Raw genomic sequence first — 68,048 nt, forward strand, 5'->3', positions numbered from 1 at the left:
GAGGGCAGGAGCCCACCAAAGCCCCTGTGTCAGTCGGGAAGTGAAGGTGTAAGGAAAGGCTGGTGGGTGAAGACAGGGAGAGGGAGAGGTCACCCACCAGTGACCGTCATGGGAAAACAGACTGGGCTGGGGAAGAAAGAATTTCCTTTGTTCTCAAATTGGGAGTGATGAGAAATAAATGTCATTCTCAGAACCCCTCCCCCAGCCCTCTCTTCTTCCCGGGCTCAGCTTCCCTCCTGATTTCTCTCCCTCCTTCCCCCAGCAGCTCCCGAGGCTGGGAATGGGGGTTGTGCTCAGCCCATCTCACCGTGTGCCCGCTCTGCTGTCGTGTTCCCAGCTTTGCAAGGACGAGCTGGAGTTGTTGGTCTCAGTTCATTTCCAACTGCTTCACGGGGTGTTTTAGGCTCAGTTAGAGGTGAACAGACACTAGATGCAGTCGGCTGTACACTTGTGTTCACGTTTTTTCCTTCCAGAGGCACAATAGTGCGGGGGGGTGGTGCAGACTGTGGTGGCAGATTTATGCACACTACTCTCTCCCCTTCCCAGTCAGTGCCGACAGATTCATCACTCTGCTCTGATCACAGTGTTACTCCTTGGCACAGTGACTGGGCTGGGTGAAAGGGACCCAGAAACACCAGCACATCCTCTGCAGCAGGTTTTATCCCTCTCTGAATCAGTTCTGTGGAACTGGAGTTAAAGCTGCAGAGGCTGAAGGGGCAGCAACACGTTCTGCCTCCTCTCCAGTTAAAGTCCTTTTAATTAATTCCCAGAGTCATTAATGACTGAGCTTCTTTCACCCCATCCAAGGCTCCCTCAAAGATTTGAGCTCCGACAGCTTCCCAAGCAGGTAAAGCAAATGCTGTGTTCACACTTGTGGTCAGTTCTCTCTCTTTGCTCCACAAAAGGGGCTGATCCCAGAGACTTTGCATCAGTTTTAATTCCTCTCTTAGAGAGAGTGGTGGGGGGGTGTCACTGCCTCCTGCTATGGGGGGGGGGGTGTCACTGCCTCCTGCTATGGGGGGGGGTGTCACTGCCTCCTGCTATGGGGGGGGGGGGAGTGTCACTGCCTCCTGCTATGGGGGGGGGGGGGGGGGGGGGAGTGTCACTGCCGCCTCCTCACCTTTACCGAGCGTGTTCCCCGTGTTCCCCGTTCCCCCCGGCCGCTCACCTGGTGGCCAAGATTCGGTTCCTTCCCCGGCAGCGCTGCACTGCCCGGCCCAGAGGCCGCCGTCCTTCCCCCTCAGAGGACGCACCGGCCGTGGACAGACGGAACTCCGGCTGGTTGCCGCCCCCAAGGCTCTCGCCCTCCTATACCAGCCACAGTAGGATCCTCCTCAGGATCCGTGACGGGGGTTATTGCTCTCCCATTCCAGCCCTTCTTCGTGGCTGTTCGGAATCCTGACGACACAGAGGTCCTTTGGTCCCTGTCCAGGAGCCCAAGCTGCGGCCTCAGCTCGGGTCAGTGTGATCAGTGCTGAGCTCGTTTCTCCACACACACACACACACAGCTTGTATATATTTGTCTCAGGACACGAGTTCCATCCCATTGCCACTGGCTCTGTGCTCTGATCAGGCGCCTGACCTGTGTCTCACTGTTGCTCATAGCTGGTTAAGGCTGCACAGTCACATTGCTCCTGTGTAAGGCAGTTGTTCACACTCCTGCAGGTTGTTAGCTCATGGATTGTGTCTTACAAGCTCCTGTCCTCACAGACACCTCCCCTCCTCTTACTGCATACCGACGTGTCTCTGCTGCCTTCCCCAGGCCTGATTCCATGGGGGTTGGAGCTGTGGGTTTCCCAATCACCAGTCGGAAACCAGTTAACCCAGTTACAAGCTCATTTTTATTGACTTATCAGGCGGCCACACGCAGAGCGGCGCTGGGCGGCCGCACAGGCTCCGCTCTGCCAGCGGCGCGCGGGGGCCCCGTCCCAGTTTAGGTTTCTATGGTCTTTACGTTCCGGGTCCCGACTGTTTCACTGAGGCTCCCGCTTGATCTTCTGCACATGCGCCAGTTGTTGTCACGGGGTCTCTTCTACCTCCTGGTGGTGGACGGGATGAAGTTGCTCCTCTTCCTCGCTTGTCCCTTAGTTGACCCCCCTCCCATATTTGGTCATCTTTAACAGCAAGTTCATCCATCGGCTACTTGATTCCTATGGGTTTCTACTTCTAAGAGACCTATAACTCAATTCAATGCTTCTTCAGCAACTTCCAAGACACCTTACACAATCATTCTTACAAAATCAGGATGTTACAGCCCCTTTCAAGGTACATGTGGTTTACTGAACAAAGGCTCATGCATCACACTCCAGAGTCAGAGAAATCGCCTCGTGACAAGGGCAGGCTGAGCATGGAGACAGGGTGCTCGGGCTGCCCGGAGCCAAGCAGGTGGCATGGGAAGAGATGACCAATGGGGAAGGTGAAAAACAACCCTTCAGCCTATAGCTATTTCCATGTTGTTTGGTTAACACTGTAACAAGTCCATGCAGGGGCAATAGTCATTCTGGAGCATCTTAAATACACTGGAGACTGAGTGGTGTATCAAGCCTGTCTCTACAACCACACTCACCCTCTTCTTGTCATCACCCACCAGCCTTTCCTTACACATTCTCTTGCCAGCTGACAGAGGGGCTTTGGTGGGCTCCTGCCCCCCAGCCAGGCTCAGCCAGTCAGAGCAGGACATCCCTGCAGCCCCCGTTCCCAAGGGCCCCTCAGCAGCAGTTTCAGGGGGTGTCAGGATGGGGGGGTGCCAACAGGCTGGGGGTGCTGTGGGTGCCCTGGTGAGCCAGCATCATCCCCTCATCCTGAAACCGCTCCTCACAGAGGCTGCACTGGAAGGGCTTGTCCTCTGCCAGCCCCTCCTGCTGGGATGGACCTTCCCCAGCACACCGGCCGCTTTCTGGCACCGCCTGCAGCCTCTCGTGGGTCCTCAGGTGCCTGGTCAGATAACTCTTCTGGGTGAAGGTCTTGCCACACTCATCACACTTGTAGGGCTTCACACCTGTGTGCACCCACTGGTGGTTAGTGAGGTTACCACTGTCCTTGAAGGCCTTGGGGCACTGGTCACAGGCAAATGGTCTCTCCCCAGTGTGGATGCGCTGGTGCTTGACCAGGCAGGACTTGTCCCTGAACTGGTGGCCGCAGTCCCTGCAGGTGAAGGGCTTCTCACCGGTGTGCACACGCTGGTGTGTATGCAAGTTCGACTTCTGGCTGAAGCCCCTGCCACAGTCGGGACAGACGAACGGACGCTCGCCTGTGTGGATCCGCATGTGGACAAGTAAATGTGACCTGTGCCTGAAGCTCTTGTTGCACTCAGGACATGTTGGGCGGGTCTTCTCCAGCCTCTGGGGTGCTTTGCTGGGATGGGGGTGAGCGCAGCCCGATGACCCCCTGGGGCTCCTGCTGTGGGACAAGTTCTCCTGATGCCTCCTGTCCATCTTGGGCATCTCCGGGAGTGGGGCGGTGGGTCCCAGCAGAGCCTCAGGGACCCCACTGGCCTCCATCTGCGTCCCACTGGCTGCTGGGGAGAAGAGGCCGAGGTCACTGCCGGGGATGCCATGGGCATGTGGGACCCCACACCATGGCCAACAGCACAGGCACTCCTGCCCCATCTCACCACACCCATCCCAGCCCTGTCCATTCCATTCCATCCCCATCTCACCTTCCCCTCAACCACTCCCTACCAACTCCCATCTCACACATCCCATCCCATTCCACCCAACAGCCCAATACATCCCACCACATCCAAGCCCCAATTGCACCCCATCCCGTGCCTCCCCAGTCCTGTTCATCCCACCCACCCCAGCCCAGCCTCTCCCCCAGCCCCGCTCTCCGCAGGGGAGAGGCTGCCTGGCCGGGCACAACCCGGCAGCTCAAGCCCGACATCCCAAGCCCTCCGGCAGCGCTCGCGCAGCCACGGCCACAGCCCGACTCTCCCTCCCAAGGGCTCCAGCTCAGCCCCACAGCTCAACTGCGGCCCCAGCCCGGCCCCGCCACCACCAAGACACTTCTCACCCAGCGAGCCGGTATCAGATGGATGTTCCCTGGCACACTGACTGCTTTCTGGCACCCCCTGTAGCCTCTGGTGCCTTATCAGGTGATAATTCAAGGCACTCTTCTGGGTGAAGGCCTTGCCACACTGCTCACACTTGTAGGGCTTCACACCTGCGTGGATGCGCTGGTGGTAATTGAGGCAGTTCTTTTGCCTGAAGACCTTGGGGCATCGATCACAGACAAAGGGTCTTTCCCCAGTGTGGATGCGCTTATGAACTGTGAGGTTGCTCTTGTTCCTGAAGGCCCTGGAGCATTGCGCACAGACAAAGGGTCTTTCCCCAGTGTGGATGCGCTGGTGGACAGTGAGTTTATTCTTCTCTCTGAAGGTCTTGGGGCAGTGGGCACAGACAAAGGGTCGCTCCACTGTATGGACCCGCTGGTGGACACTTAGGGACTTCTTATACCTGAAGGCTTTGGAGCAGAGGGCACAGACAAAAGGGCGCTCCAGGGAGTGAGTGTCCTGGTGCGCTTTGAGGATGCTTCTTGTCCTGAAGGCCTTGGGGCACTGGTCACAGGCAAAGGGTCTCTCCCCAGTGTGGATGCGCTGGTGCTTGACCAGGCAGGACTTGTCCCTGAACTGGTGGCCGCAGTCCCTGCAGGTGAAGGGCTTCTCACTGCTGTGCACGCGCTGGTGTCTCTGCAAGCGATACTTACGGTTGAAGCCCCTGCCACAGTCGGGACAGACGAACGGCCGCTCGCCTGTGTGGATCCGCATGTGCCTATTTAAATAGTACTTCTGACTGAAGCTCTTGTTGCACTCAGGACACGTTAGGGGGGGCTTCTCTAGACTTTGGGCTGTTTTCCTGCGCTGGAGGCGAGTGTTCCCTGATGACCCCCCCTGGCTCCTGCTGTGGGACAAGTTCTCCTGACACCTCATGCCCGTCTTGGGCATCCCCGGGAGGAGAGTGGTGGGTGCCAGCAGACCCTCAGGGACCCCACCAGCCTCCATCTGCATCCGGCTGACTGCTGGGGAGAAGAGGCCGAGGTCACTACCGCGGATGCCATGTGCACATGGGACCCCACAACATGCCCAGCGGCACAAGCACTCCACCAGTCCACCACACTTATTAGTGCACACAGCATCTGGTGCCAAGGGGATGGTGCTGCTGGAACCCCCCACTCTTCCCACAGTACCCACCTGGCACAGGGGTCTGGTGCTGCTGCTGTGTCCTGGCAGGGTCTGGCACGCACGGCATCTCTTCTCGCTCCAGCTGGCAGATGATCTCTGGCTTGATGGTGACCTGGCCTGTGCAGGGCAGACAGAGAGGCACCCTCTCCTGCACTGCTGGGATGGCAGCACTGGCCACCCCCTCCCCAGACCCAGCATCACCCAGGCTCTGCTCCTCTCTGCTGCCCCTGCCTGGCCATGGCTTCAGCACCCCGCGAGAGGGGCTAGGAGGAAGCCTTTCTTTACCAAGAGCTGGACGCATCCCATCCCCATCCTACCCATCTATCCCCACACATCCCATTCCGCGGTCCCACACCCCCCATTCCCGTCCAAACACACATATCCCTTCCCAGCCCATCCCACCCACCCCAGCCCAGCCTGTCCCCCAGCCCCGCTCTCCGCAGGGGAGAGGCTGCCTGGCCGGGCACAACCCGGCAGCTCAAGCCCGACATCCCAAGCCCTCCGGCAGCGCTCGCGCAGCCACGGCTACAGCCCGACTCCCCCTCCCAAGGGCTCCAGCTCAGCCCCGCAGCTCAACTGCGGCCCCAGCCCGGCCCCGCCGCCACCGACACACTCCTCACCCAGCCAGGCCAGCGCCCGGTAGTTGTCCAGCATCACCTCCCGGTAGAGCCGCCGCTGCCAGCCCGACAGCTCTGCCCACTCCTCGGCCGAGAAGTGGATGGCCACGTCCTCAAACGTCACCGCCATCTGCAGCCAGAAGCACGCCCGGCTCAGCACGCCCTGCCGCGCCTTCGCCCGGCACCGCGGCCGGAATCCTGCCGGGGCCGGCCAGGGCCCCGCCGGCACCGGGCTCTCCGGCAGCGCGACGGAGGGCGCCGGCCGCTCGGCCGGGACAGCCCCGAGACCCACCTTGCCGGGCACAAGACCTGCCGAGAGCCGCCCGCCCGTCCAGCCGGAGCCTGACGGAGCCCCGGGCAAAGCCCCGGACCCCCGGCCGTGCCCCGCGCCGCCGGCCGACCCGGCGCAAAGGCCCGGAGCGGCCCGGGCAACGGCTCGTCGGGAAGCTCCCGGCTCCCGCCTCGGTCTCCGGCACCCGAGCGGAGCGGGAGGACGATGGCTCTGCGGGGCAGGCCGGGGGGCCGAGCACCCGGCCGGGCCGCGGGCAGGAACAAGGGCGGTCTGGGAGCCGCCGGCCGCCTCGGCCCGGGAGCACCGCCCGCCGCCGGTGCAGCACGGGAGGTGCAGTCCCGCCGCTCCGCTCCGCTCCGCCCGGCTCGGCTCAGGGACCGGGTCTCCCCGCGGCCCCGCCCGCCGCTGGCCCCGGGCGCGGCTCAGCCCCGGGCGGCAGCCGAGCCCCAGCACGGGCCGGGGAGGGACCGGCAGGACGGACGGAACCCCGCGGGGGATGAGAGGAGGCGGTTCCCGGCCCAGCCGCGGGGCCGAGCACACGGCAGCCAGAGCCGCCGGGACCCGCGCGGTTCCTCCCCGGCCCGTCCCGCTCCCCCCGCTCGCACCTTGCCACAGCAGCCCGGCGGCCGGCGCACCGCTAGTCCAGCCAGGGCGGCGGAGGCGCCTCCCCTACGTCTCCTGTCCCGAGGGGATCTCTCTCGCCCCGGGGCGGCGGACGTGGGATGCTCCGCACGCCGCACAACAGGCTCGACCCGCCAGCAGCCGCCACAGAACAACAACAGCCACAGGGTCCCGCCCCTTCTCCAGAGGCAGAAGCGACGCCCCGCCGCTTTTTTTAAAGCCTCTGACCACGCCCATCGGCGCCCGACTACCTATCGCTGCCCCCCCGGTCTTCGCTTCTCGCCCAATCACATCGTTCCTTTTCCATCCGGTCTCCGCCCTTCGCCGACTTCACTCCGCCCAATCCCCGCCCGTCGTTTCACTCCTGTCCCGCCGCCGGTGTCTCCGCTCTGACCAATCCCAGCTCGCCCTTTCCGTTCGGCTCTGACCAATCCCGGCCCGAGGCTTCAATCCGGCCCCGCGCTGTCCCTCGGCTGGGACCGGGGCGGCCCGAGAGACCCCGGGGCGGCGGAGCCTCCGTGTCCCCGCTCCTGTCGGGGTCCCGCAGCCCCGCCCTCCCTCGGGGACGCGTCCCGGGCCCCGGCGCGGGGGCTCCAGGGCAGCTGCGGGGCCGGTCCCGGGCCGGGCGGAAGCAGCCGGGAAGGAGCGGGGCAAGGGGCGGGCTCTTCGCAGAGCCGAGCTCAGTCGCACGGAGCGGCCGAGAGCGGCCGTGCCGCGGCCCCGGGGCCCGCTGTGGAGGAGCTCGGCCCCGCGGAGCCCCGAGTCCCGGCCCGAGCGGTGCCGTCCGGTCCGGGCTGCCGTGGCTGCGCGGGCACAAGCGGCGGCCGAGCCCGGCCGACGCGCACCGAGACCCTTCCCGGCTCGGGGGTTGATCGGGACCCGGCAGCGCCCGCCATGCGGCCCCCGCACCCCGGCTCAGCAGCGCCGGGTGTTCTCAGAGCTGCTGCCACTCCTTCAGAATCAAAATCTTATTGTAACCTCACACCGACCTCCCCAGCAGTGGAGCTGGTTCCTCAGGGTGACCGGTGTAATCGGCGGTGACAAGTTCTTCACTCCAGAGTATCCAAATAGAATTTATTCGAGCAAGTGATAAGCAGGAAACACAGCGCTGGGCGGCCGGGGTGTCTCTGCTCCCCCAGTGCCGCGCGCCAAAGCAGCAGCCCGACCCTGTGTTTATGCAGTAAAACAGGGAACATTCCCTTAACGCCTGTACATAATTATTACCTAAACCCACCTACTCTGGCTTCACATGTTCATGAGCTTATCAGTCCTTTGCGCTTGCGCAGATCCTTCCAAGAATTGTGAGCGAGGGCCTCTGGTGGTCCCTGGGAGGAAGGCCACGAGTCATCCTCACAAGGTACTTCCCAACTCTCGCCTGGAATGTGAGGGGCTTGCAAGCTGGCAGTGTTCTCATCAGTCTCAGCTGATTTATGTCCTTGTTAGTCACCAGCTTTTCTTTAGCAAGGGGATAAATGATGTGCCTGTGGTGGATGCCATCCCACCCTCGAATTCTTGAGACTCTCCCAAGCGAGCCCTTTGTTGTGAAAAGAAAGAAAGAAAAAGCACCCCAGCCTTTCTCGTCCTTCACAAGCCCTTAGTTCCCAGAGCTGCTTCCCACAACCACCCTGCGGAACTACACTGCGTGTATAACCCTGAGCCTGTTCCCTCACAACTGCGATTCGTACCAGCTCAGTGACAAAGGGTAACAGAGTGCAAGTGCCCTCCGGTCTGATTAACAAATTGATTATACCAGGCTTATTGCCGGGGTCTCACCCACGGGAGACAGTCCTCCACACACCTCTCCAACGTGAGTCCTGTCCCACAGGGCTTGATCTCCTTATCACAGTGTCTCTCAGTCCCAGTGCTCTGGGGGGTCACCAGCCTCCCCCAGCAAACCTGTTCCAGTGCAAATCTCTCTCCCTCTCCTCTCTGTGTCTCTGCTTCTCCTCATGGCTGCGAGTGCTGGCAGGGGCTTACCCCAAGGTAGGGTCACAGCGTCTCCTCTGTGTCTCCCCCTGCTCCCCCCAGCCTGGGGCCCCTCCACGGGCTGCAGGTGGGGGCTGGGCCTTTCCCAGGGGTTTCTCCAGGGGCTGCAGGGGCATCTTTCTCTCTGGCCCCAGGGCCGCCTCCTCCCGCGCCCTGTCCCGGCCTCGGTGTCTGCTCAGCTCGTGACATCTTCTCCCTCCTCCTCCAGTGGGAAAACGCAGCCGCTGCCGGGTTGTTTTCTCCTCCCTGTGATTCTCAGAGGCTCTGTGACTCCCTTGGCCCTGACTCGCCTGAGGTTTTCACTTTGAGGCTGGCAGAAAACTGTAACTGCTGCTTACAGAAACTGTCACAGCAGCACAGCCCCCCCAAAACTGCAACACACCCACGGGCTCAAAGCACAACAGATTGACACAATTTTTAGCCAAATCACTGCCCAAAATTCCTGCCTCTGAGCTGGACCTTGGCCGTGCTGGGCTTTCGATTGCTTCACATTATCTATATCCTCATCCCATAGCAATCACTGGGTAACTCTACTGATAGTTTGAAATACAAGGCGGGCAGGGAGATGCTTGGCATACCCATGCTCCTCCTGGAAATTACCGTAAATGTCCTCCCCGTACGCGAAGTGGTGCTGAGCGGGTTCCTCTGGTGGCCTCGATAGTCTTCCTCACTGTGCCAGCGAGTGAACCCCATCCTTGCGCATGCTCATCTCATCCCTGGCTGCTCTTCTGTTCCCAGAGCCAGTTTCTTCATCTGCCCGTTGTTTTAACTCCAGGTCCATAACCAGCACCCACTGTTTTGATTCCGAGTCCATGGTGATTTTCCACAGTGCTAAAGGCACCCGCTGCCTTGTCCCTAAAAGCCTGAACATGCTGCACATTCTCAAAGCTGCTGTGACTGAAAAATAATACTCTAAATTAAAACCAAACTCACGAGAAGTGAAGCTGTTTTACTGGGGTGAGTGTAACAGGACCAGCCCTGGCTGCCTCAGCAGCAGTTCCATTCTTATCACCCCTTCTCCACAAATCTGAGCAACGCACAATAACCTTCCGACCACTTTCCCAACTACTATCCTCAGCTCTAGTAGCCAACCTATTCATCCTAACGTGAATCAACACGCAGCCAGTCAAACATGCATTTATCCTAATTGGCCAAATAGCATCACTCAGAAAAAAAGGACTTGGACCTCTGTCTCCAGCCCCCAAAGCTGGCATTTTACATTACAGCTATTCTCTGAGCCCTCTAAACTGCCTGAACCATCCCTCAAGCCAACCCCCACATAAGCTCCAACACCACACATAAAGTGAATAATAAACCCCATCCAGCAATCACAAACATCCCCACACCCCGTGGATAGAGCATCGCTACCCCACTAAAACCCAACCCAACAGACAAGACACCTACACTATCCACAGTAACCACCCCAAACTCCCAAGCCTCCACAAAACCACCACCAACCAAGCCAACAACAAGCCCCACAACATACCCCCCAAGCTGCCAATCTCCCCAGCCCTCAGGGTAAGGATCAGCTGCCAGGGATACAGAACATAAAACAACTCCCAAATGTAGTAGGGAATGACCAGGCTGGAAAAGCCCTTTGAGCCCATCCAGTCCAACCATCCCCATCCTGAGCTGAACCAGAGCCCTGAGCACCTCATCTCCCCTCTGTTAAACACCCCCAGGGCTGGGGACTCAGCCCCTCCCTGGGCAGCCTGTGCCACAGCCCCACAACTCTGCCAGGGAAGAACTTTGCCGTCATGTCTGATCTTGTTACAGTCACCCTAATACAACAGCTTAACTTCTAGGTTATTTCAGGTTTAGTTTAGGATAGGATTTTGATTTTAAAGGAGTTACAGCAGCTATGAGAATGTGCAGCATGTTCAGGCTTTTAGGGACAAGGCAGCGGGTGCCTTTAGCACTGTGGAAAATCACTATGGACTCGGAATTAAAACAGTGGGTGCTGGTTATGGACCTGGAGTTAAAACAATGGGTAGATGAAGAAACTGGCTCTGGGAATGAAAGATCAGCTGGGGATGAAAGGAGGGAAGCTGAGCCTGGGAAGAAGAGAAGGCTGGGGGAGGGGTTCTGAGAATGACATTTATTTCTCATCACTCCCAATTTGAGAACAAAGGAAATTCTTTCTTCCCCAGCCCAGTCTGTTTTCCCATGACGGTCACTGGTGGGTGACCTCTCCCTCTCCCTGTCTTCACCCACCAGCCTTTCCTTACACCTTCACTTCCCGACTGACACAGGGGCTTTGGTGGGCTCCTGCCCTCCAGCCAGGCTCAGCCAGTCAGAGCAGGACATCCCTGCAGCCCCCGGCCACCACAGCCCCTCAGCAGCAGGTTCAGGAGGTGCCAGGCTGGGGGGGTGCCAACAGGCTGGGGGTGCTGTGGGTGCCCTGGTGAGCCAGCATCATCCCCTCATCCTGAAACCGCTCCTCACAGAGGCTGCACTGGAAGGGCTTGTCCTCTGCCAGCCCCTCCTGCTGGGATGGACCTTCCCCAGCACACCGGCCGCTTTCTGGCACCGCCTGCAGCCTCTGGTGGGTCCTGAGGTGATTCTTCAGGTCATGCTTCTTGCTGAGGGTCTTTCCACACTGGTCACACTTGTGGGGCTTCACTCCTGTGTGGATGCTCTGGTGGGCAGTGAGTTTAGCCCTGCTCCTGAAGGCCTTGGGGCACTGGGCACAGATGAAGGGTCTTTCCCCAGTGTGGATGCGCTGGTGGGCCTTGAGGTTGGTTTTGTACCTGAAGGCCTTGGGACAGTGGGTGCAGGCAAAGGGTTGCTCCCCAGTGTGCACGAGCTGGTGGGCCTTGAGGTTGTTCTTGTACCTGAAGGCCTTGGGGCACTGGTCGCAGGTGAAGGGTCTTTCCCCAGTGTGGACGCGCCGGTGCATGACAACGTGTTGCAACTGCCTGAACTGGAGGCCGCAGTCCCTGCAGGTGAAGGGCTTCTCACCGCTGTGCGTGCGCTGGTGAGTCTGCAAGTAACACTTGGTGCTGAAGCCCCTGCCACAGTCGGGACAGACGAACGGCCGCTCCCCAGTGTGGCTCCGCATGTGGACAAGTAAATGTGACTTCCTGCTGAAGCTCTTGTTGCACTCAGGACACGTTGGGCGGGTCTTCTCCAGACTTCGGGGTGTTTTGCTGGGCTGGGGATGAGGGCGCCCCAATGACCCCCCTGGTCTCCTGCTGTGGGCCAAGTTCTCCTGATGTCTCCTGCCCGTCTTGGGCATCCCTGGGAGTGGGGCGGTGGGTGCCAGCAGACCCTCAGGGACCCCACCGGCCTCCGTCTGAGTCCCGCTGGCTGCTGGAGAGAAGAGGATGAGGTCACTGCTGGGGATGCCGTGGGCATATGGGACCCCATCCCATGACCAGTGGAACAGGCACCCCAACAGCACCCCACCCTTCCTGGTGCACACAGCATCTAGTGCCAAGGGGAAGGTGCTGCTGGAACCCCCACCCCTCCAACAAACACCCGGTACTTGCCTGGCACAGGGGTCTGGTGCTGCTGCTGCATCCTGGGAGGGTCTGGCATGCACGGCATCTCTTCTTGCTCCAGCTGGCAGATGATCTCTGGCTTGACAGCGACCTGGCCTGTCCAGGGCAGACAGAGAGGCACCCTCTCCTGCACTGCTGGGATGGCAGCACCGGCCACCCCCTCCCCACACCAAGCATCACCCTATTCTATCACACATATCACATCCCAGCCCAGCCCAGCCTCTCCCCCAGCCCCGCTCTCCGCAGGAGGCTGCCTGGCCAGGCACAACCCGGCAGCTCAAGCCCGACATCCCAAGCCCTCCGGCAGCGCTCGCGCAGCCACGGCCACAGCCCGACTCTCCCTCCCAAGGGCTCCAGCTCAGCCCCGCAGCTCAACTGCGGCCACAGCCCAGCTCCACCACGCTAGAGACACTCCTCACCCAGTGAGCCGGTATCAGATGGACCTTCCCCAGCACACCGGCTGCTTTCTGGCACCACCTGGAGCCTCTGGTGGATCCTCAGGTGCTTCTCCAGGTTACCCTTCTGGGTGAAGGCCTTGCCACACTGGTCACATTTGTGAGGTCTCACACCTGTGTGGATGCGCTGGTGGACAGTGAGGGTGCTCTTGTCCCTGAAGGCCTTGGGGCACTGGGCACAGGTGAAGGGTCTTTCCCCAGTGTGGATGCGCTCATGTTCAGTGAGTTTATTCTTCTTCCTGAAAGCCTTGGGGCAGTGGGGACAGGGAAATGCTCTATCCCCAGTGTGGATGCGCTGGTGGGCAGTGAGGTACCTCTTCTCCCTGAAGGCCTTGGGGCACTGGTCACAGATGAAGGGACGCTCCCCAGTGTGGATGCGCTGGTGGGCAGTGAGGTTCCTCCTGTCCCTGTAGGCTTTGGGGCACTTGTCACAGGGAAAAGGGCGCTCCCCAGTGTGGAGGTCCTGGTGGGCCATGAGGTTCTTCTTGTCCCTGAAGGCCTTGGGGCACTGGTCACAGGCAAAGGGTCGCTCCCCAGTGTGGATGCGCTGGTGCCTGATCAGGCAGGATTTATCACTGAACTGGTGGCCGCAGTCCCTGCAGGTGAAGGGCTTCTCACCAGTGTGCACACGCTGGTGAGTCAGCAAGTTACACTTCTGGCTGAAGCTCCTGCCACAGTCGGGACAGACGAACGGCTGCTCACCGGTGTGGATCCGCATGTGGACAAGTAAATGTGACTTGTACCTGAAGCTCTTGTTGCACTCAGGACATGTTGGCTGGGGGCAAGGGCGCCCCGATGACCCCCTGGGGCTCCTGCTGTGGGTCAAGTTTGCCCAACGCCTCCTGCCCTTCTTGGGCATCCCCAGCAGTAGGGCGGTGGGTGCCAGCTGACCCTCAGGAATCCCACTGGCCTCCATCTGTATCCCGCTGGCTGCTGGGGAGAAGAAGCCAAGGTCACTGCTGGGGATGCCATGGGCATGTGGGACCCCACACCATGCCCAACAGCACAGGCACCCCACTAATCCACCAAAATTCCTGGTGCACAAAGCACCTGGGGCCAAAGGATCGGTGCTGCTGTAACCAGCAACCCCTCCCACAGCCACCGGAGACTTGCCTGGCACAGGGGTCTGGTGCTGCTGTGTCCTGGCAGGGTCTGGCACGCACGGCATCTCTTCTCGCTCCAGCTGGCAGATGATCTCTGGCTTGACAGCGACCTGGCCTGCTGGGGCAGACAGAGAGGCACCCTCTCCTGCACTGCTGGGATGGCAGCACCGGCCACCCCCTCCCCAGACCCAGCATCACCCCATTCTATCACACATATCACATCCCAGCCCAGCCCAGCCTGTCCCCCAGCCCCGCTCTCCGCAGGGGAGAGGCTGCCTGGCCGGGCACAACCCGGCAGCTCAAGCCCGACATCCCAAGCCCTCCGGCAGCGCTCGCGCAGCCACGGCCACAGCCCGACTCTCCCTCCCAAGGGCTCCAGCTCAGCCCCGCAGCTCAACTGCGGCCACAGCCCGGCTCCACCACGCTAGAGACACTCCTCACCCAGCGAGCCGGTATCAGATGGACCTTCTTCAGAACAGCGGCCGCTTTCTGGCACCACCTGGAGCCTCTGGTGGGTCCTCAGGTGCTTCTCCAGGTTTTTCTTCAGAGTGAAGGTCTTGCCACACTGGTCACACTGGTGGGGCTTCACACCTGTGTGGATGAGCTGGTGGGAACTGAGGTTGTTCTTGTACCTGAAGGCCTTGGGACACTGGTCACAGGCAAAGGGACGCTCCCCAGTGTGCACGAGCTGGTGGGCTGCGAGTTCCCCTTTATACATGAAGGCCTTGGGGCAGTGGGGGCAGGAAAACGCTTGCTCGGTGTGGATGCGCTGGTGGGCAGTGAGGTTCCTCCTGTCCCTGTAGGCCTTGGGGCACTTGTCACAGGGAAAAGGGCGCTCCCCAGTGTGGACATACTGGTGGGCCATGAGGTTCTTCTTGTACCTGAAGGCCTTGGGGCACTGGGCACAGGTAAAGGGTCGCTCCCCAGTGTGGATGCGCTGGTGGATGACCAGGTGGGGCAACTGTCTGAACTGGTGGCCGCAGTCCCTGCAGGTGAAGGGCTTCTCACCGCTGTGCACGCGCTGGTGTCTCAGCAAGTTAAACTTACGGCTGAATCTCTTGCCACAGTCGGGACACACAAGCAGGTGCTTCCCTGTGTGACTCCGCATGTGGAGAATACGATCAAAATTACTCCTGAAGCTCTTGTTGCACTCAGGACACGTTGGGGGGGTCTTCTTCAGCCTTCGCGGTGTTTTGCTGGGGTGAGGTTGTCGGCACCCTGATGACCCTCCCTTGCTCCTGCTGTGGGCCAAATTTTCCTGACGTCTCCTGCCTGTCTTGGGGATCCCTGGGAGCGGGGCAGCTGTTGCCAGCAGACCCTCAGGGACCCCATCGGCCTCCATCTGCATCCTGCTGGCTGCTGGGGAGAAGAGGTCAAGGTCACTGCTGGGGATGCCATGGGCATGTGGGACCCCATGACATGCTCAGTGGCACAGGAACCCCAACCCAAACGTCCTGGTGCACACAGCATCTGGGACCAAACGGACGGTGCTGCAGGAAGCCTCCACACCTCCCAGGTACTTGCCTGGCACAGGGGTCTGGTGCTGTTGCAGCATCCTGGGAGGGTCTGGCACGCACAGCATCTCTTCTCGCTCCAGCTGGCAGATGATCTCTGGCTTGACGGCGACCTGGCCTGTCCGGGGCAGACAGAGAGGCACCCTCTCCTGCACTGCTGGGATGGCGGCACCGGCCACCCCCTCCCCAGACCCAGCATCACCCCAGCTCTGCTACCCTCTGCTGCTACTGCCTGGCCATGGCTTCAGCACCCCTTGAGAGTGGCCAGGAGGAAGCCTTTCTTTACCCAGGGCAGGGCGCATCCCAACCCCATCCTGCCCCATCTCACCTCACCAATCAGAGCCCAGTCTATCCCATTCCATCCCCATCACATCTTCCCCTCATACCACCACTCCCTACCAATTACATCCCATCCCACACATCCCATGGCCTCCCACCCAACAACCCAACACATCCCACCCCATCCAAGCCCCAATGCACCCCATCCCGTGCCATCCCAAACCAACTCCATCCTCTCTCATCCCACTCCATCCCACCTCACCCCAGCCCAGCCTCTCCCCCAGCCCCGCTCTCCGCAGGGCAGAGGCTGCCTGGCCGGGCACAACCCGGCAGCTCAATCCCGACATCCCAACCCCTCCGGCAGCGCTCGCGCAGCCACGGCCACAGCCCGACTCTCCCTCCCAAGGGCTCCAGCTCAGCCCCGCAGCTCAACTGCGGCCCCAGCCCGGCCCCGCCGCCACCGACACACTCCTCACCCAGCCAGGCCAGCGCCCGGTAGTTGTCCAGCATCACCTCCCGGTAGAGCCGCCGCTGCCAGCCCGACAGCTCTGCCCACTCCTCGGCCGAGAAGTAGATGGCCACGTCCTCAAACGTCACCGCCATCTGCAGCCAGAAGCACGCCCGGCTCAGCACGCCCTGCCGCGCCTTCGCCCGGCACCGCGGCCGGAATCCTGCCGGGGCCGGCCAGGGCCCCGCCGGCACCGGGCTCTCCGGCAGCGCGACGGAGGGCGCCGGCCGCTCGGCCGGGACAGCCCCGAGACCCACCTTGCCGGGCACAAGACCTGCCGAGAGCCGCCCGCCCGTCCAGCCGGAGCCTGACGGAGCCCCGGGCAAAGCCCCGGACCCCCGGCCGTGCCCCGCGCCGCCGGCCGACCCGGCGCAAAGGCCCGGAGCGGCCCGGGCAACGGCTCGTCGGGAAGCTCCCGGCTCCCGCCTCGGCCTCCGGCACCCGAGCGGAGCGGGAGGACGACGGCTCTGCGGGGCAGGCCGGGGGGCCGAGCACCCGGCCGGGCCGCGGGCAGGAACAAGGGCGGTCTGGGAGCCGCCGGCCGCCTCGGCCCGGGAGCACCGCCCGCCGCCGGTGCAGCACGGGAGGTGTAGTCCCGCCGCTCCGCTCCGCTCCGCCCGGCTCGGCTCAGGGACCGGGTCTCCCCGCGGCCCCGCCCGCCGCTGGCCCCGGGCGCGGCTCAGCCCCGGGCGGCAGCCGAGCCCCAGCACGGGCCGGGGAGGGACCGGCGGGACGGACGGAACCCCGCGGGGGATGAGAGGAGGCGGTTCCCGGCCCAGCCGCGGGGCCGAGCACACGGCAGCCAGAGCCGCCGGGACCCGCGCGGTTCCTCCCCGGCCCGTCCCGCGCCCCCCGCTCGCTCCGAAGCCGCCCGGGCCCGGAGCCGCCCGGCCCGGAGCCGCCCTGCCCCGGCCGCGCTGCTGGTACCTCGGCCCGGCCTGACGGGGATGTGCCGAGGTTCCGCCTCGCCGGTTCCGCTGCGGGCGGGGGAGCGGGGGGGTGCGGGGGGCTTCTCGTCGCCCCTTTGCTCCAGCCCCGAGCCCAGCCCCGCGCGGCCGCTCTCTCCACGGGGGTGGGCGGGGGGAGGGAAGGGGAGGGGAATTGCTCGGCCGGGGGCAGAGAAGGCTCCGGGATTCATGCACGAACCAGCACGGGAGCCCGATCCCAGGAACTGAAGTCAGGAGTTCCAAGTGCAGCCACGGTAGACTCGAGTTTTGTTATGGGACATATCACACTATTTAACAGTCTTTGAAACACGCCTGTACATCAGTGAAGTTGTGACTTCCACACAGCCTAAGATCACGGCCAGTAACTGATGACTACCACAAGCTCCCTGCGGCTCCCGGGCCACAGGCATTGCAAATCCTTGGAAGCGTACACAGCCCCTGGTGTGTGACATTCACTGGGTCACACCGTAAGGGTGGCCGCACCTCGCCGACGCAGGACGTGTCGCCGAGTATTAGTGTGTTCTGTAACCCCCTGGCTTGGTGTGGCCGAGCAGTTGGAATTTCATCACCACAGAGGTTGCCCCGGGAGTGTTTTTAATTTGTGGAGACCGGGCATGGCCAGGCCTCCCATCTGCCTTGGTAGGGGGCCCGTGTGCTATGGGTAGCCTGTCACTACTCACACCAAACACCAGCGCGATTATCCATCACACTCATCGGCACCGCCAGGAGCGATCACCCACGGGGCAGCAATGTGGTGGTAAGGTCGACTTGTGGAACAGAGGGAGAATAATTGCTGCCAGCTTCTTCCTCCCGGGAGTTGCTGCTCCAAAGGCTTCAGCTCAATTAAACAAAGTAGGCTGCTGGTTGGCAAAGCAAACAAATACAACAGCAAAAGTGTTAAGTGACTTGGCTACGGACGTGGATTCTGTGAGACATGCCACCTCACAGAATCGTGCAGCAATCGATGTCCTATTACTGGCTCACGGGCATGGGTGTCAAGATTTTGATGGCATGTGCTGTATGAATCTGTCTGACCACTCTCAGTTGATTCATGCCACCATTCAGAAATACATACAAGAAGAAAATGGATTCTTTGGATTGGACAATTGGTTTCATGGGTGGGGAATTTCAGGATGGGTATTGTCAGTGGCCACAGAATTACCTCTTCTGGCCAGGTCATTACTTCTCCTGCCCACACGTGACACATGCCCTCTTGACCTTATGGGGCAGAGATTGTTTATCCCGATGGGGAGTCAAAATCACAAGGGATTGTTGTCAGGGGCCACTGTGTTGCAGAGCGTTAAACAGCCCACCTGAACCTTGACACGGTTACCTGAGAAACCTGGCTGGGTGGATCAGTGGCCCCTACCTCTGGAGAAATTACAGGCCCTCAGAACCTTAGTGAGTGAGCGATTGGCTGCGGGACGTACTGACTTGTCACGACGGGAGGGAAGAACGCTGCCAATCGATGTGATTGATAAAGCACTTCAACTTTACTGCCAGCACACACTTCCTTTTATACTATTCCTACCACGTGTTATACTCATTGTATTCTAATTGGCTTTTAACTTGTCTTGGTTTTACCCCGGCTGAGAGCCGAGATCCAGGCAGCTGCCTGCTCCTTAAAGGAAAAGAGCAGGGGAAGGGGAAAAAGGAAGGAGCAAATAACCCCAAAACCAAGAAACTAAAAGGCCCGTGGGTTGGGATAAGGACAGTTTACTAAGATAACAGAAGGATACAATATAACAATGCTAACAGGACTTTAGAGCAAAAAATATATGAAACTGTTGATACACAATGCAGGTTCCCACCGACCCCACAGCTCAGGCCCAGCCACCCAGAGCCGTCCCGGGACCCGACCGTCCCCCAAAACCCCTGTGTCCTGGAGCCACCCCCTGCTCCTCCCCCCAGCCCCCTTTACACTGAGCAGGGTGTCACTGCCATGGGATACCCCTTTGGCCAGCCTGGGTCACCTGTCCTGGCTGGGTCCCCTCCTTTCTCATGAACAGAGAAATAGGAGGAGCTGGGAAAGTCCTTGACTGTGACACAACTGAAACCATCAGGGTGTTACCAGCACTGCCCATCCTGACACCCAACACAGCATCCCACCCCTGCTGCAGGAGAAAGTAACTCCAGCCTGACCAAACCAGGACATAACTAAAGATTACATTTGCATACTCCACCCATCCTGCAGCCTGGGAATCATGTCTCTCTCTCAGTCCCAGGAACACTGAATCCTTATCACACCTCCTGCTCCCACATCCTGTGCCCATGCTGTATGATACACAGGAACACACTGACCGATTGGTGACCCTTCTGTTCTCACCAAGGCGGCGTGGGGCCTGGTCTGACTGCTTGGACAGCTGCCCCATAGGCTCATGGCCTTGCTTCTCAAGCCATTCTGCAACATTGACTCATCCAACAAACCTTGGACAGGCCTTGGAATCCGCCTGTGTTTGTGGGAAAGAAACAATCAGGGAAATGGCAACTTCTACATGACCTGAGGCAAGTAAAGGAGGTCATGGCAACTGAGGAAGCCTTGTGACCAGGATTCCCCCGCCAGCAATGATACCTGTGGATTGGGATTAGTAGTTAGGGATTAAAAGATTGTTTCTTTACAATCTTTTCAATTGTAATTTATGTGCCATTTTCATGTAAATTAAATTACAATCGTTTAAATTGCCTTTTTCCCTTGGCCCCTCCAGACAAGGAGAATTTCGCCTTTACTGTACCAACTCTAAATCCTAATGAGCCTGTGAAAAGGAATCACTGGAAAGTTCTGCCTCGAGGTATGAAGAACTCACCCACCATCTGTCAGCGGTTTGTTGCTCAAGCACCAGTCCTAGTGAGTGAGGCCTACCCTACAGGGTATTGCTATCACCCTATGGGTGACACCTTGTTGGCTGCAGGAACTGCAGAGCCGTTACAAACCTGGAACAAGAAGCCATTTGTAGCCTGCAACAATTGGGTCTGGTCATTGCCCCAGAGAAAGGTCAAGAAATCCCCCCCTGGAAACACCTGGGCATGATTGTGGCTGCAAGGCAGGTAAAGCCGCAGCCTGTGGAGCTGGACATGAAAATCAAAACCCTTAATGATGTCCAAAAAATGATGGGGACATTAAATTGGATTCGCCCCTACTTGGGACTTACCAACTCACCATTGCAGCCTTTCCTAGAATTGCTAAAGCATCTAGTCACCCCAATGAACCTAGGCAACTAGCTAAAAGAGCACGAGATGTCCTACACCTTGTGGAGCAAGCCCTGAGCTCTACATTTGTGAACAGGACTAAAACAGGTCCTGTGAAGTACAAGTGTTTGTGTGAATCAGCAAGTTAATTCCCTTTTCTCTATTGGCACACCAGAACGAAAAAGGGGCTGATCCTTTGCATACTTTAGAATGGTTATTTTTACCATCCCCTTCTCAAAAACCAGCCCCTGGATTGTGTGAATGGATTGCTGACATTATCATAAAACCAGGAGAAGATGTGTGGAACTGAGCAGGAGAGATCCTGGTCGGACTGTTTTACCTGTGCAGAACTGGTGCCAACAATTAGAAGCCACAAGCTGCCCTCGCTGGATTTGAGGGACAGGTTACTTATCACCTGCCCTCACACCCTCAGATAAGGTTAGCCCAAAAAATACCTTCTGGCTCAGTCCATCTGAACCTGGCCCTGGCCCAACAGTCTGTGCAGATGGATCAGGAAGAAGGGGAAAGGCTGCAGGAGTCTGGCAAGAGAAGGGACAGTGGGAATCTGAACTAACGCTGCAACAAGGGCCTCCCCAAGCAGCAGAATTGCCGGCTATGGCTTTACCCTTTGAACTGTTTTCGGGCCAAGTAAATAGTCACAGACTCGGCCCGTGTAGCAAATGTCGTGAGACAGTTGGATAAGGTGGTTCTTACCACCTTGGCCAATCGACTGCTGCACTGGAAGGGCTTGTCCTCTGCCAGCCGCTCCTGCTGGGATGGACCTTCCCCAGCACACCGGCCGCTTTCTGGCACCGCCTGCAGCCTCTGGTGGGTCCTCAGGTGCCTCTTCAGGTCACCCTTCTGGGTGAAGGTCTGGCCACACTGGTCACACTTGTGCAGCTTCACTCCTGTGTGGATGCTCTGTGGGGCAGTGAGGTTGTTCCTGTGCCTGAAGGCCCTGGGGCAGTGGTCACGGGCGAAGGGACGCTCCCCAGTGTGCACGAGCTGCTGGGCTGTGAGATGACGTTTATACATCAAGGCCTTGGGGCAGCGGGGGCAGGCAAACGCTTGCTCGGTGTGGATGGGCTGGTGGGCAGTGAGGTTCCTCCTGTCCCGGGAGGCCCTGGGGCACTTGTCTTAGATCTTCAACAGGTCTCTTAGACCTTCTAGGTCAAGCCTGTAGCCCGCAGCTCTGCATTCACGTGTGGATCGAAGCAGCAAACTCTGCGCACGTTAGATAATATTTCCAGAAACTTCTGATCACTCGGATTGTCTCTACCGGACATCAGCACAGAGAAATTCCCTCCGGACCGCAAAGGAGAACATCGAGCGGCGGCTCCTGCAGACGGGGCAGCGTCCCTGAGCCCGCCCCGAGCACGCAGGGCCCGGCTGTTCTCTATCCGGTCCGACTCAGCACCGCCCCTCACGCCGCCCCGCCCCAGCGGCCTCAGCTCCGCCCAATCGCCTCTTGTCCTTCCAAGCCGGGGCCGCCCCCCTCCCGCTCCGCGGCCCGGCCGCCCCCGTCCCCCGGAGGCCGCGATGCCCCGAACCGCCGTTTCGAGAGAGTCTCAGCGCCCTCGCCCCGGCGGCCGGCGCTGCTGAGCCGGGGTGCGGGGGCCGCATGGCGGGCGCTGCCGGGTCCCGATCAACCCCCGAGCCGGGAAGGGTCTCGGTGCGCGTCGGCCGGGCTCGGCCGCCGCTTGTGCCCGCGCAGCCACGGCAGCCCGGACCGGACGGCACCGCTCGGGCCGGGACTCGGGGCTCCGCGGGGCCGAGCTCCTCCACAGCGGGCCCCGGGGCCGCGGCACGGCCGCTCTCGGCCGCTCCGTGCGACTGAGCTCGGCTCTGCGAAGAGCCCGCCCCTTGCCCCGCTCCTTCCCGGCTGCTTCCGCCCGGCCCGGGACCGGCCCCGCAGCTGCCCTGGAGCCCCCGCGCCGGGGCCCGGGACGCGTCCCCGAGGGAGGGCGGGGCTGCGGGACCCCGACAGGAGCGGGGACACGGAGGCTCCGCCGCCCCGGGGTCTCTCGGGCCGCCCCGGTCCCAGCCGAGGGACAGCGCGGGGCCGGATTGAAGCCTCGGGCCGGGATTGGTCAGAGCCGAACGGAAAGGGCGAGCTGGGATTGGTCAGAGCGGAGACACCGGCGGCGGGACAGGAGTGAAACGACGGGCGGGGATTGGGCGGAGTGAAGTCGGCGAAGGGCGGAGACCGGATGGAAAAGAAACGATGTGATTGGGCGAGAAACGAAGATCGGGGGGGAGCGATAGGTAGTCGGGCGCCGATGGGCGTGGTCAGAGGCTTTAAAAAAAGCGGCGGGGAGTCTCTTCCCTCTCTGGAGAAGGGGCCGGACCCTGTGGCTGTTGTTGTTCTGTGGCGGCTGCTGGCGGGTCGAGCCTGTTCTGCGGCGTGCGGAGCATCCCACGTCCGCCGCCCCGGGGCGAGAGAGATCCCCTCGGGACAGGAGACGTAGGGGAGGCGCCTCCGCCGCCCTGGCTGGACTAGCGGTGCGCCGGCCGCCGGGCTGCTGTGGCAAGGTGCGAGCGGGGGGAGCGGGACGGGCCGGGGAGGAACCGCGCGGGTCCCGGCGGCTCTGGCTGCCGTGTGCTCGGCCCCGCGGCTGGGCCGGGAACCGCCTCCTCTCATCCCCCGCGGGGTTCCGTCCGTCCTGCCGGTCCCTCCCCGGCCCGTGCTGGGGCTCGGCTGCCGCCCGGGGCTGAGCCGCGCCCGGGGCCAGCGGCGGGCGGGGCCGCGGGGAGACCCGGTCCCTGAGCCGAGCCGGGCGGAGCGGAGCGGAGCGGCGGGACTACACCTCCCGTGCTGCACCGGCGGCGGGCGGTGCTCCCGGGCCGAGGCGGCCGGCGGCTCCCAGACCGCCCTTGTTCCTGCCCGCGGCCCGGCCGGGTGCTCGGCCCCCCGGCCTGCCCCGCAGAGCCGTCGTCCTCCCGCTCCGCTCGGGTGCCGGAGGCCGAGGCGGGAGCCGGGAGCTTCCCGACGAGCCGTTGCCCGGGCCGCTCCGGGCCTTTGCGCCGGGTCGGCCGGCGGCGCGGGGCACGGCCGGGGGTCCGGGGCTTTGCCCGGGGCTCCGTCAGGCTCCGGCTGGACGGGCGGGCGGCTCTCGGCAGGTCTTGTGCCCGGCAAGGTGGGTCTCGGGGCTGTCCCGGCCGAGCGGCCGGCGCCCTCCGTCGCGCTGCCGGAGAGCCCGGTGCCGGCGGGGCCCTGGCCGGCCCCGGCAGGATTCCGGCCGCGGTGCCGGGCGAAGGCGCGGCAGGGCGTGCTGAGCCGGGCGTGCTTCTGGCTGCAGATGGCGGTGACGTTTGAGGACGTGGCCATCTACTTCTCGGCCGAGGAGTGGGCAGAGCTGTCGGGCTGGCAGCGGCGGCTCTACCGGGAGGTGATGCTGGACAACTACCGGGCGCTGGCCTGGCTGGGTGAGGAGTGTGTCGGTGGCGGCGGGGCCGGGCTGGGGCCGCAGTTGAGCTGCGGGGCTGAGCTGGAGCCCTTGGGAGGGAGAGTCGGGCTGTGGCCGTGGCTGCGCGAGCGCTGCCGGAGGGCTTGGGATGTCGGGCTTGAGCTGCCGGGTTGTGCCCGGCCAGGCAGCCTCCTGCGGAGAGCGGGGCTGGGGGAGAGGGTGGGCTCGGGTGGGATGGGCTGGGAAGGGATATGTATGTTTGGATGGCAATGGGGGGTTTGGGACCACTGAATGGGATACGTGGGAATAGATGGGGCAGGATGGGGATGGGCTGTCCCCAGGCCTTGGTAAAGAAAGCGCTGTGGCCAGACGGGGGCAGCAAAGAGGAGCAGAACCTGGGTGATGCTTGGTGTGGGGAGGGCGTGGCCGGTGCTGCCATCCCAGCAGTGCAGGAGAGGGTGCCTCTCTGTCTGCCCCGGACAGGCCAGGTCGCCATCAAGCCAGAGATCATTTGCCAGCTGGAGCGAGAAGAGATACCATGCGTGCCAGACCCTGCCAGGACACAGCAGCAGCACCAGACCCCTGTGCCAGGTGGGTACCGGGGGGCAGTGGGAGGGGTGGGAGGGTTCCAGCAGCACCATCCCCTTGGCCCCAGATGCTGTGAGTACCAGGAAGTTTGCCCATGGCATCCCCAGCAGTGACCTTGTTCTCTTCTCCCCAGCAGCCAGTGGGACGCAGATGGAGGCCAATGGGGTCCCTGAGGGTCTGCTGGCACCCACGGCCCCACTCCCAGGGATGCCCAAGACGGGCAGGAGGCGTCGGGATAACCTGTCTCACAGGAGGAGCCAGAGGAGGTCATTGGGGAGCCCTCACCCCCAGCCCAGCAAAACACTGCAAAGGCTGGAGAAGACGCCCCCAACGTGTCCTGAGTGCAACAAGAGCTTCAGGAAGAAGTCTGAATTACTGAAGCACATGCGGATCCACACAGGCGAGCGTCCGTTCGTCTGTCCCGACTGTGGCAGGGGCTTCAGCATTAAGTGTAACTTGGTGACTCACCAGCGCATGCACAGCGGTGAGAAGCCCTTCACCTGCAGGGACTGCGGCCGCCAGTTCATTCATAGGTCCAGTCTGGTTGTCCACCAGCGCGTCCACACTGGGGAGAGACCCTTTGCCTGCAACCAGTGCCCCAAGGCCTTCAAGACCAGAAGCATCCTCAAAAAGCACCAGGACGCCCACTCCATGGAGCGCCTTATGGTCTGTGCTCACTGCCCCAAGACCTTCAGGAATAAAAGGAGCCTCATGGCCCACCAGTATGTCCACACTGGGGAGCTCCCTTTTCCTTGTGACAAGTGCCCCAAGGCCTTCAGGGACAGGAGGAGCCTCACTGCCCACCAGTGTATCCACACTGGGGAGCGCCCTTTTCCTTGTGACAAGTGCCCCAAGGCCTTCAGGGACAGGAGGAACCTCACTGCCCACCAGTGTATCCACACTGGGGAGCGCCCTTTTCCTTGTGACAAGTGCCCCAAGGCCTTCAGGGACAGGAGACACCTCACTGCCCACCAGTGTATCCACACTGACCGAGCATTTGCCTGCCCCCACTGCCCCAAGGCCTTCAGGAACAAGAAGACCTTAACTATCCACCAGCGCCTCCACACTGGGGAAAGGCCCTTCGTGTGTGCTCTGTGCACCAAGACTTTCATCACCAGTAGGAACCTCGCTGCCCACCAGCACACCCACAGTAAAGAAAGACGTTTTGTCTGTACCCACTGTCCCAAGGCCTTCAGGACCAAGAATAGCCTCACTGCCCACCAGCTCATCCACACAGGTGTGAAGCCCCACAAGTGTGACCAGTGTGGCAAGGCCTTCACCCGGAGGGATACCCTGTCTAATCACCTGAGGAAGCACCAGAGGCTACAGGCACCCCACCAGTCTGGCACCCCCTGAAACTGCTGCTGGGGAGCGCATGGGGTCTGGGGGCTGCAGGGGTGTTCTGTGCTGACTGGCTGAGCCTGTCTGGAGGGCAGGAGCCCACCAAAGCCCTATTCCTGCCGACACGCACCGAGACCCTTCCCGGCTCAGGGGTTGATCGGGACCCGGCAGCGCCCGCGATGCGGCTCCCCCAGCCCGGCGCAGCAGCGCCGGGTAGCGCAGCCCGAGCGGCGCCGGAGCCGCCCCGGGGTCGGGGTGCGGCCGAGCTGTGCTGCGGGGTCCCGGTCCCGGCTCCCGCGTGCGCTGGGGCGGGAAATGGTGGTGAAATAAAGAGAGAACAGCAAATGCTGCTGACCCCGGGATGATTTCCTTGTGCTGCTGGAATCGAAGGTCCAAGGAGAACTGTGGCGTTGTGAAGTGTAACCGAGTGCAGTAAAGCTTTCCCCGGGTGTGGGCAGGGGGCTGTTGCCTCAGGTGCCCCCCAGTTCCCAAGCACTCCTGGCCCGGGGCCCTTGGCAGGGGGTGGCTGGGCGCCCTCTCCCTTTCCCTTCACACAACTGTCTGGAGCAGCAGCCCCGGGGGTGTCTCCAGCCCCCCAAGGTGAGGGCTGCAACAAGATCAGCTGGGAGGGCAAAGTTCTTCCCTGGCAGAGTTGTGGGGCTGTGGCACAGGCTGCCCAGGGAGGGGCTGAGTCCCCAGCCCTGGGGGTGTTGAACAGAGGGGAGATGAGGTGCTCAGGGCTCTGGTTCAGCTCAGGATGGGGACGGTTGGACTCGATGGGCTCAAAGGGCTTTTCCAGCCTGGTCATTCCCTACTACATTTGGGAGTTGTTTTATGTTCTGTATCCCTGGCAGCTGATCCTTACCCTGAGGGCTGGGGAGATTGGCAGCTTGGGGGGTATGTTGTGGGGCTTGTTGTTGGCTTGGTTGGTGGTGGTTTTGTGGAGGCTTGGGAGTTTGGGGTGGTTACTGTGGATAGTGTAGGTGTCTTGTCTGTTGGGTTGGGTTTTAGTGGGGTAGCGATGCTCTATCCATGGGGTGTGGGGATGTTTGTGATTGCTGGATGGGGTTTATTATTCACTTTATTTGTGGCTTGAGGGATGAGTCAGGCAGTTTAGAGGGCTCAGAGAATAGTTGTAATGTGAAATGCCAGTTTTAGGAGCTGGAGACAGAGGTTCAAGTCCTTTTTTTTCTGAGCTGTTGCTCTAAGAAGGGGTTTTGGTTTACAAGAGCAAAGTTCTTAATAAACTATTAGAAGACTTTTAGTGATTCAGTATTTTATTTCCTAGTGCCCTGGTGGTTGGGAAGAGGATTAGAAGGATAGTGAAGGGAGTGATTTGGCCCATTAGGATAAATGGCTGTTCTACTGGCTGGCTGGCTGCCAGCTCGTGTTGGGATAAATAGGTTTCATGTGGGAATATGAGGTGGGTTATGGTTGTACCTGCAGATATAAAGGGCAGAAGGAAATGGAGGGTGAAGAACTGAGTTAGTGTGGGGTTGTCTACAGAGAAGCCCCTCAGGCTCATTCTACAAGGGTCTGCCCAATATAGGGGATAGCTGAGGATAGGTTTGTACTACCTGTAGCCCCTGTGCTCATGGTAGAATGTAGCCTCCGAAAGCCGTGCCTATGAGGGTGAGCAGGAGGATGATTCCTGGGTTTCAGGTTGCTGTGCAGAGCTCTGAGCCATCGTAGAAGCCTTGGCCAACGTGTAGGTCAATAGGGGCGTGTGTGGGCGAGGGGTGAGAAGGCCAGGGTTGTGTCTGCAGTGTAGTGTGTGGCTGGAAGCAGGCTGCTTGGCATTGGTGTGAGTAAGCAGATTCCCAGGACGGAGCCGAAGTTTCATCGTGTTTGGTGGGGTTGGCAGGTGGATTAGGGAGTTGTTGACTATTTTTAGTAGGGGGTGATATTTTCGGGGGGTTGGGGCCGTTAGGTTTATATTGGTCTGTGTTAAATAAGATAATGAGGATGAGGAGGGCGAGTGGTTCTCAATAGGCTTTGATTGGTCCAGTATGAATGGTGGTAGAGGCCTTGGTTATTCTAAGGTGAGGGTCAGCAAGGCCTTCTGGGCCTGTTTTGTACCAGGAGAGATGGATTAGGTGGGTGGCAAGTTTCTGCCTGTTACTGAGTAGTTTTGTTGAGGTGAAGAGGTGGGTTGGGGGGTTGGAATATCCTAATGAGGAGGAGGGGGTTTGGTGGGTGTTTGGTTTTGTCTGGGTTAGGGTGTGTGTTGGGCTGGGAGTTCTAGTGCCAGGACCATGCCTGAGGCTGTGATGATGAGGGCTGCAGTTTGTGTGACTGTTGGTATAGTTCTTGGGGGTGTTTTGGGGGGATGGTGTAGGATGTGATAAGCAGTCCAGCTAAAATGCTGCCTGGGGCAAGTGGAGTGATGGTGCTAATGATTGTGGGGCTGTTTTCATGGGTGGGTGCAGTGACAGTTGTTGGGGTGTATCCTGTTTGCACTATGCAGGTTATGTGTAGGCTGGAGGTTGGGGCGAAGGCTGTAGTGAGTAGGGTGAGTGGGAGGTGCTCAGGTCTTTGGAGTAAAATCCTGCAGGGAAGGGAGTTCCCACGAGGGCTGGGCTGCCGGCAGCCGGGCGCGTGGTGGTTGTGGGCAGTGATTTTTGTAGTGCTCCTGTTTTTCCAATGTCCTGTTCTCCGTTCAGGTTGTGAAGGATGGAGCCCGAGCAGAGGGGTAATACAGCCTTGGATAAGCCTGTGGTGAGGCGTGGAGGATGGCAGGTTGTGCTGGGCTGAGTCCAGTGGTGATTTATTAGGCCTAGTTGGCTTGAGGTGGGGAAGGTGATGACTCTTTTGATGTGGGGGTGTGTTAAATCACCTGTGGCAGCCGATAGTGTGGATACAGCACTCGGGCACAGTGTGAGGGCTGGTGGGTTGTTAGTAAATGTTGGGTGGGACCTCTGTCCTAGCAGGAGCCAGGGCATTGCCCACCCCTTCTTTCACACGTCCATGTCATGCAGGGATCTTTCCCAGTTGATTTGGATGGTTCCCCGCAAATCTTTTCTCTATTGTTTATATTGTCTGCCAGGGACTGGTTTGTTCTATAGCAACAACTTCTCGGCTCTTTTCACCTAAAATTCAATCCCCTTGGGGCGCAGGCTGGACTTCCACCCCCCCCCCTCCCCCCATCCCCCCTTTTCGCATCATCCATCACTTTCCCCACCCCCACCCCTCACCCCCCCGAGTGCCCCCAGGGCCCTGAGCAAAAGCAGTCCCAGGAAGGGATTTGCCTTTGCCTGAAGGGATAAGGCAGAGCCTGTTCCCCAGCAGGTTTTTCATGGGCTCTACAGGGCCTTTGTCCCCTCCAGGGTCTGTGGGAGTTGGGATTGGGCAGAGCCCCTGGCGTTAACTAACCAGGTGGCTTTGGCTAAATGCATTCCCCAGGGTCTGAGGGTTCCCCCACCCTTTGCTTTCAGCGCTTGTACCTCTGGATCCTCCCGGAGGCTGGTGGGTGCCAGGGTCTGTGATATACCCACGCGTGGGAAAGGCTGGGGAATGTGGCTGGTGCAAAGTCAAATGGGTCTGTGGTGTTTTTCTCTGCTGATTTAGGAAGACAAAGGGCAGTTGTCAGTCAGGACATGCAACAGAGAGCACAGGAGATAAGGAGGAACGCTGCTAAAGTGGTTTTCTGTGGCTTGTGTTAGAGAATTCTGGTTGAGCCTGGTAATCCTCATTCCTGGAACATAAAGGGCCCATCAAGCCGCTATTCAGCTGCAAATGTCCGAGGGGACCCTTCTCCCTTGCCAGGATGCTGGTTGAGGGAAACTCCTGAGAGCCCTTCCCCGGAGATATGGGCAAGGGAATATTTGATAGGCTTTAAGTTTGTAGTCTGGGGTGACTGACTGACACCCGTGTGGCATTCAGTGTGCTGGGAGCTGTGACTGTGTTCCAGGGCTACGGAGATGCTGAAGGGGCTGGAGCATCTCCCCTGGGAGGAAAGGCTGAGGGAGCTGGGGCTGTTCAGCCTGGAGAGAAGAGCCTGAGAGGGGATCTGATCACTGGGGATCAAGAGCTGAAGGGTGGGAGCCAGGGGGCCATGGGCAGCCTCTGCTCAGTGTCTGTGGGGACAGGACAAGGGGCGATGGGCTCAAGTTGGAGCCCAGGGAGTTCCCCCCACTGTGGGGAAGAACTTCTTGCTGGTGAGGGTGAGGGAGCCCTGGGACAGGCTGCCCAGGGGGTGTGGAGTCTCCTTGTCTGGAGAGATTCCAGCCCCTGTGCTAGGGACCCTGCTTGGGCAGGGGTGGGACCCCATGGTCCTTGGGCATTCTGCCCCCAGCGACTCTGCGAGGCTGTGGTTGTGTGACGTGCTGTGGCTGTCACACTGATCCTCGTGCAGTGCCTGCGCACTCGCCAAGCGGAGAATGGAGACGAAAGCAGCAGCCCAACCCCGCAGCCGAGTGTCGCTCCGTGCCAGGGTCTTAAGGCAACGTGCAGATGAGGCCGGAAGGTGCCCCCGGAACCCTCGCTCTCCCCGGCCGAGCAATTCCCCTCCCCTTCCCTCCCCCCGCCCACCCCCGTGGAGAGAGCGGCCGCGTGGGGCTGGGCTCGGGGCTGGAGCAAAGGGGCGACGAGAAGCCCCCCGCACCCCCCCGCTCCTCCGTCCGCAGCGGAACCGGCGAGGCGGAACCTCGGCACATCCCCGTCAGGCCGGGCCGAGGTACCAGCAGCGCGGCCGGGGCAGGGCGGCTCCGGGCCGGGCGGCTCCGGGCCCGGGCGGCTTCGGAGCGAGCGGGGGGAGCGGGACGGGCCGGGCCGGGCCGGGGAGGAACCGCGTGGGTCCCGGCGGCTCTGGCTGCCGTGTGCTCGGCCCCGCGGCTGGGCCGGGAACCGCCTCCTCTCATCCCCCGCGGGGTTCCGTCCGTCCCGCCGGTCCCTCCCCGGCCCGTGCTGGGGCTCGGCTGCCGCCCGGGGGTCCGGGGCTTTGCCCGGGCTTCAGTCAGGCTCTGGCTGGAAGCGGGGACGGCTCTGGGCAGGTGGGTGCCCTTCTGCCCCGCGCTGAGGAGCGGTCCCGTGGGCCCTCGCTGCTGCTGTGGCGGGGCGGCCGCTGCCCGGGACAGGCGTCTGGTGCGGCGTGCGGAGCATCCCGGCTCCGCCGTCCCCGTGCGAGAGAGAGCGGGAGAGCGAGAGAGACCCCCGGGAGCAGGAGCTGCCCCGGCAAGGTGGGTCTCGGGGCTGTCCCGGCCGAGCGGCCGGCGCCCTCCGTCGCGCTGCCGGAGAGCCCGGTGCCGGCGGGGCCCTGGCCGGCCCCGGCAGGATTCCGGCCGCGGTGCCGGGCGAAGGCGCGGCAGGGCGTGCTGAGCCGGGCGTGCTTCTGGCTGCAGATGGCGGTGACGTTTGAGGACGTGGCCATCTACTTCTCGGCCGAGGAGTGGGCAGAGCTGTCGGGCTGGCAGCGGCGGCTCTACCGGGAGGTGATGCTGGACAACTACCGGGCGCTGGCCTGGCTGGGTGAGGAGTGTGTCGGTGGCGGCGGGGCCGGGCTGGGGCCGCAGTTGAGCTGCGGGGCTGAGCTGGAGCCCTTGGGAGGGAGAGTCGGGCTGTGGCCGTGGCTGCGCGAGCGCTGCCGGAGGGCTTGGGATGTCGGGCTTGAGCTGCCGGGTTGTGCCCGGCCAGGCAGCCTCTGCCCTGCGGAGAGCGGGGCTGGGGGACAGGCTGGGCTGGGGTGGGATGTGAAATGTGTGATAGAATGGGGTGATGCTGGGTCTGGGGAGGGGGTGGCTGGTTCCGCCATCCCAGCAGTGCAGGAGAGGGTGCCTCTCTGTCTGCCCTGCCAGGCCAGGTCGCTGTCAAGCCAGAGATCATCTGCCAGCTGGAGCGAGAAGAGATGCCATGCGTGCCAGACCCTCCCAGGATGCAGCAGCACCAGACCCCTGTGCCAGGCAAGTCTCGGGTGGCTGTGGGAGGGGTTGCTGGTTACAGCAGCACCGATCCTTTGGCCCCAGGTGCTTTGTGCACCAGGAATTTTGGTGGACTGGTGGGGTGCCTGTTCCGCTGGGCATGGTGTGGGGTCCCACATGCCCATGGAATCCACAGCAGTGACCTTGGCTTCTTCTCCCCAGCAGCCAGCGGGATACAGATGGAGGCCAGTGGGATTCCTGAGGGTCTGCTGGCACCCACCGCCCTACTGCTGGGGATGCCCAAGAAGGGCAGGAGGCGTTGGGCAAACTTGACCCACAGCAGGAGCCCCAGGGGGTCATCGGGGCGCCCTTGCCCCCAGCCAACATGTCCTGAGTGCAACAAGAGCTTCAGGTACAAGTCACGTTTACTTGTCCACATGCGGATCCACACAGGCGAGCGTCCGTTCGTCTGTCCTGACTGTGGCAGGAGCTTCAGCCAGAAGTCGAACTTGCTGACTCACCAGCGTGTGCACACTGGTGAGAAGCCCTTCACCTGCAGGGACTGCGGCCACCAGTTCAGTGATAAATCCTGCCTGATCAGGCACCAGCGCATCCACACTGGGGAGCGCCCTTTTCCCTGTGACAAGTGCCCTAAAGCCTACAGGGACAGGAGGAACCTCACTGCCCACCAGAGCATCCACACTGGGGAGCGTCCCTTCATCTGTGACCAGTGCCCCAAAGCCTACAGGGACAGGAGGAACCTCACTGCCCACCAGCGCATCCACACAGGTGTGAGACCTCACAAATGTGACCAGTGTGGCAAGGCCTTCACCCAGAAGGGTAACCTGGAGAAGCACCTGAGGATCCACCAGAGGCTCCAGGTGGTGCCAGAAAGCGGCCGCTGTTCTGAAGAAGGTCCATCTGATACCGGCTCGCTGGGTGAGGAGTGTCTCTAGCATGGTGGAGCCGGGCTGGGGCCGCAGTTGAGCTGCGGGGCTGAGCTGGAGCCCTTGGGAGGGAGAGTCGGGCTGTGGCCGTGGCTGCGCGAGCGCTGCCGGAGGGCTTGGGATGTCGGGCTTGAGCTGCCGGGTTGTGCCCGGCCAGGCAGCCTCTGCCCTGCGGAGAGCGGGGCTGGGGGACAGGCTGGGCTGGGGTGGGTGGGGTGGGCTGGAACTTGATACATGAGGTGGGTGGTGTGGAATGACAGCGTCAGGTGAGGTCAGGCTGGATGGGGATGGGATGTCCCCAGCAAAGAAACCCCAGTAAAGGAAAGCTTCTTTCTGGCAGAGCCTGGGTGATGCTGGGTCTGGGGAGGGGGTGGCCGCTGCCGCCATCCCAGCAGTGCAGGAGAGGGTGCCTCTCTGTCTGCCCCAGCAGGCCAGGTCGCTGTCAAGCCAGAGATCATCTGCCAGCTGGAGCGAGAAGAGATGCCGTGTGTGCCAGACCCTGCCAGGACACAGCAGCAGCACCAGACCCCTGTGCCAGGTGGGTACCAGGGAGCAGTGGGAGTCGTGGGTGGTTCCAGCAGCACCATCTCCTTGGCCCCAGATGCTGTGAGTACCAGGAAGTTTGGGGGGCTGATGGGGTGCCTGTTCCGCTGGGCATGTTGTGGGGTCCCATGTGCCCACGGCATCCCTGGCAGTGACCTTGTTCTCTTCTCCCCAGCAGCCAGTGGGACGCAGACGGAGGGCGGTGGGGTCCCTGAGGGTCTGCTGGCACCCACGGCCCCACTCCCAGGGATGCCCAAGACTGGCAGGAGGTGTCCGGATAACTTGGCCCGCAGGAGGAGCCCCAGGGGGTCATCGGGGCGCCCTCGCCCCCAGCCCAGCAAAACACCGCGAAGGCTGGAGAAGACCCCCCCAACGTGTCCTGAGTGCAAGAAGAGCTTCAGGAAGAAGTATCAGTTATTTATCCACATGCGGAGCCACACAGGCGAGCGTCCGTTCCTCTGTCCCGACTGTGGCAGGGGCTTCAGCCAGAAGTCGAACTTGGAGAGACACCAGCGTGTGCACAGCGGTGAGAAGCCCTTCACCTGCAGGGACTGCGGCCTAGAATTCAAACGCCTCCCCAACCTGCTCAGGCACCAGCACATCCACGCTGGGGAAAGACCCTTCACCTGTGACCAGTGTCCCAAGGCCTTCAGGGATCAACGTGATCTCGCAGCCCACAAGCGCCTCCACACTGGGGAAAGACCATTTGCCTGTGCCCACTGCCCCAAGACCTTCAGGTGGAGAACTAACCTCACTAACCACCAGCACATCCACACAGGTGTGAAGCCCCACAAGTGTGAGCAGTGTGGCCAGACCTTCACCCAGAAGCATAACCTGAAGAAGCACCTGAGGACCCACCAGAGGCTGCAGGCAGTGCCAGAAAGCGGCCGGTGGGCTGGGGAAGGTCCATCCCAGCAGGAGGGGCTGGCAGAGGACAAGCCCTTCCAGTGCAGCCTCTGTGAGGAGCGGTTTCAGGATGAGGGGATGATGCTGGCTCACCAGGGCTCCCACAGCACCCTCAGCCTGTTGGCACCAACAAATTGTTCTCAAATTGGGAGTGATGAGAAATAAATGTCATTCTCAGAACCCCTCCCCCAGCCCTCTCATCTTCCCAGGCTCAACTTCCCTCCCGATTTCTCTCCCTCCTTCCCCCAGCAGCTCCTGAGGCTGGGAATGCAGGAGCCATCACTGCAGCACCCCGCTTCTCCATGGAAACCCAGCTACCCAAAACTGCAACAAGGTCACACAGGGCGGTGTCCAGACGGGGCTGGAGTCTCTCCAGAGAAGGAGACTCCACACCCCCTGGGCAGCCTGTCCCAGGGCTCCCTCACCCTCACCAGCAAGAAGTTCTTCCCCACATTGGGGGGAACTCCCTGGGCTCCAACTTGAGCCCATCGCCCCTTGTCCTGTCCCCACAGACACTCAGATGAGGCTGCCCATTGCAACCGCCAACAGAGCTCGAGAGAGATGCCCGATCTGGCTCGGGCAGGGCCCGTGGCGTCACTCACGGCGTCGTCTGTTGCCTGTTCCGTACCGCACGATCTGCGCCTGCGCAGGGCTGACATCCCCATCTCCCTCCCTGAGCTGCTCAGGGCCACGAAGCGCTACAACACGTCCTGCAGCCCAGAGACATCCTTACCATGCCAATTAACGAGGCGCTCTTCGCTTTGCCCATGTGTCTCACCCTCTGCCAACACAAATGCCACCTGGGGCAGGTGCCGTTAAACCTGAGCAACACATCTTCCTCCTGACCGGGGTTCTCGGCGGCCTTCCTCTGCCTCATCCTCTTCCTCCCTACCAGGCTGTGTCAGAGATGATGCACACAAGCACCGACCCAGACCGCGATGCGTCCCGTTCAGATAAAGGCGCCGGGATGCCCAGCCCCGGGGTTACGTGCCGCCTTCTCCCAGGGAACACGCGCTCCCGAGCTCTCACCTGTGCCGGGGAAAGAAGAGGGGCAGCTCAGACTTCCAGTGCAATGCTCTGAAGCCAGCCAGAGATCCATTCCTGCGTCTTCAATGGTAAAATGACACACAGAATTAGGGATTTCTTTGTTGTCAAAAAAAAGATCTTGAGAAACCAGCCTGAGAGTTTCTCTGCAACTGCTGTGACATTTCTATCAGAGATACAGACAGACACACAGACACATATATATAAACACACGGCGATTTCCCGTCATTAAAAGAATTAGGACAGGATACAACCATCCAGGTAATCCCGAGTGAAACTGCTGCCCTGCAGCGGCCAGGTGTGGTCAAGCTCCCGCTGGGGAAGCCGAGCTCGGGCAGCCAGCTCGCTGCCCTCCCTGCGCAGCGCACGCAGAGTCCCAGCGAAAGGACGTCGTGCCGAGCGCAGGAAAAGAGCCGTTTGCGCGCTCCAGCGGCAGCCCCGCGGTGTAACACGCCGCAGAAGAGCCCGCGGGACGAGACATTCAGCCTCCGGGACCCCACCTGCCCGAACCCACCTCCACAGATACCTGACTGGGGAAGCTGTAGGAAAGGCAGCTCTGCTGCTCAGAAACAGACTGGGGGGCCGGGTGCCTTTCTGTCCCTCCCACACGTGGGCATCAATAACATTTGTGCATCACTTGTTTCATATATATGTTATTTTTTTATAGTTACCGTTATTGTTATCACTTTGACACAGTCCCCCACCACATCCTTATCTCTAAATTGGAGAGAAGTGGATTTGATGGGTGGACCGGCCACTGGATAAGAAACTGGTTGACAGACCGTAGCCAAAGGGTGGTGGTCAATGGGTCTGTGTCCAGGGGGAGGCCGGTGACAAGCGGGGTCCCCCAGGGGTCTGCTTGGGACCGGTGGTCTTGAACATCTTTATCAATGACAGGGGTGATGGAATTGAGTGCACCCTCAGCAAGTCTGGGGGTGACACCCAGCTGAGTGGTGTGGTCGACACCCCAGAAGGACAGGAGCCATCCAGAGGGATCCTGACAGGCTGGAAAGATGGGCCCGGGGGAACCTGATGAGGTTCAACACTGCCAAGGGTCAGGTGCTGCACTTGGGATGGAGGAATCCCAGACACAGACACAGACTGGGAGAAGAGCTCCTGGAGAGCAGCCCTGCTGAGAAGGACTTGGGGATTGTGGTGGCTGAGAAGCTTGACATGAGCCAGCAGTGGCTCTGGCAGCTCGTAGGGCCAATGGTATCCTGGGCTCCATCAGCAGAGGGGTGGCAGCAGGGACAGGGAGGGGATTGTCCCTCTCTGCTCTGCCCTCGGGAGGCCCCATCTGGAGTCCTGTGTCCAGAGCTGGGGCCCCAATACAAGAAGGATGTGGAACTGTTGGAGAGGGTTCAGAGGAGCCACAAGGATGATCAGAGGGCTGGAGCACCTGCCCTACAAAGAGAGGCTGAGGGAGCTGGGCTGGGTCAGCCTGGAGAAGAGAAGGCTGCGGGGGGACCTCAGTGCAGCCTCCCCGTCCCTGAAGGGACCCCAGGAACAGGAGGGGAATCAGCTCTTGGGAAGGGCAGAGACTGGCAGGACAAGGGGCTGGAGTGAAGCTGGAGGAGGGAAGGGGGAGAGGAGAGACTGGGGGGAAGTTCTGTGCAGAGAGAGTGGTGAGGGGCTGGAAGGGGCTGCCCAGAGAGGGGGTGGGTGCCCCATCCCTGGGGGTGTTCAAGGCCAGGTTGGCTGGAGCCCTGGGCAACCTTGTGTAGCTCCAGGCCTGGAGGTTGGTGTCCCTGCCTGTGGCAGGGGGTTGGAGCTCTATGATCCTTGGGGTCCCTTCCAACCCAGACCATTCTATGATTCTATGATTCTATGATCACTATTCTTCTTCTTCTCCTCCTCCTCTGTCATCCCATTAAACTGTCTTTATCTCGACCCAGGTTTGCTTTTCTGCATTCTTCTCCAGGCCCTTGGCAGGGGGCAGGGGGAGTGAGTGGCCGTGTGGTGCTGAGTTACTGGATGGGGTAGAACCACGACACAGACAGAAAAGAATAGAGTCTTTCAGCAAGCTCCAGGGCTTGAATTTTGAGCTTGATCTGTCTCGTTAGACTTCATTATACAATTTATCCATCCAGGAACACTGACAGCAATACATATTCTTCAAACGAAAGAGTTTTTAGAGTAGAAGTTGGATTTACCATAACATACAGTTTCCAACTGATTCGGAAAGATCAGAATTTCTTTCAATGGTTCATAAACTTCAGGAGAAACTAGAGTGGAAGCTCCACGGTCCATTTTGGAAACTCAGGTAAACAAACCAGTGTTTGTGCAGTCTAGTATTCAGCAATCACTCAAATTCTTCAAAATAATTAAAATAGCACAGTTTCATTTAAACCAAAGTCTTATTTTTTGAACAGTTGAAAGGAAATACAATTGGTTTGTGGTGTGTCCTTCTGGGGTCTCCTTCTGGAGTGTCCTCAATCGTGACACGACTGACCATGATCTTGTGCAACCTGCTCTAGGTGACCCGGCCTTAGCAGGGGAAGCAGCCTAAATGTTCAGAGGTCGTTTCCAGCTCACACCATCCCATTATTCTGCTTGAAATCCTCACTTCAGCAGATATTTTCGTAAACGGCCCAATGATTTTAGGAATTTCCAGCTTTTCCCTAAGGACTTTATTTCCCGTAAAATCCAGTTACAGCAGCATTGGGATTTTAACTTTAAAGACTTTTCCTACTTCTTTCTGGTTTTTGCAATCTTTTTCTCTGGATTCCAATGCCCTGTGCCACACTTGTGCTTCAACACACACTACAGACAGACAGTTTTACGTTAAGATGCCATGAAACACAGAGAAAGCTGTTTGCAGTAACAATAGGGTAGATCGAATGTGGATTCTTGAAGAGCTGCAATCTGAAGACCCGCGCCCCCCGCCCCGGGCAGCGCCCGCTGGCACCACCTCCACCCTCCCCGCAGACACCGGGACCCGCTCGGCTCCACACCGGCCCCCAGGGCTGCACCTGCCCGACCCAAGCTGGGAGAGGCCGGCGGGACAGGGCTCGGCTCCGCGTCCTCCACCTCCTCCCGGGTCAGGGGAGGCGCTGAGTTCTTCCCTCAGCCTCCTCAAGACCTCACGGGGTCTTTCGGGTGGTCCCGAGCCCCTTTGTCAAGCGGACTCTGAACGGCCCTGGTCGTACGTGGCCATCGGCACACGGAGCCACGTGCCTTCAACGCGTGCCCTGCGCTTCACCGGCTCCTCGCCGGTACTTCCAGGCGCAGAGCAGACCCCACTGCTTCCCAGCAGTGTGTGAGACGTGAACCATTCAGCCCCTCACACCACCCTTGGCTCGAACACCGCATGCTGCCCATCCAGGGGGGGAGGCCTTGCATAAAGGACAGAAGGAGAAGACAAACGTTGTGAAATTCAACATGTCGCAGTGGCAAGGCCAAACCCAGCGAGGACAAGGCCTGCGTGGATGGAGCCCTGGGCACCATCTGGTGTAGCTCCAGGCCTGCAAGTTGGTGACCCTGCCTGTGGCAGGGGCTTGCAGCTCTGTCACCACAGGGGTCCAGCCCAACCCAGACCAGTCTCTCATTAGATGATTCTAAGAACAAAAAGGCACCACCCAAGACCAGAACAGTGTTTAGAAACTACTGCCCCCAACACGGAAGTCCAGGTGAATTCAGGACTGAAGGGACTCGAGACTCAGGCAGCTCAAAGACCATCCGCTCCCAAGCGCCTGCCACGAGCAGGGACACCTCTGCCTCAAGCCTCCTGTCCATCTGCCCTCCCGCAGCTGAAGGCCATTCCCTGAGGAGGAAGGAGCCGCAGGCACACAGTGGGATGGGCTGAGCACAACCCCCATTCCCAGCCTCGGGAGCTGCTGGGGGAAGGAGGGAGAGAAATCGGGAGGGAAGCTGAGCCCGGGAAGAAGAGAGGGCTGGGGGAGGGGTTCTGAGAATGACATTTATTTCTCATCACTCCCAATTTGAGAACAATTTGTTGGTGCCAAGAGGCTGGGGGTGCTGTGGGTGCCCTGGTGAGCCAGCATGATCCCCTCATCCTGAAACCGCTCCTCACAGAGGCTGCACTGGAAGGGCTTGTCCTCTGCCAGCCCCTCCTGCTGGGATGGACCTTCCCCAGCACACCGGCCGCTTTCTGGCACCGCCTGCAGACTCTGGTGGGTCCTCAGATGGTTATTCAGCGCATGCTTCAGGGAGAAGCTCTTGCCACACTGCTCACACCTGTGGGGCTTCACACCTGTGTGGATGCTCTGGTGGACAGTGAGATGGTTCTTGGTCCTGAAGGCCTTGGGGCACTGGTCACAGGCAAAGGGTCGCTCCCCAGTGTGGATGCGCTGGTGCTTGACCAGGCAGGACTTCTCCCTGAACTGGTGGCCGCAGTCACTGCAGGTGAAGGGCTTCTCACCAGTGTGCACACGTAGGTGTCTGAACAAGTTCGACTTCTGGCTGAAGCCCCTGCCACAGTTGGGACAGACAAACAGACGCTCCCCAGTGTGGCACCGCATGTGCTTCAGTAATTCAGACTTGTGCCTGAACCTCTTGTTGCACTCAGGACACGTTTTGCTGGGCTGGGGGCAAGGGCAGCCCGATGACCTCCTCTGGCTCCTCCTGTGGGCCAAGTTATCCCGACACCTCCTACCCATCTTGGGCATCCCTGGGAGTGGGGCAGTGGGTGCCAGCAGACCCTCAGGGACCCCATTGGCCTCCGTCTGCGTCCCACTGGCTGCTGGGGAGAAGAGAACGAGGTCACTGCCAGGGATGCCATGGGCACATGGGACCCCACAACATGCCCAGCGGAACAGGCACCCCATCAGCCCCCCAAACTTCCTGGTACTCACAGCATCTGGGGTCAAGGGGACGGTGCAGCTGGAACCACCCACGTCTCCCACTGCCCCCCGGTACCCACCTGGCACAGGGGTCTGGTGCTGCTGTCCTGTCCTGGGAGGGCCTGGCACGCACGGCATCTCTACTCGCTCCAGCTGGCAGATGATCTCTGGCTTGACAGCAACCTGGCCTGACCAGGGCAGACAGAGAGGCACCCTCTCCTGCACTGCTGGGATGGCGGCAGCGGCCACCCCCTCCCCAGACCCAGCATCACCCAGGCTCTGCCAGAAAGAAGCTTTCCTTTACTGGGGTTTCTTTGCTGGGGACATCCCATCCCCATCCAGCCTGACCTCACCTGACGCTGTCATTCCACACCACCCGCCTCACGTATCAAGTTCCAGCCCACCCCACCCACCCCAGCCCAGCCTGTCCCCCAGCCCCGCTCTCCGCAGGGGAGAGGCTGCCTGGCCGGGCACAACCCGGCAGCTCAAGCCCGACATCCCAAGCCCTCCGGCAGCGCTCGCGCAGCCACGGCCACAGCCCGACTCTCCCTCCCAAGGGCTCCAGCTCAGCCCCGCAGCTCAACTGCGGCCCCAGCCCGGCTCCACCACGCTAGAGACACTCCTCACCCAGCGAGCCGGTATCAGATGGACCTTCTTCAGAACAGCGGCTGCTTTCTGGCACCACCTGGAGCCTCTGGTGGATCCTCAGGTGCTTCTCCAGGTTACCCTTCTGGGTGAAGGTCTTGCCACACTGGTCACACTTGTGCAGCTTCACTCCTGTGTGGATGCTCTGTGGGGCAGTGAGGTTGTTCCTGTGCCTGAAGGCCCTGGGGCAGTGGTCACGGGCGAAGGGACGCTCCCCAGTGTGCACGAGCTGCTGGGCTGTGAGATGACGTTTATACATGAAGGCCTTGGGGCAGCGGGGGCAGGCAAACGCTTGCTCGGTGTGGATGGGCTGGTGGGCAGTGAGGTTCCTCCTGTCCCGGGAGGCCCTGGGGCACTTGTCTGAGACCTTCAACAGGTCTCTTAGATCTTCTAGGTCAAGCCTGTAGCCCGCAGCTCTGCATTCACGTGTGGATCGAAGCAGCAAACTCTGCGCACGTTAGATAATATTTCCAGAAACTTCTGATCACTCGGATTGTCTCTACCGGACATCAGCACAGAGAAATTCCCTCCGGACCGCAAAGGAGAACATCGAGCGGCGGCTCCTGCAGACGGGGCAGCGTCCCTGAGCCCGCCCCGAGCACGCAGGGCCCGGCTGTTCTCTATCCGGTCCGACTCAGCACCGCCCCTCACGCCGCCCCGCCCCAGCGGCCTCAGCTCCGCCCAATCGCCTCTTGTCCTTCCAAGCCGGGGCCGCCCCCCTCCCGCTCCGCGGCCCGGCCGCCCCCGTCCCCCGGAGGCCGCGATGCCCCGAACCGCCGTTTCGAGAGAGTCTCAGCGCCCTCGCCCCGGCGGCCGGCGCTGCTGAGCCGGGGTGCGGGGGCCGCATGGCGGGCGCTGCCGGGTCCCGATCAACCCCCGAGCCGGGAAGGGTCTCGGTGCGCGTCGGCCGGGCTCGGCCGCCGCTTGTGCCCGCGCAGCCACGGCAGCCCGGACCGGACGGCACCGCTCGGGCCGGGACTCGGGGCTCCGCGGGGCCGAGCTCCTCCACAGCGGGCCCCGGGGCCGCGGCACGGCCGCTCTCGGCCGCTCCGTGCGACTGAGCTCGGCTCTGCGAAGAGCCCGCCCCTTGCCCCGCTCCTTCCCGGCTGCTTCCGCCCGGCCCGGGACCGGCCCCGCAGCTGCCCTGGAGCCCCCGCGCCGGGGCCCGGGACGCGTCCCCGAGGGAGGGCGGGGCTGCGGGACCCCGACAGGAGCGGGGACACGGAGGCTCCGCCCCCCCGGGGTCTCTCGGGCCGCCCCGGTCCCAGCCGAGGGACAGCGCGGGGCCGGATTGAAGCCTCGGGCCGGGATTGGTCAGAGCCGAACGGAAAGGGCGAGCTGGGATTGGTCAGAGCGGAGACACCGGCGGCGGGACAGGAGTGAAACGACGGGCGGGGATTGGGCGGAGTGAAGTCGGCGAAGGGCGGAGACCGGATGGAAAAGGAACGATGTGATTGGGCGAGAAGCGAAGATCGGGGGGGCAGCGATAGGTAGTCGGGCGCCGATGGGCGTGGTCAGAGGCTTTAAAAGGGGCGGCGGGGACTCGTTGCTCTCACAAGGCCGAGGGTCCGGCGGGAGGTTGTTGTTGCTGCAACTGCGTCCGGCGCCTGAGAGCTGCTGAACCGTGAGGTTGGGTCAAGGTACCAGCAACGCGTCCGGGGCCGGGCGGCTTCGGAGCGAGGGGGGGGAGCCGGGCGGGGCGGAACCGCGCGGGGTCCCGGCGGCTCTGGCTGCCGTGTGCTGGGAGCCGCCTCCTCTCATCCCCCGCGGGGTGCCGTCCGTCCTGCCGGTCTCCTCCCGGGCTCCGTCAGGCTCCGGCTGGACGGGCGGGCGGCTCTCGGCAGGTCTTGTGCCCGGCAAGGTGGGTCTCGGGGCTGTCCCGGCCGAGCGGCCGGCGCCCTCCGTCGCGCTGCCGGAGAGCCCGGTGCCGGCAGGGCCCTGGCCGGCCCCGGCAGGATTCCGGCCGCGGTGCCGGGCGAAGGTGCGGCAGGGCGTGCTGAGCCGGGTGTGCTTCTGGCTGCAGATGGCGGTGACGTTTGAGGACGTGGCCATCTACTTCTCGGCCGAGGAGTGGGCAGAGCTGTCGGGCTGGCAGCGGCGGCTCTACCGGGAGGTGATGCTGGACAACTACCGGGCGCTGGCCTGGCTGGGTGAGGAGTGTGTCGGTGGCGGCGGGGCCGGGCTGGGGCCGCAGTTGAGCTGCGGGGCTGAGCTGGAGCCCTTGGGAGGGAGAGTCGGGCTGTGGCCGTGGCTGCGCGAGCGCTGCCGGAGGGCTTGGGATGTCGGGCTTGAGCTGCCGGGTTGTGCCCGGCCAGGCAGCCTCTCCCCTGCGGAGAGCGGGGCTGGGGGACAGGCTGGGCTGGGATGGAGTTGGGTGACAGATGATGGGGATGGCTTGGTGATGGGCCCGACTGGGCTGTTACATGTGGGATGAGATGGGGCAGGATGGAGATGGGATGCACCCAGCCATTGTTAAAATCCTCTTCCTGGCTGGTCTCAAGGGCTGCTAAAGCCATGGCCACGCAGAATAGGAGATAGGAGCAGAGCTGGGGCAATGCAGGGTGCCTCTCTTTCTGCCCCGGACAGCCCAAGTCGCCATCAAGCCAGAGATCATCTGCCAGCTGGAGCGGGAAGAGATGCTGTGCGTGCCAGACCCTCCCAGGATACAGCAGCAGCACCAGACTCCTGTGCCAGGTTAGTACGGGGAGCTGTGGGAGGGGTTCCAGCAGCACTGTCCATTTGGCCCGAGATGCTTTGTGCACCTGGATGTTTTGGGGGTAGGTGGGGTGCCTGTGGCGCTGGGTGTGGGGGTGAGGTCCCACATGCCCATAGCATCCCCAGAAGTAACATCAGCCTCTTCCCCCCAGCAGCCAGTGGGACGCAGATGGAGGCCAATGGGGTCCCTGTGGGTCTGCTGGCACCCACTGCCCCGCTCCCGGGGATGCTCAAGACGGGCAGGAGGCGTCGGGAGAACTTGGCCCACAGGAGGAGTCAGAGGAGGTCATCGGGCCGCCCTTGCCCCCAGCCCAGTAAAACACCCCGAAGGCTGGAGAAGACCCGCCCAACGTGTCCTGAGTGCAACAAGAGCTTCAGGAAGAAGTCGCAGTTACATAGGCACATGCGGAGCCACACAGGTGAGCGTCCGTTCGTCTGTCCCGACTGTGGCAGGAGCTTCAGCCAGAAGTGTAACTTGCTGACTCACCAGCGCATACACACTGGTGAGAAGCCCTTCACCTGCAGGGACTGCGGCCAACAGGTCAGTGACAAATCCTGCCTGATCAGGCACCAGCGCATCCACACTGGGGAGCGACCATTTGCCTGTGACCAGTGCCCCAAGGCCTTCAGGGACAAGAGGAGCCTCACTGTTCACCAGCGCATCCACACAGGTGTGAAGCCCCACAAGTGCAATGAGTGTGGCAAGGCCTTCTCCCAGAAGTGTAACATGAAGAGGCACCTTAGGACCCACCAGAGGCTGCAGGCGGTGCCAGAAAGCGGCCGGTGTGCTGGGGAAGGTCCATCCCAGCAGGAGGGGCTGGCAGAGGACAAGCCCTTCCAGTGCAGCCTCTGTGAGGAGTGGTTTCAGGATGAGGGGATGATGCTGGCTCACCAGGGCACCCACAGCACCCCCAGCCTGTTGGCACCCCCCCAGCCTGGCACCTCCTGAACCTGCTGCGGAGGGGCCGTGGTGGCCGGGGGCTGCAGGGATGTCCTGCTCTGACTGGCTGAGCCTGGCTGGGGGGCAGGAGCCCACCAAAGCCCTGTGTCAGTCGGGAAGAGAAGGTGTAAGGAAAGGCTGGTGGGTGAAGACAGGGAGAGGGAGAGGTCACCCACCAGTGACCGTCATGGGAAAACAGACTGGGCTGGGGAAGAAAGAATTTCCTTTGTTCTCAAATTGGGAGTGATGAGAAATAAATGTCATTCTCAGAACCCCTCCCCCAGCCCTCTCTTCTTCCCAGGCTCAGCTTCCCTCCCGATTTCTCTCCCTCCTTCCCCCAGCAGCTCCCGAGGCTGGGAATGGGGGTTGTGCTCAGCCCATCCCACTGTGTGCCTGCGGCTCCTTCCTCCTCAGGGAATGGCCTTCAGCTGCGGGAGATGGACAGGAGGCGGGGGCGGGCGGTGCTGAGGCAGCGAAGGGCAATACAGTCTGTCCCGGGGCTGGCTCAGCCCAGAGGGAGGTGCCCCCAGCTCCCAAACACTCCTGGGGTGGGTGCTCCCCCCCACCCCCATTGCCCCAGAAGCCGGAGCAGCAGCCCCGGGGGGCCTCCAGCCCCCCAAAGACACAAGTGCTGTGTGTCGGCCTGAAACGGGGCTGGGGGGTGCTGAGGCTCAGCACCAGCCTCTGGGAGGGGGAACTGGAGGCCCAGCAGCTGTTCCCCCTCCCCAGCTGCTGCTGCTGCCGGCAGGGGCTGGGGGCTGTCAGGGCCGTGGGACCCTCCCCGCAGGTGGGGCTCCAAAGCGCAGGCCACGGGGCTGCATCGGCAGCTGAGGCTGGGCCCCGGCACTGCGGGGGCCCGCGGCAGCCGGGCAGGGGGCTGCGACCCAGGCCAGGGACTGACTGACGGGCTCGGCAACAGCGGCCGGTGCTGCCGGGAGAAGGCGGAGCCGGGGGCAGGATGGAGAGCTGGACCTGAGACAGACACCGCGGGGCTGGAGCTGAAACAGCGCTGAGCTGGAGCCCCAGTGGAGGCAGGAGGGCTGGGATAAAGGGGGGGTGGGGGCGAGGGGCTGGAAGAAAGGGGGGGAGGAGGAGTGTGGGGCTCGGGGAGGAGCGGGAATCACTCCGGGCAGGAATAAAGACACTGGGGCTGGAAATGAAAGCTGCAGAGCTGGAATAAAGGCTGGTGGTGTGGGAAAGGAGCTGAAATCCAGACTGTGGGGTTGGAGCTGGGACATAAGAGACTGAAATGCATGTTCAGGCTTTTAGGGACAAGGCAGCAGGTGCCTTTATCAGTGAGGAAAATTGCTATGGACTCGGAATCAAAACAGTGGGTGCTGGTTATGGACCTGGAGTTAAAACAATGGGCAGATGAAGAAACTGGCTCTGGCAATGAAAGATCAGCTGGGGATGAAAGGAGGGAAGCTGAGCCTGGGAAGAAGAGAGGGCTGGGGGAGGGGTTCTGAGAATGACATTTATTTCTCATCACTCCCAATTTGAGAACAAAGGAAATTCTTTCTTCCCCAGCCCAGTCTGTTTTCCCATGACGGTCACTGGTGGGTGACCTCTCCCTCTCCCTGTCTTCACCCACCAGCCTTTCCTTACACCTTCACTTCCCGGCTGACACAGGGGCTTTGGTGGGCTCCTGCCCTCCAGCCAGGCTCAGCCAGTCAGAGCAGGACATCCCTGCAGCCCCCGGCCACCACGGCCCCTCCGCAGCAGGTTCAGGAGGTGCCAGGCTGGGGGGGTGCCAACAGGCTGGGGGTGCTGTGGGAGCCCTGGTGAGCCAGCATCATCCCCTCATCCTGAAACCGCTCCTCACAGAGGCTGCACTGGAAGGGCTTGTCCTCTGCCAGCCCCTCCTGCTGGGATGGACCTTCCCCAGCACACCGGCCGCTTTCTGGCACCGCCTGCAGCCTCTGGTGGGTCCTCAGGTGCCTCTTCATGTTACACTTCTGGGAGAAGGCCTTGCCACACTCATTGCACTTGTGGGGCTTCACACCAGTGTGGATGCGCTGGTGCCTGATCAGGCAGTATTTATCACTGACCTGTTGGCCGCAGTCCCTGCAGGTGAAGGGCTTCTCACCAGTGTGTATGCGCTGGTGACTCTGCAAGCGAAACTTACGGTTGAAGCCCCTGCCACAGTCAGGACAGACGAACGGACGCTCGCCTGTGTGGCTCCGCATGTGCCTAAGTAAATGTGACCTGTGCCTGAAGCTCTTGTTGCACTCAGGACATGTTAGGCGGGTCTTCTCCAGCCTTCGGGGTGTTTTGCTGGGCTGAGGGTCAGCGCAGCCCGATGACCTCCTCTGGCTCCTCCTGTGGGCCAAGGTCTCCCTACGCCTCCTGCCCGTCTTGAGCATCCCCGGGAGCGGGGCAGTGGGTGCCAGCAGACCCACAGGGACCCCACTGGCCTCTGTCTGCGTCCCACTGGCTGCTGGGGAGAAGAGAACAAGGTCACTGCTGGGGATGCCATGGGCATGTGGGACCCCACAACATGCCCAGCGGAACAGGCACCCCATCAGCCCCCCCAACTTCCTGGCACACACGGCGTCTGGGGTCAGGGGGACGGTGCAGCTGGAACCACCCACGTCTCCCACTGCTCCCCGGTACCCACCTGGCACAGGGGTCTGGTGCTGCTGCTGTGTCCTAGCAGGATCTGGCACACACGGCATCTCTTCTTGCTCCAGCTGGCAGATGATCTCTGGCTTGACGGCGACCTGGCCTGTCCGGGGCAGACAGAGAGGCACCCTCTCCTGCACTGCTGGGATGGCAACAGCAGCCACCCCCTCCCCAGACCCAGCACTGCCCCATTCTATCACACATATCACACCCCACCCGAGCCCACCCTCTCCCCCAGCCCCGCTCTCCGCAGGAGGCTGCCTGGCCGGGCACAAGCCGGCAGCTCAAGCCCGACATCCCAAGCCCTCCGGCAGCGCTCGCGCAGCCACGGCCACAGCCCGACTCTCCCTCCCAAGGGCTCCAGCTCCGCCCCGCAGCTCAGCTGCGGCCCCAGCCCGGCCCCGCCGCCACCGACACACTCCTCACCCAGCCAGGCCAGCGCCCGGTAGTTGTCCAGCATCACCTCCCGGTAGAGCCGCCGCTGCCAGCCCGACAGCTCTGCCCACTCCTCGGCCGAGAAGTAGATGGCCACGTCCTCAAACGTCACCGCCATCTGCAGCCAGAAGCACGCCCGGCTCAGCACGCCCTGCCGCGCCTTCGCCCGGCACCGCGGCCGGAATCCTGCCGGGGCCGGCCAGGGCCCCGCCGGCACCGGGCTCTCCGGCAGCGCGACGGAGGGCGCCGGCCGCTCGGCCGGGACAGCCCCGAGACCCACCTTGCCGGGCACAAGACCTGCCGAGAGCCGCCCGCCCGTCCAGCCGGAGCCTGACGGAGCCCGGGAGGAGACCGGCAGGACGGACGGAACCCCGCGGGGGATGAGAGGAGGCGGCTCCCAGCACACGGCAGCCAGAGCCGCCGGGACCCCGCGCGGTTCCGCCCCGCCCGGCTCCCGCCCCTCGCTCCGAAGCCGCCCGGCCCCGGACGCGTTGCTGGTACCTTGACCCAACCTCACGGTTCAGCAGCTCTCAGGCGCCGGACGCAGTTGCAGCAACAACAACCTCCCGCCGGACCCTCGGCCTTGTGAGAGCAACGAGTCCCCGCCGCCCCTTTTAAAGCCTCTGACCACGCCCATCGGTGCCCGACTACCTATCGCTCCCCCCCGATCTTCGTTTCTCGCCCGATCACATCGTTTCTTTTCCATCCGGTCTCCGCCCTTCGCCGACTTCACTCCGCCCAATCCCCGCCCGTCGTTTCACTCCTGTCCCGCCGCCGGTGTCTCCGCTCTGACCAATCCCAGCTCGCCCTTTCCGTTCGGCTCTGACCAATCCCGGCCCGAGGCTTCAATCCGGCCCCGCGCTGTCCCTCGGCTGGGACCGGGGCGGCCCGAGAGACCCCGGGGCGGCGGAGCCTCCGTGTCCCCGCTCCTGTCGGGGTCCCGCAGCCCCGCCCTCCCTCGGGGACGCGTCCCGGGCCCCGGCGCGGGGGCTCCAGGGCAGCTGCGGGGCCGGTCCCGGGCCGGGCGGAAGCAGCCGGGAAGGAGCGGGGCAAGGGGCGGGCTCTTCGCAGAGCCGAGCTCAGTCGCACGGAGCGGCCGAGAGCGGCCGTGCCGCGGCCCCGGGGCCCGCTGTGGAGGAGCTCGGCCCCGCGGAGCCCCGAGTCCCGGCCCGAGCGGTGCCGTCCGGTCCGGGCTGCCGTGGCTGCGCGGGCACAAGCGGCGGCCGAGCCCGGCCGACGCGCACCGAGACCCTTCCCGGCTCGGGGGTTGATCGGGACCCGGCAGCGCCCGCCATGCGGCCCCCGCACCCCGGCTCAGCAGCGCCGGCCGCCGGGGCGAGGGCGCTGAGACTCTCTCGAAACGGCGGTTCGGGGCATCGCGGCCTCCGGGGGACGGGGGCGGCCGGGCCGCGGAGCGGGAGGGGGGCGGCCCCGGCTTGGAAGGACAAGAGGCGATTGGGCGGAGCTGAGGCCGCTGGGGCGGGGCGGCGTGAGGGGCGGTGCTGAGTCGGACCGGATAGAGAACAGCCGGGCCCTGCGTGCTCGGGGCGGGCTCAGGGACGCTGCCCCGTCTGCAGGAGCCGCCGCTCGATGTTCTCCTTTGCGGTCCGGAGGGAATTTCTCTGTGCTGATGTCCGGTAGAGACAATCCGAGTGATCAGAAGTTTCTGGAAATATTATCTAACGTGCGCAGAGTTTGCTGCTTCGATCCACACGTGAATGCAGAGCTGCGGGCTACAGGCTTGACCTAGAAGATCTAAGAGACCTGTTGAAGGTCTCAGACAAGTGCCCCAGGGCCTCCCGGGACAGGAGGAACCTCACTGCCCACCAGCCCATCCACACCGAGCAAGCGTTTGCCTGCCCCCGCTGCCCCAAGGCCTTCATGTATAAACGTCATCTCACAGCCCAGCAGCTCGTGCACACTGGGGAGCGTCCCTTCGCCCGTGACCACTGCCCCAGGGCCTTCAGGCACAGGAACAACCTCACTGCCCCACAGCATCCACACAGGAGTGAAGCTGCACAAGTGTGAGCAGTGTGGCAAGACCTTCAATCAGAAGAAACACCTGGAGAAGCACCTGAGGATCCACCAGAGGCTCCAGGTGGTGCCAGAAAGCGGCCGCTGTTCTGAAGAAGGTCCATCTGATACCGGCTCGCTGGGTGAGGAGTGTCTCTAGCGTGGTGGAGCCGGGCTGGGGCCGCAGTTGAGCTGCGGGGCTGAGCTGGAGCCCTTGGGAGGGAGAGTCGGGCTGTGGCCGTGGCTGCGCGAGCGCTGCCGGAGGGCTTGGGATGTCGGGCTTGAGCTGCCGGGTTGTGCCCGGCCAGGCAGCCTCTCCCCTGCGGAGAGCGGGGCTGGGGGAGAGGCTGGGGAAGAGTGGGGTGGAATGGGTGGGATTGCAGTGGCATGGGATAGGGTGGGATGTATTGGGTTGTTGGGTGGAATGGGATGGGATGTGTGGGATGGGGTGTAGTTGGCAAGGAGGGGTGGTTTGAGGGGAAGATGAGCTGGGGATGGAATGGGAAGGACAGGGCTGGGATGGGTGTGGTGAGATGAGGCAGGATGAGGATAAGATGTGTCCAGCCCAGGGTAAAGAAAGGCTTCCTCCTGGCCACTCTCAAGGGGTGCTGAAGACATGGCCAGGCAGTGGCAGCAGAGAGGAGCAGAGCTGGGGTGATGCTTGGTCTGGGGAGGGGGTGGCTGGTGCCACCATCCCGGCAGTGCGGGAGAGGTTGTCTTTTTATCTGCTCTGCACAGGCCAGGTCACCGTCAAGCCAGAGATCATCTGCCAGCTGGAGCGAGAAGAGATGCCGTGCGTGCCAGACCCTGCCAGGACACAGCAGCACCAGACCCCTGTGCCAGGCAAGTCTCGGGTGGCTGTGGGAGGGGTTGCTGGTTACAGCAGCACCGATCCTTTGGCCCCAGGTGCTTTGTGCACCAGGAATTTTGGTGGACTGGTGGGGTGCCTGTGCTGCTGGGCATGGTGTGGGGTCCCACATGCCCATGGAATCCACAGCAGTGACCTTGGCTTCTTCTCCCCAGCAGCCAGTGCTTTAATCAACATCCATATTACTTATCACACTGAAGCTTTTGAGCATTCAAATACTTGAATAGAGACAAATCTCAACTCTTCAACTATTAGAAAAAAAGAATCCTGGGGTGTTGGTTTTTTTTAAATTGAACGTAAAGGGTTGTACTGACTGACCTGAATACAATGAAAACTTTTAAAATTGTGTTTTACATTGAGATAAGGAATCCTATGAAAGAAAACTGTCCATGGATAATGTATGAGGTGCCCTGATGCATTGCCTGGGTTCAGCGACTGCAATCACCATTGATAGCGTGTTGCATTAGGCATTCCTTCATTGTCTAAGTTCAGCTGGGTAAATATCTATCTTTTTCAAAATCACGTTTTTCAAGGGTAAGGTTGAAATATTCTCTCAACCTTTCAGTTTTAAGGGGCTGAAGTTCAGAATCAAATTGAAAACTTCATCCACGCACAACAGCAAACACAGCTTTCATCTCCATCCCCACCGTCCTTATCCCTGCCCCGAGTGATCCCAGCTCCTTTCCCAGCTCCACAGCATTTATTTCAGCCCCAGTGTCTTTATTTCAGCCCTACGGTTTTTATTTCCAGCCCCGAGTGATTTTTCCTGCGGGGAGGGTCCCACGGCCCTGACAGCCCCCAGCCCCTGCCGGCAGCAGCAGCAGCTGGGGAGGGGGAACAGCTGCTGAGCCTCCAGTTCCCCCTCCCAGAGGCTGGTGCTGAGCCTCAGCACCCCCCAGCCCCGTTTCAGGCCGACACACAGCACTTGTGTCTTTGGGGGGCTGGAGGCCCCCCGGGGCTGCTGCTCCGGCTTCTGGGGCAATGGGGGTGGGGGAGGGGGGAGCACCCACCCCAGGAGTGTTTGGGAGCTGGGGGCACCTCCCTCTGGGCTGAGCCAGCCCCGGGACAGACTGTATTGCCCTTTGCTGCTCTCGGTGTCTTTGAGCCATCGGGGCTCACGGCGGGTTCCACAGTCACAGCTTCATTGGCGTCACCAGTCGGCATTTAAAGCTCCGAGATCCCGCGCGCGGCGAGACCCGCAGCTCGCCGAGCCGCACCCCCCCCCGCAGAGGGTGAGACACATGGGCAAAGCGAAGAGCGCCTCGTTAATTGGCATGGTAAGGATGTCTCTGGGCTGCAGGACGTGTTGTAGCGCTTCGTGGCCCTGAGCAGCTCAGGGGGGGAGATGGGGATGTCAGCCCTGCGCAGGCGCAGATCGTGCGGTACGGAACAGGCAACAGACGACGCCGTGAGTGACGCCACGGGCCCTGCCCGAGCCAGATCGGGCATCTCTCTCGAGCTCTGTTGGCGGTTGCAATGGGCAGCCTCATCTGAGTGTCTGTGGGGACAGGACAAGGGGCGATGGGCTCAAGTTGGAGCCCAGGGAGTTCCCCCCAATGTGGGGAAGAACTTCTTGCTGGTGAGGGTGAGGGAGCCCTGGGACAGGCTGCCCAGGGGGTGTGGAGTCTCCTTCTCTGGAGAGATTCCAGCCCCGTCTGGACGCCGCCCTGTGTGACCTTGTTGCAGTTTTGGGTAGCTGGGTTTCCATGGAGAAGCGGGGTGCTGCAGTGATGGCTCCTGCATTCCCAGCCTCAGGAGCTGCTGGGGGAAGGAGGGAGAGAAAAACCACCACCAACCAAGCCAACAACAAGCCCCACAACACACCCCCCAAGCTGCCAATCTCCCCAGCCCTCAGGGTAAGGATCAGCTGCCAGGGATACAGAACATAAAACAATTCCCAAATGTAGCAGGGAATGACCAGGCTGGAAAAGCCCTTTGAGCCCATCGAGTCCAACCGTCCCTGTCCTGTGCTGACCCAGCTCCCTGAGCACCTCATCTCCCCTCTGTTCAACACCCCCAGGGCTGGGGACTCAGCCCCTCCCTGGGCAGCCTGTGCCACAGCCCCACAACTCTGCCAGGGAAGAACTTTGCCGTCATGTCTGATCTTGTTACAGTCACCCTAATACAACAGCTTAACTTCTAGGTTATTTCAGGTTTAGTTTAGGATAGGATTTTGATTTTTAAAGGAGTTACAGCAGCTATGAGAATATGCAGCATGTTCAGGCTTTTAGGGACAAGGCAGCGGGTGCCTTTAGCACTGTGGAAAATCACTATGGACTCGGAATTAAAACAGTGGGTGCTGGTTATGGACCTGGAGTTAAAACAACGGGCAGATGAAGAAACTGGCTCTGGCAATGAAATATCAGCTGGGGATGAAAGGAGGGAAGCTGAGCCTGGGAAGAAGAGAAGGCTGGGGGAGGGGTTCTGAGAATGACATTTATTTCTCATCACTCCCAATTTGAGAACAAAGGAAATTCTTTCTTCCCCAGCCCAGTCTGTTTTCCCATGACGGTCACTGGTGGGTGACCTCTCCCTCTCCCTGTCTTCACCCACCAGCCTTTCCTTACACCTTCACTTCCCGACTGACACAGGGGCTTTGGTGGGCTCCTGCCCTCCAGCCAGGCTCAGCCAGGCAGAGCAGGACATCCCTGCAGCCCCCGGCCACCACGGCCCCTCCGCAGCAGGTTCAGGAGGTGCCAGGCTGGGGGGGTGCCAACAGGCTGGGGGTGCTGTGGGTGCCCTGGTGAGCCAGCATCATCCCCTCATCCTGAAACCGCTCCTCACAGAGGCTGCACTGGAAGGGCTTGTCCTCTGCCAGCCCCTCCTGCTGGGATGGACCTTCCCCAGCACACCGGCCGCTTTCTGGCACCGCCTGCAGCCTCTGGTGGATCTTGAGGTGCCTCGTCAGCCGACTCTTCGCAGAGAAGGCCTTGCCACACTGCTCACACCTGTGGGGCTTCACACCTGTGTGGATGCGCTGGTGGACAGTGAGGGTGCTCTTGTCCCTGAAGGCCTTGGGGCACTGGTCACAGGCAAAGGGTCGCTCCCCAGTGTGGCTGCGCTGGTGCCTGACCAGGTTGGGCAACTGTGTGAACTGGTGGCCGCAGTCCCTGCAGGTGAAGGGCTTCTCACCAGTGTGCACACGCTGGTGTCTCTCCAAGTTACCCTTACGGCTGAAGCCCCTGCCACAGTCGGGACAGACGAATGGACGCTCCCCAGTGCGGATCCGCATGTGCTTCAGCAATTCAGATTTCTGCCTGAACCTCTTGTTGCACTCAGGACACGTTGGGGGCGTCTTCTCCAGCCTTTGCGGTGTTTTGCTGGGCTGGGGGCGAGGGCTCCCCGATGACCTCCTCTGGCTCCTCCTGTGGGCCAAGTTATCCCGACACCTCCTACCCGTCTTGGGCATCCCTGGGAGTGGGGCGGTGGGTGCCAGCAGACCCTCAGGGACCCCACTGGCCTCTGTCTGCGTCCCACTGGCTGCTGGGGAGAAGAGGATGAGGTCACTGCTGGGGATGCCATGGGCATGTGGGACCCCACAACATGCCCAGCGGAACAGGCACCCCATCAGCCCCCCCAACTTCCTGGCACACACGGCGTCTGGGGTCAGGGGGACGGTGCAGCTGGAACCACCCACGTCTCCCACTGCCCCCCGGTACCCACCTGGCACAGGGGTCTGGTGCTGCTGCATCCTGGGAGGGTCTGGCACGCACGGCATCTCTTCTCGCTCCAGCTGGCAGATGATCTCTGGCTTGACGGCGACCTGGCCTGTCCGGGGCAGACAGAGAGGCACCCTCTCCTGCACTGCTGGGATGGCAGCACCGGCCACCCCCTCCCCAGACCCAGCATCACCCCATTCTATCACACATATCACATCCCACCCCAGCCCAGCCTCTCCCCCAGCCCCGCTCTCCGCAGGGGAGAGGCTGCCTGGCCGGGCACAACCCGGCAGCTCAAGCCCGACATCCCAAGCCCTCCGGCAGCGCTCGCGCAGCCACGGCCACAGCCCGACTCTCCCTCCCAAGGGCTCCAGCTTAGCCCCGCAGCTCAACTGCGGCCCCAGCCCGGCCCCGCCGCCACCGACACACTCCTCACCCAGCCAGGCCAGCGCCCGGTAGTTGTCCAGCATCACCTCCCGGTAGAGCCGCCGCTGCCAGCCCGACAGCTCTGCCCACTCCTCGGCCGAGAAGTAGATGGCCACGTCCTCAAACGTCACCGCCATCTGCAGCCAGAAGCACGCCCGGCTCAGCACGCCCTGCCGCGCCTTCGCCCGGCCCCAGGGCCCCGCCGGCACCGGGCTCTCCGGCAGCGCGACGGAGGGCGCCGGCCGCTCGGCCGGGACAGCCCCGAGACCCACCTTGCCGGGGCAGCTCCTGCTCCCGGGGGTCTCTCTCGCTCTCCCGCTCTCTCTCGCACGGGGACGGCGGAGCCGGGATGCTCCGCACGCCGCACCAGACGCCTGCCCCGGGCAGCGGCCGCCCCGCCACAGCAGCAGCGAGGGCCCACGGGACCGCTCCTCAGCGCGGGGCAGAAGGGCACCCACCTGCCCAGAGCCGTCCCCGCTTCCAGCCAGAGCCTGACTGAAGCCCGGGCAGAGCCCCGGACCCCCGGGCGGCAGCCGAGCCCCAGCACGGGCCGGGGAGGGACCGGCGGGACGGACGGAACCCCGCGGGGGATGAGAGGAGGCGGTTCCCGGCCCAGCCGCGGGGCCGAGCACACGGCAGCCAGAGCCGCCGGGACCCCGCGCGGTTCCTCCCCGGCCCGTCCCGCTCCCCCCGCTCGCTCCGAAGCCGCCCGGGCCCGGAGCCGCCCGGCCCGGAGCCGCCCTGCCCCGGCCGCGCTGCTGGTACCTCGGCCCGGCCTGACGGGGATGTGCCGAGGTTCCGCCTCGCGGGTTCCGGTGCGGACGGGGGAGCGGGGGGGTGCGGGGGGCTTCTCGTCGCCCCTTTGCTCCAGCCCCGAGCCCAGCCCCGGGCGGCCGCTCTCTCCACGGGGGTGGGCGGGGGGAGGGAAGGGGAGGGGAATTGCTCGGCCGGGGGCAGAGAAGGCTCTGGGGGCACCTTCCAACCCCATCTGCACGGTGTCTTAAGACCCTGGCACGGAGTGACACTCGGCTGCGGGCTTGTGCCGGAGCCCAAGTTGCGGCCTCAGCTCGGGTCAGTGTGATCAGTGCTGAGCTCGTTTCTCCACACACACACACACACAGCTTGTATATATTTGTCTCAGGACACGAGTTCCATTCCATTGCCACTGGCTCTGTGCTCTGATCAGGCGCCTGACCTGTGTCTCACTGTTGCTCATAGCTGGTTAAGGCTGCACAGTCACATTGCTCCTGTGTAAGGCAGTTGTTCACACTCCTGCAGGTTGTTAGCTCATGGATTGTTTCTTACAAGCTCCTGTCCTCACAGACACCTCCCCTCCTCTTACTGCATACCGACGTGTCTCTGCTGCCTTCCCCAGGCCTGATTCCATGGGGGTGAGCAATAAATCTGGGTGGGCCACCAACCCACTCCTCTCACAATACATCGCTACATCCATAGGCTCCTTGTCAGCGGCCACAGGCTCTGTAGGTGCCGCAGAGACAACACTGACTGGTGCTTTAGCTGGTGTTTCTTTGTATTTGTTGTCTTCAGGTGGGGGGCTGAGCGGTCCTGGCACTAGAGGCTGATGCCTCGCAAAGCCCGAATCAAAACCCAACAGCCTTGGTGCCTGGGAACCAGGGATCCTTTATAGCAGCGCCGGGCACTCAGGGCATCGCTCCGCCCAGCGTGTGCGCCCCTTACAGCCACAGTTCTCACCCTGATACAGATGAACTCCACATACTCGTTATCACTAAGGAAGGCTTATGCAAATTATCATTCCATTAACTTCTCCCGGACAGAGCATGCTCAGTGACATTGGGGGGGTCTTCCGCTGGTCTTCAGTCTCTTCCTCGCTCTCAGCTCATGCTCTTTACGTTTCTTCTCCGTGGTTATCTGAGCTCAGAGACACATTCCTTTTCGCTGAAAACAAGATATACTCTGCCTCTTAATTGGTCATTAGTCTCATTATTTATGACTCCCCTGTCTTCACGAGCTTCAAAACCACATTTCTTTTCACTGAAAACAAGATGTACTGTGTCTCCCAATTGGTGGTCAGGCTCACCATCCACGACTCCCCTGTCTTCTACTCCCTCCAGCTTCAGGGCCGCTACACTATTGTTATGGTGAAGTTTTGCAGCCACTTTCACAAACCAGCTCATTGATTACAGCCAGATTCTGCTAAAATCAAAACTAATCCACTCCTAAAAATACACAAATTCTTACTTCTTTATCTTCAAGGCTGTTACCATTGCATTGTTATGGTTGAGTTTTGCAGCTGCTCTCACAAGCAGCTTACACAGCAGCTTTCTCTTAAACTAATCTATTCTTAAACCCAGCAAAATTCTTACATCAAAGTTATATTATTTGCTTCTTAAGCTACACCTACATCAATCCACTCAGCATCATTACATTTCATTGAATCAAGGCTCAACCACTCTCACAGCAGGGCATGCCATTGCTGCAAGAGCATGCCCAAAGAATCCCTTTTCTTTTAGTATCTATTCCACCAGTGTGACGGAAAGACACTGGACCACAGGTTTTTAAAATAGAATTAATAGTAATTTATATATATAAAAAAAAAAACAGAATGCAGATTCAGTACGTCACTTGCAGGTTATTGTTGGATACAATGGGGAATTCACTATTGCAGTTTGGAAGTATGACCACACCGATTACAATCACAAAGATCCACAAAATACTCTTACCACAACCACTGTGGCTTCCCTAAAACACAGGATCACAGCTCACAAGCACACAAAATATTGCCCATACGTTAGTCACTCAGAACGACACACTTAAAACATATCAAATAGCCACTTACCCCGTCTCTCAGGTAAGGGCTCCCAATACGTGACCTCAGCCAGCCGCCCGGCTAAGGGGGAAGGGTCTCCCCCTAAGGTTGGAGGAACGGCTCCCCATACCAGCTCGAGTGCCAGGGCTTTTATTTGGTTCATTTTGCTGATGTGTGTGGCAGGATGCAGGGCTGGGCCTGACATCTTCGGCCTTATCTCTTGCATATTCCCATTGTCTTGGCCCATTGAAACCAAATGGGCACCCTTAGGGCTTGTCAGTTTGAGTAGTGGTTTGATTGGGACTCAGGACAATCAATTGTGGAAGGAAGCCAAGGCTTAGCCAGGCTCCATACAGGTTTTTCAGGTTCTGTGAAGTGCCCTCTTCAGTCAGTTTACAACACAACTCAAGCCGGAGCCATCTACACAGCTCCCCCCCCATGAGGTGTCTCCGCAGACAAAGAGCTTAAAAGCAGCCCAGGACTGAGTTGTGTATTACAACTCCCCGTAGGCCGCCTGCTCTGTTTAGGCACTATTGAAACCTGTGTGTGTAGCTCAGCCTTACAGCCAGTCGGTATGATCATCACATTGCTCATCCATGGGGGGTCCCTTTTGGCAGTGCCCGTGGGTAGGATGGATAATCATGCTGAGTTTTGGCGTAAGCAGTGACAAGCGACCTATGGACCCCCTACCATGCCAGATGGGAGGCCTGGCTGTCAGGGAAGACAGGAGAGGAAAAGTTCCTCCTGCTGAGAGGATTTTAATAATCACATTCTCAAAACACAGCGGCCTTGATGACAGGGGTACAGACTGCCCTGAACCAAGAAGTTATGGGAAGAACTTGGGAGAAACAGAACATGTCAAGATCCAGCCGTAATGAGGTGGTCAAACAGCCGGTGTGTGGATGCTTTGAGGCATCACAGGTAAACTAACGATGTTCAGCTATAAGGTATGTTTATCAGAACCCATTATAATCACTAACCAATCAGTGGGGTGTGAACCGTGTACGTAACCAATTAGCAGGTTTTCAGCTTGCCACGTTTGCAGTAAGAAATGTCTGTGATCTGTGGGATTTCAGCCAATAAACGGCTTCACCTGCAATTCATGTCGAACTGCCTGTTGCCCATCGCCGGTCCCCACAAACGGTGACCCCGACGGGATCCCGAAACCCGAGCCTGACGTCACCCCGAGATGGAGGCTGATGTGGCCTGAACCCGCGACCGACGTGACCTGAACCCGCGACCGAAGAAGTCGGTGAAACTCCAGAGGAGAAGAGCAGCTGGAAAAAATCCCTGCAGCGCCCAGACAGCGCTCAAGGACGACGGAGAGAAGAGAAAACAGTACTCTGCAGCAGTACGCCTGAGAAGGAGAGCAGCTGCTCCAGCTGTGGGGAATAAGTTACCTGGCGAGGAAAGGGCTACAGTCAGGATTTGAGCAAGAACCCTTTCCAAAAGAGGCATGAAGTACAATGAGCCAACGCTGGAGCGTCGGCTGCAGTGCTGTCGCGATCATGGAGTTTTAGTCGAACCGCACTTAGCGCTCAGCGTAAAGACCCTGAACATAGGGGGGATAAATTATGGGATGCAGTCAGTAGGGGAGACAAGGAAGTAAAGAGACTTGCTGCTGCTTGGAAACTTGTGATGCGCTCTGGAAGGCATAAAAGCGGAACAGACAGCTGCCTCAGGAGCTGCCCCTGCCTGGCCAGGGCTTCAGCACCCCTTGAGAGTGGCCAGGAGGAAGCCTTTCTTTACCAAGGGCTGGGCACATCCCATCCCCATCCTGCCCCATCTATCCCCACATATCCCATTCCATCATCCCACCCCCCCATCGCTGCCCCCTGTGGCTGAAGCCCCTGCCACAGTTGGGACAGACGAACCGACACTCCCCTGGGTGGCTCCGCATGTGGATAAGTAAATGTGACTTGTGCCTGAAGCTCTTGTTGCACTCAGGACACGTTGGGGGGGGGGTCTTCTCCAGCCTTCGGGGTGTTTTGCTGGGGTGGAGTCGTTGGCAGCCTGACAAGCTGCGACAAAATGCCATCCCACCCCTACTACTCTCTAAAAGACACCCTGGGCTTTGCCCTCATACTCATCCCACTCCCAGCCCTGGCACTATTCTCACCAAACCTACCAGCCAACCCAGACAATGTCACTCCAGCAAAGCCCCTAATCACACCACCACATACGCAGTCAGAATGATACTTTCTATTTGTACACACCATTCCACACTCAACCTCCAATAAACTAGGAGGATGACCAGCCCTGGCTGCCTCAGCAGCAGTTCCATTCTTATCACCCCTTCTCCACAAATCTGAACAACACACAATAACCTTCCGACCACTTTCCCAACTACTATCCTCAGCTCTAGTAGCCAACCTATTCATCCTAACGTGAATCAACAGGCAGCCAGTATAAAACACATTTCTCCTAATTGGTCAAATAGTATCACTCACTCGCTTCACTATCCTTCTAATCCTCTTCCCACCATCGGGGCACTAGAAAACAAAATACAGAATCACTAAAAATACTCTAATAGGTTATTAAGAACTTTGCTCTTGTAAACAAAACCTTGAAGATTATACCCCTTCTTGAAGACATGCCTCCGAAAAAAAGGGACTTGAACCTCTGTCTCCAGCCCCCAAAGCTGGCATTTTACATTACAGCTATTCTCTGAGCCCTCTAAACTGCCTGAATCATCCCTCAAGCCAACCCCCACACAAGCTCCAACACCACAAATAAAGTGAATAATAAACCCCATCCAGCAACCACAAACATCCCCACGCCCCATGGATAGAGCATCGCTACCCCACTAAAACCCAACCCAACAGACAAGACACCTACACTATCCACAGTAACCACCCCAAACTCCCAAGCCTCCACAAAACCACCACCAACCAAGCCAACAACAAGCCCCACAACATACCCCCCAAGCTGCCAATCTCCCCAGCCCTCAGGGTAAGGATCAGCTGCCAGGGATACAGAACATAAAACAATTCCCAAATGTAGTAGGGAATGACCAGGCTGGAAAAGCCCTTTGAGCCCATCCAGTCCAACCATCCCCATCCTGAGCTGAACCAGAGCCCTGAGCACCTCATCTCCCCTCTGTTCAACACCCCCAGGGCTGGGGACTCAGCCCCTCCCTGGGCAGCCTGTGCCACAGCCCCACAACTCTGCCAGGGAAGAACTTTGCCCTCCCAGCTGATCTTGTTGCAGCCCTCACCTTGGGGGGCTGGAGACACCCCCGGGGCTGCTGCTCCAGACAGTTGTGTGAAGGGAAAGGGAGAGGGCGCCCAGCCACCCCCTGCCAAGGGCCCCGGGCCAGGAGTGCTTGGGAACTGGGGGGCACCTGAGGCAACAGCCCCCCGCCCACACCCGGGGAAAGCTTTACTGCACTCGGTTACACTTCACAACGCCACAGTTCTCCTTGGACCTTCGATTCCAGCAGCACAAGGAAATCATCCCGGGGTCAGCAGCATTTGCTGTTCTCTCTTTATTTCACCACCATTTCCCGCCCCAGCGCACGCGGGAGCCGGGACCGGGACCCCGCAGCACAGCTCGGCCGCACCCCGACCCCGGGGCGGCTCCGGCGCCGCTCGGGCTGCGCTACCCGGCGCTGCTGCGCCGGGCTGGGGGAGCCGCATGGCGGGCGCTGCCGGGTCCCGATCAACCCCCGAGCCGGGAAGGGTCTCGGTGCGCGTCGGCCGGGCTCGGCCGCCGCTTGTGCCCGCGCAGCCACGGCAGCCCGGACCGGACGGCACCGCTCGGGCCGGGACTCGGGGCTCCGCGGGGCCGAGCTCCTCCACAGCGGGCCCCGGGGCCGCGGCACGGCCGCTCTCGGCCGCTCCGTGCGACTGAGCTCGGCTCTGCGAAGAGCCCGCCCCTTGCCCCGCTCCTTCCCGGCTGCTTCCGCCCGGCCCGGGACCGGCCCCGCAGCTGCCCTGGAGCCCCCGCGCCGGGGCCCGGGACGCGTCCCCGAGGGAGGGCGGGGCTGCGGGACCCCGACAGGAGCGGGGACACGGAGGCTCCGCCGCCCCGGGGTCTCTCGGGCCGCCCCGGTCCCAGCCGAGGGACAGCGCGGGGCCGGATTGAAGCCTCGGGCCGGGATTGGTCAGAGCCGAACGGAAAGGGCGAGCTGGGATTGGTCAGAGCGGAGACACCGGCGGCGGGGATTGTGTGGAGTCGAGACGGAGGAGGGTGGAGACCGGATTGGAAACAAAAGGCGTGATTGGGCCAGAACGGAAGATTGGCGCGACAGCGATTGGCGGTTGGGCAGCAGCGGGCGTGGTCAGAGGTTTTAAAAGGGGCGGCGGGAGCCGTTACCTGTTGGTGAGACGCGGAGCGGTATTGAGGACGTTGTTGGCGCTACTGGAAGGACCCCTGGTGTCTCTGAGCTGTTGAACTGTGAGAGGGGGCCGAGGTGCCGGCCGGGCGGCTCCGGGCCCGGGCGGCTTCGGAGCGAGCGGGGGGAGCGGGACGGGCCGGGCCGGGCCGGGGAGGAACCGCGCGGGTCCCGGCGGCTCTGGCTGCCGTGTGCTCGGCCCCGCGGCTGGGCCGGGAACCGCCTCCTCTCATCCCCCGCGGGGTTCCGTCCGTCCCGCCGGTCCCTCCCCGGCCCGTGCTGGGGCTCGGCTGCCGCCCGGGGCTGAGCCGCGCCCGGGGCCAGCGGCGGGCGGGGCCGCGGGGAGACCCGGTCCCTGAGCCGAGCCGGGCGGAGCGGAGCGGAGCGGAGCGGCGGGACTACACCTCCCGTGCTGCACCGGCGGCGGGCGGTGCTCCCGGGCCGAGGCGGCCGGCGGCTCCCAGACCGCCCTTGTTCCTGCCCGCGGCCCGGCCGGGTGCTCGGCCCCCCGGCCTGCCCCGCAGAGCCGTCGTCCTCCCGCTCCGCTCGGGTGCCGGAGGCCGAGGCGGGAGCCGGGAGCTTCCCGACGAGCCGTTGCCCGGGCCGCTCCGGGCCTTTGCGCCGGGTCGGCCGGCGGCGCGGGGCACGGCCGGGGGTCCGGGGCTTTGCCCGGGGCTCCGTCAGGCTCCGGCTGGACGGGCGGGCGGCTCTCGGCAGGTCTTGTGCCCGGCAAGGTGGGTCTCGGGGCTGTCCCGGCCGAGCGGCCGGCGCCCTCCGTCGCGCTGCCGGAGAGCCCGGTGCCGGCGGGGCCCTGGCCGGCCCCGGCAGGATTCCGGCCGCGGTGCCGGGCGAAGGCGCGGCAGGGCGTGCTGAGCCGGGCGTGCTTCTGGCTGCAGATGGCGGTGACGTTTGAGGACGTGGCCATCCACTTCTCGGCCGAGGAGTGGGCAGAGCTGTCGGGCTGGCAGCGGCGGCTCTACCGGGAGGTGATGCTGGACAACTACCGGGCGCTGGCCTGGCTGGGTGAGGAGTGTGTCGGTGGCGGCGGGGCCGGGCTGGGGCCGCAGTTGAGCTGCGGGGCTGAGCTGGAGCCCTTGGGAGGGAGAGTCGGGCTGTGGCCGTGGCTGCGCGAGCGCTGCCGGAGGGCTTGGGATGTCGGGCTTGAGCTGCCGGGTTGTGCCCAGCCAGGCCAATCTCAAGGGGTGCTGAAGTCGTGGCCAAGCAGGGGCAGCAGAGAGGAGCAGAGCTGGGGTGATGCTGGGTCTGGGGAGGGGGTGGCCGGTGCTGCCATCCCAGCAGTGCAGGAGAGGGTGCCTCTCTGTCTGCCCCGGACAGGCCAGTTCGCTGTCAAGCCAGAGATCATCTGCCAGCTGGAGCGAGAAGAGATGCCGTGCGTGCCAGACCCTGCCAGGACACAGCAGCAGCACCAGACCCCTGTGCCAGGTGGATAACAGGGGGCTGTGGGAGGAATGGGGAGATTCCAGCAGCACCATCCCCTTGGCACCAGATGCTGCAAGTACCAGGAAAGGTGGCGAGATGGTCGGGGGGGCTGTGCCACTGGGCATGTGGGGTCCCATGTGCCCATGGCATCCCCGGCAGTGACCTTGTTCTCTTCTCCCCAGCAGCCAGTGGGACGCAGATGGAGGCCAGTGGGGTCCCTGAGGGTCTGCTGGCACCCACTGCCCCACTCCCAGAGATGCCCAAGACTGGCAGGAGACGTCAGCATAACTTGGCCCACAGGAGGAGCCAGAGGAGGTCATCTGGCTGCGCTGACCCTCAGCCCAGCAAAACACCCCAAAGGCTGGAGAAGACCCTCCCAACGTGTCCTGAGTGCAACAAGAGCTTCAGGCACAGGTCACATTTACTTAGGCACATGCGGAGCCACACAGGCGAGCGTCCGTTTGTCTGTCCTGACTGTGGCAGGGGCTTCAGCCGTAAGGGTAACTTGGAGAGACACCAGCGTGTGCACACTGGTGAGAAGCCCTTCACCTGCAGGGACTGCGGCCACCAGGTCAGTGAAAAATCCTGCCTGATCAGGCACCAGCGCATCCACACTGGGGAGCGACCATTTGCCTGTGACCAGTGCCCCAAGGCCTTCAGGGACAAGAGGAGCCTCACTGTCCACCAGAGCATCCACACAGGTGTGAAGCCCCACAGGTGTGAGCAGTGTGGCAAGGCCTTCTCTCTGAAGAGTCGGCTGACGAGGCACCTCAAGATCCACCAGAGGCTGCAGGCGGTGCCAGAAAGCGGCCGGTGTGCTGGGGAAGGTCCATCCCAGCAGGAGGGGCTGGCAGAGGACAAGCCCTTCCAGTGCAGCCTCTGTGAGGAGCGGTTTCAGGATGAGGGGATGATGCTGGCTCACCAGGGCACCCACAGCACCCCCAGCCTGTTGGCACCCCCCCAGCCTGGCACCTCCTGAACCTGCTGCTGAGGGGCCGTGGTGGCCGGGGGCTGCAGGGATGTCCTGCTCTGACTGGCTGAGCCTGGCTGGGGGGCAGGAGCCCACCAAAGCCCTGTGTCAGTTGGGAAGAGAAGGTGTAAGGAAAGGCTGGTGGGTGAAGACAGGGAGAGGGAGAGGTCACCCACCAGTGACCGTCATGGGAAAACAGACTGGGCTGGGGAAGAAAGAATTTCCTTTGTTCTCAAATTGGGAGTGATGAGAAATAAATGTCATTCTCAGAACCCCTCCCCCAGCCCTCTCTTCTTCCCGGGCTCAGCTTCCCTCCCGATTTCTCTCCCTCCTTCCCCCAGCAGCTCCCGAGGCTGGGAATGGGGGTTGTGCTCAGCCCATCCCACTGTGTGCCTGCGGCTCCTTCCTCCTCAGGGAATGGCCTTCAGCTGCGGGAGATGGACAGGAGGCTTGAGGCAGAGGTGTCCCTGCTCGTGGCAGGCGCTTGGGAGCGGATGGTCTTTGAGCTGCCTGAGTCTCGAGTCCCTTCAGTCCTGAATTCACCTGGACTTCCATGTTGGGGGCAGTAGTTTCTAAACGCTGTTCTGGTCTTGGGTGGTGCCTTTTTGTTCTTCAGGAGCGCGCAGGGAGGTGGGCGATGGTCTCTTCAGCCAGGGGCCAGGAGATGGGAGGAGGGGAAAGCACCTCAAGCCATTTCTGCCCCATCCCCAATGTCCTTATTCTTCCCACGAGTGATTTCAGCTCCTTTCCAACCCCCACAGCATTCATTTCAGCCCCAGTCCCACTGACTTTACTCGATTCAGCTCCAGGCCCAAGTGCTTTCAGCTCCTTTCCCACACCACCAGCCTTTATTCCAGCTCTGCAGCTTTCATTTCCAGCCCCACAGTCTGGATTTCAGCTCCTTTCCCACACCACCAGCCTTTATTCCAGCTCTGCAGCTTTCATTTCCAGCCCCAGTGTCTTTATTCCTGCCCGGAGTGATTCCCGCTCCTCCCCGAGCCCCACACTCCTCCTCCCCCCCTTTCTTCCAGCCCCTCGCCCCCACCCCCCCTTTATCCCAGCCCTCCTGCCTCCACTGGGGCTCCAGCTCAGCGCTGTTTCAGCTCCAGCCCCGCGGTGTCTGTCTCAGGTCCAGCTCTCCATCCTGCCCCCGGCTCCGCCTTCTCCCGGCAGCACCGGCCGCTGTTGCCGAGCCCGTAAGTCAGTCCCTGGCCTGGGTCGCAGCCCCCTGCCCGGCTGCCGCGGGCCCCCGCAGTGCCGGTGCCCAGCCTCAGCTGCCGATGCAGCCCCGTGGCCTGCGCTTTGGAGCCCCACCTGCGGGGAGGGTCCCACGGCCCTGACAGCCCCCAGCCCCTGCCGGCAGCAGCAGCAGCTGGGGAGGGGGAACAGCTGCTGGGCCTCCAGTTCCCCCTCCCAGAGGCTGGTGCTGAGCCTCAGCACCCCCCAGCCCCGTTTCAGGCCGACACACAGCACTTGTGTCTTTGGGGGGCTGGAGGCCCCCCGGGGCTGCTGCTCCGGCTTCTGGGGCAATGGGGGTGGGGGGGGAGCACCCACCCCAGGAGTGTTTGGGAGCTGGGGGCACCTCCCTCTGGGCTGAGCCAGCCCCGGGACAGTGGGGGCAGCAGCACCCCCGGGACAGACTGTATTGCCCTTCGCTGCTCTCGGTGTCTTTGAGCCATCGGGGCTCACGGCGGGTTCCACAGTCACAACTTTATTGGCATCACCAGTTGGTGGGAGGCTGTTGCCTCAGGTGCCCCCCAGTTCCCAAGCGCTCCTGGCCCAGGGCCCTTGGCTGGGGGTGGCTGGGTGCCCTCTCCCTGCATACAACTGTTTGGAGCAGCAGCCCTGGGGGTGTCTCCAGCCCCCCCAAGGTGAGGGCTGAGTGCTGCATTTGGAGCTGTAAAGCCCAGCTCAGTCCTGGGGTTCGTCAGCTTGACACCCCCTGCCCCCCATAGCCCCCAAAGACTACGTGCTGCGTTCTCAGGCCTTGGCCTCAGAGCAGAGCGCAGTGGGTCTGGGCCTGAAACCAGCTGGGAGGCAGTAGGGGAATGGGTCTCAGCACCAGCCTGTGGGGAGGGGGAACTGGAGGCCCAGCAGCTGTTCCCCCTCTCCCTATGCTGCTGCTGCTGGCAGGAGCTCTTTTTGGAGTTACTGCTGCTGTTCTCATGTGGTTGCTTGTAGAGCCATGAAGTGTCATAGGGCACTGTTAGCACCATTGTGCCTCAGTTAGAATCTCCCTGAGCCCCAAGGTCAGTGGGGCTGCTTATGGGCTACAGGGGGAGGTTTCAGGCCAGGAGCAGCATTCGGTGCTCGTTCACTTGGCTTGGGACCTGCTGCTGGGCGTTTATCATTTTGGAAGGTGGACACTTGTAGAGCTGGGCAGTGACGTAGGGCTCAGTTAGGATCATTCCCTCGGCTCTGCCTGGACTTTTTCCCATGTTCCCAGAGCCGTCGGCACACACACGTCGGTTTCAGCAGAGCACAAAGGTCCAGCTTCCACCTCAAGCTCACCCGGGTTTAGCCTGGTGCTGCAGAGGATGCTGCCTTTCTGCTCCCCTCTCATCCTGATCGGGGTAAAGAACAAAGAAACTGCTGTCCCACAAAACCCGGTTCCCTTGGGCTCGCACCCCAAATTGCCACTGGTTTCGTGTGCTGCTGGTGTCCTGACGGGACTGGAGCATCCCAGGGGGTTCCGCTTCGCGTGCCAGCAGTTTATAGTGCGGGAACTTGGGGATCGGCACCCGGGGGGGGGGGGTTTCCTTTCTCCTTCTGACCGGTGTGCTGAGAGGAGCATCTGCTCCGCGGCAGCACCAGCTCTGGGTCCTGCTGCCTTGGGCGTTTGCTCAGCCTCAGTGCCTTTTCTTTGCCAGCTGCTATGCCCCGCAGGACGAGTCCCATGAAGACCCCGCCATGTCCCCCCTGGGGCGTTAAGGCTGTCCCCATGTGCCCATACTGGCAGGGGCAGATCATGAGCCCAGGAGCAGAGGGTGTTGCCTTAGGAATTTCCGTCCCGCTCGCCACAGCTTTGCCAGCGACAGACACGGCGATGGGCAAGGTGGGTGTCAGGTCCGGGTGTCGTGGGGGTGAGGGTCAGGACGGGGACAGGGAGAGGCTTGCTGTCGGGTGCTGATGCTTCAACTGCCCAGGGCTGAGGTTTGGGTTGTCAAGCTGCTGCTGTGTGTTTGCTCCTTCTACAGAGCTGCCTCCTTCGCGTCGAGCTCCAGGACGTTGACCCTGGATGCGGAGGGAAGACCTGAGCGGTGAGACTGTGCAACTCTGCCGAAGGCATCTGTCAGCTCTGTGCTGAAAAGCTCCAGATGGACGAGCCAGAAGAATGCAGCCCCTTTCTTCTTCTTGCCAGTCTGTTTCCCCATGACAGTCACTGGTAGGTGTCCTCTCCCTCTCCTTGTCTTCACCCACCTTCCTTACTCCTTTCCTTTCCTTACACCTTCTCTTCTCCTCACAGCTGACACAGGGGCTTTGGTGGGCTCCTGCCCTGCAGCCAGGCTCAGCCAGAGAAGAACATCCCCTGCGGCCCCCGGCCACCACGGTGCCCTCAGCAGCAGCAGTTTCAGGGGGTGCCAGGCTCTGTTGGTGCCAACAGGCTGGGGGTGCCCTGGTGAGCCAGCATGATGCCCTCATCATGAAACCGCTCCTCAAAGAGGCTGCAATGAAAGGGCTTGTCCTCTGCCAGCCCCTCCTGCTGGGATGGACCTTCCCCAGCACACCGGCCGCTTTCTGGCACCGCCTGCAGCCTCTGGTGGATACTCAGGTGCCTCTTCATGTTATGCTTCTCAGTGAAGGTCTTGCCACACAGGTCACACTTGTGGGGCTTCACACCTGTGTGGATGCGCTGGTGAGCAGAGAGGTTGCTCTTATGCCTGAAGGCCTTGGGGCAGTGGGTGCAGGCAAAGGGACGCTCCCCAGTGTGCACGAGCTGGTGGTCTACGAGATGACGTTTATACATGAAGGCCTTGGGGCAGTGGGGGCAGGCAAACGCTTGCTCGGTGTGGATGCGCTGGTGGGCAGTGAGGTTCCTCCTGTCCCTGTAGGCCTTGGGGCACTTGTCACAGGGAAAAGGGCGCTCCCCAGTGTGGACATACTGGTGGGCAATGAGGTGCTTCTTATTCCTGAAGGTCTTGGGGCAGTGGGGACAGACAAAGGGGTGCTCCCCTGCATGGACCTGCTGGTGGGCAGTGAGCTTATTCTTGTCCCTGAAGGCCTTGGGGCAGTGGTCACAGGCGAAGGGTCGCTCCCCAGCGTGGATGCGCTGATGGATGACCAGGTGGGTGAACCGTTTGAATTGTAGTGCGCAGTAAGTGCAGGTGAAGGGCTTCTCACGGGTGTGCATGCGCTGGTGTCTCAGCAAGTTACACTTAATGCTGAAGCCCCTGCCACAGTCCGGACAGACGAACGGACGCTCGCCTGTGTGGCTCCGCATGTGGTTAAGTAAATCCGACTTCCTGCTGAAGCTCTTGTTGCACTCAGGACACGTTGGGGGGGTCTTCTCCAGACTTCCTGGTGTTTTGCTTGGCTGAGGGTGAGGGTGCCCCGATGAACCCTGAGGA

General features: G+C 61.4%; 5 protein-coding genes across 8 annotated transcripts in view; 3 read left to right on the forward strand and 2 right to left on the reverse strand.

The window, feature by feature from the left end:
• The window catches only part of LOC311189144 (uncharacterized protein), a gene marked incomplete at its 5' end in the record, with an annotated part of 2,455 nt that extends 2,263 nt beyond the window's left edge, over positions 1-192 (forward strand). The window contains one exon of the mRNA XM_084260724.1: positions 1-192. This exon is cut by the window's left edge and continues 1,029 nt beyond it.
• A 10,595-nt stretch (positions 193-10,787) lies between these two features.
• LOC311189300 (uncharacterized protein) lies at positions 10,788-11,937 on the reverse strand. The gene has a single exon (XM_084260936.1). The coding sequence runs from the start codon at positions 11,931-11,933 to the stop codon at positions 11,043-11,045; it is 891 nt and encodes a 296-aa protein (XP_084117062.1). The 5' UTR covers positions 11,934-11,937; the 3' UTR covers positions 10,788-11,042.
• A 771-nt stretch (positions 11,938-12,708) lies between these two features.
• LOC311189145 (uncharacterized protein) lies at positions 12,709-48,275 on the reverse strand (the record flags this gene model as incomplete). Its single annotated transcript, XM_084260725.1, has 5 exons — positions 12,709-13,249; positions 13,397-13,583; positions 46,541-46,648; positions 46,972-47,310; positions 48,161-48,275. Coding segments are annotated over 5 exons (1,290 nt in total), but the record flags the coding sequence as incomplete, so codon positions are not given.
• Positions 42,114-44,187, forward strand: LOC311189299 (uncharacterized protein). Its single transcript, XM_084260935.1, has 4 exons — positions 42,114-42,129; positions 42,292-42,418; positions 42,855-42,962; positions 43,136-44,187. Exons 2-4 carry the CDS (start codon positions 42,292-42,294, stop codon positions 43,930-43,932), a joined length of 1,032 nt encoding a protein of 343 aa, XP_084117061.1. The 5' UTR covers positions 42,114-42,129; the 3' UTR covers positions 43,933-44,187.
• A 13,078-nt stretch (positions 48,276-61,353) lies between the features above and the next one.
• Positions 61,354-63,789, forward strand: LOC311189298 (uncharacterized protein). Of its 4 annotated transcripts, none has more exons than XM_084260932.1 (3): positions 61,361-61,804; positions 61,967-62,513; positions 62,693-63,789. In XM_084260932.1, exons 2-3 carry the CDS (start codon positions 61,967-61,969, stop codon positions 63,487-63,489), a joined length of 1,344 nt encoding a protein of 447 aa, XP_084117058.1. In that variant the 5' UTR covers positions 61,361-61,804; the 3' UTR covers positions 63,490-63,789. The 4 variants fall into 4 exon arrangements, 3 of the variants coding, with proteins under 3 accessions (XP_084117058.1, XP_084117059.1, XP_084117060.1); XM_084260934.1 differs by having other exon boundaries at positions 61,366-62,093; positions 62,406-62,513; positions 62,693-63,787; XR_014617162.1 differs by having other exon boundaries at positions 61,354-62,586.
• The last annotated feature ends 4,259 nt before the right edge of the window (positions 63,790-68,048 follow it).

Source organism: Gallinula chloropus (assembly GCF_964237585.1).
Source record: "Gallinula chloropus genome assembly, chromosome: 2".
NCBI lineage: Eukaryota > Metazoa > Chordata > Aves > Gruiformes > Rallidae > Gallinula > Gallinula chloropus.

What these genes read in the sequence shown, in the direction of transcription:
- LOC311189298 (XM_084260932.1), top strand. Translation starts at nt 61,967, where the DNA reads ATGGCGGTGACGTTTGAGGACGTGGCCATCCACTTCTCGGCCGAGGAG. An exon ending in GCACCAGACCCCTGTGCCAG is followed by an intron (nt 62,514 to 62,692) that starts GTGGATAACAGG and finishes TCTTCTCCCCAG; the next exon opens with CAGCCAGTGGGACGCAGATG.
- LOC311189299 (XM_084260935.1), top strand. Translation starts at nt 42,292, where the DNA reads ATGGCGGTGACGTTTGAGGACGTGGCCATCTACTTCTCGGCCGAGGAG. An exon ending in CCGGGCGCTGGCCTGGCTGG is followed by an intron (nt 42,419 to 42,854) that starts GTGAGGAGTGTG and finishes TGCCCCGGACAG; the next exon opens with CCCAAGTCGCCATCAAGCCA. An exon ending in GCACCAGACTCCTGTGCCAG is followed by an intron (nt 42,963 to 43,135) that starts GTTAGTACGGGG and finishes TCTTCCCCCCAG; the next exon opens with CAGCCAGTGGGACGCAGATG.
- LOC311189300 (XM_084260936.1), bottom strand. Translation starts at nt 11,933, where the DNA reads ATGCCCAAGACGGGCAGGAGACATCAGGAGAACTTGGCCCACAGCAGG.